The following is a 72,089-nucleotide window of genomic DNA, read 5'->3' on the forward strand; positions in this document are numbered from 1 at the left end:
CTTGACCTTTGTGTGATCAACAGTAAGCTCTAAAAGTGGTTTCTGAATACATGCTTCAAAACCATGCTTCAAAACTGGAACCCTCATAAAGTAGCATTCATTTTCATGAGGATACTTGAAACATAGGAGCCAACTCCAGGGCACCCTAGGAGCTTGGGCACCCACAATAATAAAATTGTGGGGGCCAGACATCCACAAAGATAATGAGAAAAGCGGGAAGCAGCAGCAGTGCTATCTTTGGGAGAGAAGCATTTCAGTTCCACCCTCCACAGGCAGCGTCTTACTCTGCCTCTGAGTCCAAGCTCCTTCCTTTGGAAAAGGGTGCCTCGCTGTCTGCAGAGAGGAGGAGGAAGAAGAGTTGGAGCCCGTGACCACCAAAATGCAGATCCCAGATAGTTATCATGTGGTCATTTTTCTTATCCACACCCTGGGCTCAGAAGCAACAGGCTCCCTGTGCTTGGATACAATAGTGGTTTGAGTGTGGCCTTTTCTTTTGACACATTTCACACATGCTCAGAGGTGCCTGTAACTTATGCTATTGACATTTTGGTGAGATTGATAGTATTAACTGAGAGTGTGGATATAAATAATAACAACATTATGAACTCCATTATGAACTTTGAAAGAGCTGTGTGTGTGTGTGTGTGTGTGTGTGTGTCACATATGATAGTTGGGAGATTTGTGACATTTATTCAAGACTGCTAGCAAATATTTTCTTTTTCAGATATGAATTATTGTTACCAATGCACCGATGAAAATTACCCAAATGAAAACAGAGATTTATGCATTCCAAAGAAAGTAAGCTATTTGACTTTTCAGGAACCACTGGGGCTCACTTTAGCCTGTTTGTCTCTTTCATTTTGTTTGATCACAATTCTCATGCTAGGGACCTTTATGAAGCACCATGACACGCCTATTGTCAAAGCTAACAACCGGGACCTCACCTACACCCTCCTTTCCTCCCTGTTGATCTGCTTCCTTTGTGCTTTGCTATTCATTGGCCAACCTCAGAAGGTGACATGTCTCCTCCGGCAAACTGCTTTTGGCATTATCTTCTCAGTGGCTGTTTCTTCTGTACTGGCAAAGACCATCATGGTGTTTCTGGCTTTCATGGCCACAAAACCAGGATCCAGGATGAGGAAATGGGTGGGGAAAAAACAAGCATATTTCATTGTTGTTTCCTGCTCACTTGTTCAAATGGGCATTTGTACTGTGTGGCTGGTGATATCTCCTCCATTCCCAGATGTTGATACGCAGTCAGTGACTAAAGAAATTATACTAGAATGTAATGAGGGTTCTGCTATGATGTTTTATTATGTTCTGAGTTACATGGGCCTGCTAGCCATTGTCAGTTTCACTGTGGCTTTCCTTGCCAGGAAATTACCTGACAGTTTCAATGAAGCCAAGTTTATCACTTTTAGCATGTTGGTCTTTTGTAGTGTTTGGCTCTCTTTTGTTCCAACCTACTTGAGCACCAAAGGGAAATACATGGTAGCCGTGGAGATCTTTTCTATCCTAGCTTCCAGCTTTGGGTTGCTGGGCTGCATCTTTTTTCCAAAATGGTACATTATTTTATTGAGGCCTGAGCTGAATAACAAAGAAATGCTAATTAGAAGAAAGTGTTGAAAAATTTATCAGTCTGTATCTTTGATTCAGTGGTGTTTGTGCATTCATGAAACATTTGCTTTATGAACAAAGAACATGTGCGTGTATCAAACTCTTTAGTTTCAAATTGGATTAGCATTTTTTCTGGAGTTCCATAAACAACAAGCCCACCTAAAAGCAACATTGTTTAGTCTACATTTTACCAGCTTCTCTGCAAGGATATCATGGGAGAAGTTTGTCAAAAGCCTTACTGAAATCAAGATGCTCTACATCCAGATTATTTCCCAGATCAATCAAGATTGTAACTCTTTCACAAAGTCGGAAGGAAGGAAGGAAGGAAGGAAGGAGAAAAAGAAAGAATTGTCTGGCCTGACTTGTTCTTGTAAAATCTATGCTGGTTCTTAATAATTACAGCATCCTTTCCTATTTGCTCAGAGACCAACTGTTTAATTATCTGTCCTAGGACCACATCTGTTCTAGAATAAATCTGTCAGTGTTGATTTCTCTCAGTTTCTTGGTTCTCCATTCTTAAATTCAGTTTTCTTTCTTCCCTTTTTTAATATAGTAGATTTTATATATAAAGGGGGGCTGGATTTTATATTATCAACTGGATGCCCCTCCCCCCCCAACCCCCCCCCAATCCTTTCAGAGAGTGGAATTTTGCAGGACTGATCCCAAGGCTTATCCAGGTCAAGCTTTTATGTTCAATAAGATTGCCAAGCACAGCACAGCTGATTTGGTCAAACTGTCAGCAGTTTGAGTCCTAAGGTCTGATCCTTGAGTTCAGATTGAGTCACTGTCCTGATGTCCAAAATTAAATTCTTTATATTCCTTTAATTTTTTTTGCTATATATAAAAACCTACAGTAAAATCACACATACATCCTGAAAATTTAAAACTGGTATTGAACCATGTGTAGTCACAATATGTGACATTAAGTATGCTGTCACAATGAACTACATAATTCTGATAATAATGAGCAAGAATTTAAATGAGCTGGTTTTTTCACCAGTAGACATGGATCTATCAGTTTGTAGAGCTATTTTTTTATTATGGGCCGCTACAAAATTTATTCTCTTCTTCATGGACTATTGACAATTGACTATTTGGAAGAATGTATTTAAATCTGATGATTCAATACTTTGAAACTATTTTGCTGGGCATCAGCTATATCGTCCTACCATTTATAACACTGACTTGCTTGTATATGATGGTATAGAGTGACATCATCTATTAGTGGCTTGCATGTAGCCTCAAAAAAAGTGCAAAGGTCCAAATCTGAAAGAATCCATGTCCATTTCCCCCCAAGGTTGCTATTGTTTCATATGTTGCTCAGGCCCAACCATCCTAGTTCTAGCAAGCAAATGAAGGTGGGGGATATAACCATGGCAGCATTTTGCTACTTTGATTGTATCCCATGTCCAGAAAGGAAGATTTCAGACCAAAATGATGAGAAATTTAGCATGAAGGGTAATCATGTTTGATCATTGGATGTAGTCCAGTGATGGATATTGTGGCGTTTGCCTCCTAGGTGGTTCATAAGGAAAGGGTTAAATGAGTGAGATGTGATTGGTCAGTGGGAATGCAAGGGAGGAGTAAAAGTTAGAGTGGGAGGTTTTGAAAGTCAGTTGACGTTTGGGAGTTGAAGAAGGAAGAGGGAGGATTAGGTGTGGGTTGGTGGAGTTGTATTGTGAGAGAGTGAGAGGAATTGTCAGGTGGAGTCAGATAGATAGTTGGGAATAATCAGTTTGAAGTTGTTAGGAACTAATAGTTAAGAAACTGACAGGAAAAATTAACTGAAACCATTAGCTTGTTCCTGCATTTAAAAATAAACTTGATTATTTGTTAATGTTAACAATTGTCTGGACTCCATGTGTCCCCATGAGAAGCGGGGTGGTGGCAGTGAAGAAAGCAATCACAGTGGTGGCACAGGGTCAATAGACCATCAAACGTCCAGGGGTGCTGTGTGATCGCCACAGATATCTACACCATAGTTTCTTTACTTTCTTGTTTCAAATGTGGTGAATGAATGAATGAACTTTATTACGGTCACTGACCAGGATAAAAAAAACCATATAAATAAAATAGCAGTTAGGATTATTTTTTTAACTGATGAATGTTGGAGCAAATAAGGACAAAGAAACCAGCATAGGATAAAACATCTGAATAAAATACAAGATTAAACACAGATAATGGATGGATAAAATCTGATAATTAAAACAGATAAGAACCAACAAATGTGGTGGAAAATAAATGGCTGGACTGATATGGGGAGGAAAATCTGCCACATACCCCTTTGGTAAGACAGACTGTGAATTGGGCAAATTATTTCAGAGTTGTGGCATCAATTCTCTGGAATGTTATTCTCTTAGAAATGAAGGAACCATGGCAATATGTTTTTGACGTTTGTTTAAAACCTTCATTTTTCTTCTAAGATTTCCCCAAATTAGAACATTTCATCCCTGAAGTTTTTAATACTTTTTTGGTTTTATGTTTCATTACTGTTTTAGGATTAACTTTATACTTCAATTTCTATACACCATTCTGGTATTTATTGAATGCACTGCAGTTTATAAATTTGTTTGCTTATTCATTCCTTCCTTTATATAATTATAGACCTGTCCAGACACTGCAACCTAATGGTCAAAGAAAGAGACAGACAGAGAGGCTGGCCTAAACTAGGGCCACTTTATTTCAGAATAAAACTCATTAAAAACTCCTGCAGAGGAAAAACAGTACTGGGGCAGGAGAGCACCTGAACAGATGGGTGAGGTATAAATAATAAATTATTATTATTATAAATTATTATTGCAGCCTCTAAGGTGGCCCAAACTACTGCCTGCAAGAATTGTAGGCATTGCTCTCCAGCCTGCCTCCCATTCCCAGGCCACACCATGAAGGTGTGTAGGAAAGCCTATGCTGCTACACTTCCCAAAGCTTCATAACTTCATGTCAATGAAGCAATTTAGCCTCAAGGGCTATCAAGCTGTATCCTACCCCAGAGTCCCAGACTAGGGAGCTATGCCCTAATTCCTTAGGCAAGTTTGGGTCGCTCATTGGCTATAGCTATCCAGTTAACTTCGTTCCCACCCCAAAGTCATCCCCCTTGGCTGATTTTAATTTAAGGTCTAAATACCAGTGACCCAGTTCAATTCCAGCTCATGTGTCTGCTTATTGGGACACAATGTATGCACACAATTTCCCCTTCAAATTGTGTTTCAGAAACTTTTCTTAAATTGTATGAATGGCATTACAATGGATCTCCATGATAGACTGGGGTGGAGAGAGAAAAAAATCTACCCATTTGAGCAAGTGCCATTTTCATCCAAGGATCATTGAAGGTGGCATGCTTCTGCTTTCAACTATGCATTTGGGGGGGGGGTATTTTTTTCCTAGGAAAAAGAGATGTCTATGTATACAGGGCAAGTTTTGAGGCAAAAATGTCCATGTGACTGTTTGGATGTGACACCTTTTTCTTTTTTTAAGCTGTCCAACTATCTTTGTTTAGGAATTCCACATGGAATCTTCAATTTTACTTGGTTATTACCTTCCCCTTTGATTATATTGAGGACTGTAATTAATTTTGCTGCTTGTCAAAAATTTCATAGGGATGTAATTGCAGCTTCCACTATTACAATTAATAACACAGTACCTGAGAGCTACTATAAATATACCTCTTAGTTTTCAGAGACAGGGCTAGGCATAGGAGCTGGTGTGTATATGACCACTGATTCTTTAGGTTTGTAGATTTCAGACCTGGAACAGGGCTATCATGGAGACATTCACGAAAGACTTGTAAATTTGTACTTGTAGTCAGGATGCTGGCATTATTGGTCTGGCTGCTGGTTCTGCTTCCTCACATGACTTGCAAAGCTCACATGGCTAAATGCAGGCTCCAGTACCCACATCAACCACTTCACAAGTATCATCAGAAAGGAGACCTCATCATTGGTGGCATTGCTTCTCAGAGCTTCATTGTCTCCAATTCAATAGCATTCACTGAAGAGCCGCCTCAAGCACTGCCTGAGGAGTTTGCGTAAGGAGTTCAGTACTTTAATTTTTGTTTGCATGGATGCAGTGGCAGACTTTGGACTGTCAAATTTCAGCGGCACCCTGTTCATAAATGAATGAATGAATAAATAAATAAATAAATAAAATCATTAAGTGCTGCCCATCTTTCCAAAGGTGTTACATAGGAATATTTCAAAGTAGCCGAATTTGGACAATTATTTTAAGTTATGGGTCTCCAGAATCTATTTTCTAAATCTGAATTGCCTCCCTGAAATGTTATTGTCCTTTCATGTAAATGTACAGACACCACATACACATCAGGGACACAAAATTTCCTGAAGCTGCCTAGCACAGTGTTGCTCTGCAGTGATTTGTAGATTCCATGGTTACGTATCATTTGACCTGAATCTTTAACGGAAGAATCTCTATTTTATCATGGCCAATGTTGAAACGTCTTATATTTTATTTGTAACACAACTGTATACATGTCTACTCAAAGGTTAGTTTTCTTGAATTGAATAGAGTTATTCCCAGTCAACTGGAGGTAGGATTGTAGCCCTAAGATTTTCCGCTGTCCCCTTTCCCAGTGCCCAAATCATGCCAAGTAGTTACACACCCTTCTCGGTTATCTTATAACTTTATTTTCACCTGGCTTTCCTTCTCAGACTATTTGAAGCACAGGAAAATAATTGCTTGCTTGTTTTTAATGGCCCTGTATCTGTTTGCTTTCTTTGATGTCATAATTTTGTTGAATACTATCACATTGAAAATGCCTTCTTAAGAAACTGAGGGGTAAGTTATAAGTACAAGTAACATATGATTAGAATGTACTTGGAAATAATATTAATTGCTGAGGGTGCATAGAATGATATGCACATAGATCAGTTTTGGTAAGTACATTACCAAAGAAGTAGTCACAATTTCATGTTTTCACGATGTACACTGACGTTGTTAGTTATTGAATCTTTTAGCAGATGTTTCTTTTAGAATAAGTTCCCCTAATAAAAAAAATATGTATATGGCAATACTTTTATTCAGGATAAAATCACCTTCTGATACTGAGTGTAACTCTAATTTCAGTGTAGTACCAAAAAATTACCAGCAAATCCTGGCTTTGACTTTTGCTGCAAAGGAGATAAATGAAAACTCACATATCCTACCAAATCTCACTTTGGGCTTCCAAATCTATGACAGTTATTTTAATGCAAAGAGGACCTGTCATGCCACAATGCTTCTGATGTCCACCCTGGAAAAATTTGTCCCTAACTACACATATGACACCCAGAAGAATTTAATAGCTGTCATTGGGGGACTGGATTCACAAACCTCCATTCATGTGGCAAATGTTTTGGATATCTACAAGATTCCACAGGTGGGATATACGTATGTGTGTATTAAGTTCTGTGAATATGTGGTTTAGGAAGGGAACATATCCTTTGTCCTTCTAGATTGGTCCTGGTGTTTTGGGACAATCATCTGGCATGAATTGTATTATTATTTTTCTGCTCATTGTAAGTATAAAGTTTATCCACCCTTAAGAGCCACCATGCATGGTCAGTATGGGGACCATTGTTAGGATTTACACAGTCAGAACTGTAATTAATATGTTAACAATTGCAAAATGATATTTAAAAAAACCTCAATGGCTACCAGTACAAACTGTGCTTCTGTCCTTTTTGTGAACATGTATTTAATCTTAACATAAGATAATGAGAGGTCCATGAGAATCAACACATTTCATTTCTCCTTTTTATCTCCTAGTGAAGGGTAACAGTTGGCATGCCAAAATTTGCTTCAGTTCTAAAACTGAAATCAAAATGGCATAGATAAGCTGTCACATCCAGGAAGGAATGGAATTCAAATGCCATGCAACCCTACCTTGCAATATGTGTGTGTGTGTGTGTGTGTGTGTGTGTGTGTGTGTGTGTGTGTATTCTAAAAGGTGTATGCAAGAAAACTCTATATTGGATTAAAATTAACACTTTATTTTGTGCATACACAGCCATGTATCCTTGTCAAATCTATAGGTCTGACATCTTAAGCAATGTAAGAGTTAATGAATAGGAATTATCAGCCAAACAATCTCAATTTCAGGTATCTCACACAGCAGATGCAGGCAGGCAAACCATTATCCAATCAATCAAAGATCTAAGGCTGTAGATTTATTTATTTTTTAAAAATAAAATAAATAAACCTTAAAACTATAGAAATATTAATTCTCGTTTTGTTCCAAATCTCTCTTTAGCTTATTTATAGCCCTGCTCCAGTGATGAATGATAAAACCCCAGGTCTTCCCTTCCACCAGATGGTCCCTAAGGAAAATCTTCAGTATAAGGGAATTCTCTCTTTGCTTCTGCATTTCGGGTGGACATGGATCGGGGTTATTGTAATGGACAATAGCAATGGAGAAAGATTTGTGGAAACTGTTTTTCCAGTGTTTTCCCAGAATGGTGTTTGCTTTGCCTTCATAGAAAGAATTCCCACATTAACCTTTGTCACAGATGTTAAAAATGTGTTGGAAGAGGGGGCAAAAATACATGATAAATTGCTGGGCAGTACAGCCAATGCATTGGTGGTTAATGGGGAATCTTATTCCTTCACATTTTTTAGATGGTTGCCATATCTAACGGAACAAGAACTCATAACGACAACACTAAAAGGCAAAGTGTGGATAGCAACAGCCCAGCTGATGGTTACTTCATTTGTTTTTCAAAGGACTTGGGATATGAAAATATTCCAAGGTGCATTAACCATAACAATTCATTCAAATAATCTAGAAAATTTTCACAGATTTCTTGAGAGCAGAAACCCTTCCAGTGCAGCCGGGGATGGTTTTATCACAGAATTTTGGCAGAATGCATTTGCCTGTGTTTTTCCAATACGATTTCAGGAACAGGCCCAGGGCAATATTTGTACTGGTGAAGAAAAGCTGGAAAGCCTTCCAGGAACTTTCTTTGAAATGAGCATGACTGGCCACAGCTATAGCATCTACAATGCTGTTTATACTGTAGCCCATGCTTTGTGTAAAATGTCTAAATCTAGAATGAGACACAGAGCAATGGTGGAGGGAGGTGGACTGAAGCTTCAGAAAGAACCATCATGGCAGGTAATGGGCTTTATTTTCTTCTGTGACACAGCAGAATATTTTGAGTGAAATAGCACACCATGGAGCCATGGCCTTGATGCTTCACCACCACTGATGGCCATGGGAGCTGATTCTTCATGAGCACCAGAAGCCACCCATGCAGTTATATTGTGAGGAAGAGCACCTGTGTCATCCTGGCAGCCATACTAGGCACTTGGAGTGCTGTAACAGAAGGCAAAGAGGCAGGAGTAACTAGTGACATAGCCAAACTGAAAGCAAGTTAGTTGTGAGTGCAGTAGAATACTCACTTGCAATAGTTACAAGTGAAGTCTCCACTGGATGGGGAAGGGGGTGTATTGACAGCTAAGTTCACTACAAGCAGGTGCTGGAACTACTGCCAACCCATCTATGGGTGCTGAACCACTGTGTGGTATTGCAGGAACTGGTGCAGGTGTGGAAAGTAAAGAAACTGTTACTGGTGCCTCTTTAGCCATATCTGAGGGGATGGATACAGATGTCACAGCTAACCCTCAAGAACAGACACCCTAGCAAACAGTTCACAGTATAAATCAGATTTTGATGCTTTACGTGTGGACCTCTGGGTTATCCATTGGGCTTGGCCCCATCGTCAGAATGAGTGGAATGGGCTTTTTCCAGCGCCCCTACCTTGGCCAGTAACTCAAAGATGGTGGTGGGATCTGGTTGCAACCACTTGGGGGCTTTCTTGAACACAGAGACCCCCTTTTTGGCAGCTTATGGGTGATAGCCTGTGATGAAACATAAATCAAATACAGAAGGCAAAGCGACAGTAAAATTGGCACACAGGACAAAGAACTGTCTAACTGACTATTGTTCATGCAGCAGGCCCAATTGAGAAGCCAGAGGAGAATACCAATGAGAATGCATGTGCATGTGCAAATGACCTCCTATGAGAGATAATCCTTGCAAAGAAATCAACACAAACAAGGGGAAAGGGGTGAGGTGGGAAGTGAAAACAAGAACTGCAGTGAAAACTAAGGGAGTGCGTTAAAGGTGGGGGTTGGGAAGGCTGACATACTCTCAAAAGAAAGTCTGCAGGAGAACTTGTGGCACCAGAGATCAATAGGTTATGGGGTAGGAAGGCAATTACTACAGGACAGTATTGCAGACAAGTAAGTAAAGAGTGTGGATTGCAGGTGGTGGGTACTCAGGTAGTTATCAACTGAAGCTCCTCCTCTTCTTGGAATCCCCATAGAAGACTCACTATGAAAAAGGTGGCCTGAAGGAGGCTGCTGTTGATGGAGATGGACATAAATGCTTTGGCTTTGGCCTTGTTTGGGTCAATATGATACTGCACTCTTCCTATCTGTCACGAAGAAGATGGGGGAGTTGCTTAAGTAGCCTGATCTCCACTTCCCCCACCATAGGGCCAAATGGCCACACATGGTTGTATCACACTCCTCCCTGCTGGGGAGGATATCTTTCCTCTTCTAGAGTGAGCAGGGTGGGGCAAATGTGTCCCTCTCCCACACACACAAGGAAGAAGAAGAAGAAGAGGAGGAGGAGGAGGAGGAGGAGGAGGAGGAGGAGGAGTTTGAATTTGATATCCCGCCTTTCACTCCCCTTCAGGAGTCTCAAAGCAGCTAACATTCTCCTTTCCCTTCCTCCCTTACAACAAACACTCTGTGAGGTGAGTGGGGCTGAGAGACTTCAAAGACGTGTGACTGGCCCAAGGTCACCCAGCAGCTGCATGTGGAGGAGTGGAGACGCGAACCTGGTTCCCCAGATTACGTGACTACTGCTCTTAACCACTCCACCACACTGGCTCTCACTGGATGATACAGAATTGCCAGTCCTATGCTCAGTGCTTGGGAAGCAAAATTCAGAAAGTCCCGAAAGAATGCTTACAGAGAACAGAGTTCATGGATTGCCATAGATTTCAATCAAATTTGTTTCTTAAGATGTGTGCCTAGAGCAGCACAGCCTAAGTAAGGAATATGTGTGGAGTTTTAAAATCCTCTTTCCCATTCCATATTAAAATAGCAAATTAATTGTTCTTAGTCTGAAAAACACAACTAGAGCATTTTATAAACTTTTTCTTTTCCCTCCCTAATCTAGCTCCATCATTTTCTCAGAAGTGTCTCATTTAACAACAGTGCTGGAGATGAGGTTTCTTTTGATCAGAAAGGAGAGTTAATAGGTGGATTTGATATTATCAATTGGATTGTTTTCCCAAATCAATCTTTTCAGAGAGTAAAAGTTGGGAGGATTGATCCTCAAGCTTCTCCAGGCCATGCCTTCACAATCAATGAGGATGCCATAACATGGCACAGCTGGTTTAACAAGGTAGGATTGAGCCATCTTTAAGCAATACCAGGCAACACGTGGCTAATAATATTCTCATATATATATATATATATATGCAGGTTTTGGTGTCCTCGGGTGTCTTCCCGTGTAAAAGTTGGGGTGTCTAGGCGACGTTTCGACGAGGTCTCACTCGTCATCTTCAGGCTGGTGCTTTCGGCTTCTTGTTACTGGAACAGAGCAGGATCTCAGTGTTTGAGTTCCTATAAATACTGTAGAGGGGGTGTGGTGTATAGCCTCCAATGTTCTGGGCAGAGAGGAAGTTCCCAGGCTAGTGTGCCTTTTCTTCTTTTGTTCCTTAATTACTTGAGAGATATCTTGAGTGATTTCTTGAGTGATATCCTGAGTACCACTTAGGTGGGTCATTAGGTGTGGATTAGTTGTTAAAGTCTTTGTGTCTTGACCTCTTGAACTTTGTGAAGAGTTTTCCTGAGAAGATGGCTGTACTGTACTTAGTTGTGCTCTGGCTTGGCTTCGTGTATAGGGGCGAGCTGTGGTTTTGTGGCTTGTGTCAGCCAGATCTGTGTAGGGATTGCAGGGGGGTGCAGCATCCGGAGGTGCCACCATGGATTGGCTACTGGATGGTGTCTGTAATTCATCTGTGGAGAGGGTCTGGGTTTGGGTCTGGTGTGGTTGATTGGTGTTGGCGTTCTGTGTGCCTCTGGATCTGGTGTCAGTTTTTGTGGGGAGGGCTAATTTCCAGATGTCTGGCAAGCGGGATGTGTCGTCACGCTTGTTCATGTTGTGAGGGTGTTTCTCTATCTCGATGGCTTCCATGATTATTCTCTTGTGGTGATGTTCCGTGTTAAAGAGCAATTTGGAATCTGCAAAATTAATTTCGTGTCCTGTTTCTTTCATGTGTTGGAAAAGAGAGAAACTTCCTCTCTTTTCCAACACATGAAAGAAACAGGACACGAAATTAATTTTGCAGATTCCAAATTGCTCTTTAACACGGAACATCACCACAAGAGAATAATCATGGAAGCCATCGAGATAGAGAAACACCCTCACAACATGAACAAGCGTGACGACACATCCCGCTTGCCAGACATCTGGAAATTAGCCCTCCCCACAAAAACTGACACCAGATCCAGAGGCACACAGAACGCCAACACCAATCAACCACACCAGACCCAAACCCAGACCCTCTCCACAGATGAATTACAGACACCATCCAGTAGCCAATCCATGGTGGCACCTCCGGATGCTGCACCCCCCTGCAATCCCTACACAGATCTGGCTGACACAAGCCACAAAACCACAGCTCGCCCCTATACACGAAGCCAAGCCAGAGCACAACTAAGTACAGTACAGCCATCTTCTCAGGAAAACTCTTCACAAAGTTCAAGAGGTCAAGACACAAAGACTTTAACAACTAATCCACACCTAATGACCCACCTAAGTGGTACTCAGGATATCACTCAAGAAATCACTCAAGATATCTCTCAAGTAATTAAGGAACAAAAGAAGAAAAGGCACACTAGCCTGGGAACTTCCTCTCTGCCCAGAACATTGGAGGCTATACACCACACCCCCTCTACAGTATTTATAGGAACTCAAACACTGAGATCCTGCTCTGTTCCAGTAACAAGAAGCCGAAAGCACCAGCCTGAAGATGACGAGTGAGACCTCGTCGAAACGTCGCCTAGACACCCCAACTTTTACACGGGAAGACACCCGAGGACACCAAAACCTGCATTCCTGTACCCGTGAAAATCTACGAAAGCATATATATATATATATATATATATATATATATATATATATATCCTGTATTATTTCACAATTCTTAAACACAGAATATATGATGGAGATACAAATAATAAAATAAATCAATATTATATGAATAAAATTAGAGAAAGTAATCAATCAATATCACAGAGGCAAACAAGCCTTTCAATAGCCCCAATCCTGTAATCATGCAATAATAGAAACTCCAAGCGTAGCAATTCTTAAACAGAGAATATGTAATAGAATCACAGAAAATAAAAGTCTATCACTGTTGTATGAACAAAATTAGAAAATATAGTCCACCGGTATTGAAAGAGGCAAACAAGCCTTTCAACAGTCACAATCTTGTACCTGTGCGATAATGGATGATTCAAAAATGTAGTACAGTTTTTCCAGGTGGCAAACTGTTTTGATAGTAATTCTTCATCAGCTGGTGATGATGTAAAATAAAATCCATTATATTTGCATACAATATAAATATAAGAATGACAATCCTGTAAACATAACCAATCATGAATAATGAATACATACCATATGAATGGTCCTAACAGGTACCTCAAGCAGCATAAGATCAGCACTCACTAAGAAGTGTAGAAAGCTGATACTGAGGGCCAAGGCATTATATAGGCCATCCTGAGAGTACAATTCAGAAAATTTAAAGATACAGAATCCAACATTTAATGCACTAAATGACAGCAGTAGCCATATAATCAGAACAATTAAATAAAACAATTGAAGTCTAATTTCGTGTTCAAACCCCCAGGATACAGGGATTTGAATAAGAAAATTAATTTAGTTTCTTGTTGATGTAGCAATCTAACATGATCTCTCCTCATTCCGAGTTGTCTCTGAATTATCCAGAGAACCATGTAAAGAAGGTCTGTGTCTCTCTCCTGGTGTTTCACAATAAGCTCTACCTGTGGTGCATCCATAACTGGATTTCTAATGCGGGAATGATGCTCTCCTATTTGAAAACCGCTCACTCATGTGGTTGATCCAATATAGAGTAGATTGCACAGGCATCTTATTAGATATACAACATCTTTAGTCTGGCAGGTGCTGAAATGACGGGTGGTAAATCTAAAATTAGAATGAGCATCATAAATCTCTCTTGTCTGTAAAACCAAAGGACAGGAGACACATCCACCAGGATTGAACTATCAGTAGTTTGAGATCCTTGATGTAAAGAGTAATTTGCTTTCTTTTCCTTTTTAAAAAAATATATTTGCTATATAAAAATAAACTAATTGGTCAATGCACATATAAACATAAAGTATGGATCAGGTGTAAGCATTCTCTTTAAAACACACAAATACAACCCCAGGTATAGGATGAAGTCATGAATTAGTGGGTCTTGTGTAGTCTCAGTAACATTTGCTCCACAAAGGTCAGAATCTGAAGGAACCTGTCAGGGAACTGCCATCGGAAAGGCAGGCGGTGGAAGGGCTCTCGGACGCTAAGAGAGACTCGGCAGCAGAGGAAGGTACCAGCAGGGGGAGGGAAAGAGCTCAGAGAGAAAGTGAGTCGGAGGGAGGGCTCCGAGAGACTGCCAGTGAAAACAGTGGAGAAGTCTCAGGACCCCCCCATAGGTACACCCACTCCTCGCCGGAAACTGTCTCGCCGAGAATCGCGAAGACGCGTTTCCGTTAAGGAACTTTTATGTTGGAGCAGATTCCGCAAACGCCCACTGTCGGATACTGCTAGCGATTGAGGGAGTCATGTTTAAGGGGGCTCCGCTTAAGGCAGAGTTTGAGAACCATGCCCAAGCTCTGAGGGACTAAGCTTTAACGCACAAGCAGCTCATCATCCCATCACAGAACCCATGCCCTTTATTCATTTATTTAATTTAATTTCTATACCGCTTTATATTTCTAAGAAAAATCTCAAAGCGGTTTACAGCATATTAAATCAATAAACCAAAAACAAAACAATCTGAAGAAAGTCAAATATAGAGTATGCAGTCAAAGCAACATTACAGAAAACTAAAATATTATCTTAAAGATTTCAAAATAAAACATTACAAAAGCAGTTAACTACAGAATACATAGTAGGGCTGGTGAGTCTAGGCCCCGCCCCCTAGGTCAGGTGGAAAGGCCCTTGCAGGGAGTGGCCTTCACCCATCACCTTATTCTCAAGGTTGCTATTCCTTCATATGTTGATTAGGTCCAACCCCTATCTTTGTGTACTGAGAGCTGCCATCCTGGTTCTAGCAAGCAAGTGAAGGAAGGGGAGCCATTTTGCTGCTACAGTTGCATCCCATGTCCAGAAGGGAAGATTGCAGACCAAAATGGTGAGAAATTTAGCATGCAGTTATCAAACAGTTTGCATGTGGTCCAGTTATGGATATCTACACCACAGTTTCTTATCTTTCATGTTTCAAATATGGTGGAATATTTATAAAATAATGGGCTAGATGGAAATAATTTGACCAATATTATGTTTGAGTAACCATATCTCCCCGGTTTTACACCACATTTCAACCAATACTATCCTTTCCAGTTGTTTATTCCTCCCTTAAATATTTCATCTGCTTCCACCTCTGAGGTTTTTAAAAATTGTTATTTTAAACAAATTTGTTATAAGGTGCCCTGATATTTTGTAAATGTAATGAAAATAATAAACATATAATAAACTTGCAACTGTCCAAGCTGTGGACTTGGGGTGAGATTTATTGCATATATTAGAATATCACCTCTTCTCTTTTTCAGACATGGGTGACTGCTATGAATGCACAGATGAAAATTATCCAAACAAGAGAAAGAATTTATGTATTCCTAAGAATATAAGCTTCTTGTCTTTTGAAGAACCTATGGGGATTTTTTCAGCTGGTTTTGCTCTTTCCTTTTCTTCAATTTCAGCTCTGGTGCTTGCATTGCTTGCGAAGTACCACAACACTCCTATCATCAAAGCCAACAACCAGGATCTCAGCTACACTCTCCTCATCTCCCTCCTACTCTGCTTCCTTTGTGCATTGCTATTCATTGGTCATCCACAAAAGGTAACATGTCTTCTCCGACAAAGTGCTTTTGGCATAATCTTCACAGTGGCTGTTTCTTGTGTGCTGGCAAAAACGATCACAGTGATTCTGGCTTTCATGGCCACCAAACCAGGATCCAGAATGAGAAAATGGGTGGGAAGAAGACTAGCCAACTCCATTGTTATTTGCTGCTCCTTTATTCAAGCAACCATTTGTATTATGTGGTTGGCATTTTCTCCCCCATTCCCAGATGTCGATAAGCACTCAACTTATGGAGAAATTGTTCTAGAATGCAACGAGGGTTCTGCAACTATGTTTTACTGTGTCTTGGGCTACATGGGTTTTCTGGCTATGGCCAGTTTCAGTGTGGCTTTCCTTGCCAGGAAGTTGCCCGACAGTTTCAATGAAGCCAAGTTCATCACTTTCAGCATGATGATATTCTGCAGTGTTTGGTTCTCCTTTGTTCCAACCTACTTGAGTACAAAGGGAAAATATATGGTAACTGTGGAGATCTTCTGTATCTTAGCTTCCAGTGCCGGCTTGCTTGGATGTATTTTTTCTCCCAAATGTTACATCATTTTGTTGAGACCAGAGTTGAATAACAGAGAACAGGTAATGCTAAGAAAATGTTGAAGTGTATGTGCAGTATATCTGTGCCCTTGCTATTTTCTGCTATCCAGAGCTGTATGTGCATTCACCACAGTTTTTATGATTTCCTCTCCCATTAGCTGTCTTACATAAATCTTCACCAACAGTATAGATAATAGATGATTAATTTGAAACCCTGTTAAATAAAAAACATCATGTATGCCTACTCAAGCTCTTCCCTTCAAATTGTGTTTCAGCAACTCTTCTTAAAATTCCAAAACATTTTTTTTAAAGAATCAGATGGGTTTATAGTCTTTGCTGTGCTGAGACGTATGCAGCTAGTAAATTCCTTATAGACCATAGCCATAGAACTTATTATCTTAGGGTACTCTCAGCTATAGAATAGCAAAATACCACTAGTGGAATCTATTCTAAGAGAAACAATTATTTTTTGCCGTTTGAACCATTGGTCTTGAATGTTCTGAGCTATACCTTAACAAATGCTGCTTTCATATCCCAGGAGTGAGGCATTTCAGGAGTCTTTATATTAAATAAGAAGTCTTGATAGCTTTAGCAATGCCACTCCTGCTCTTTTGAAGAAGGAATTTGCCACACAAATTCTCTATCTTGGAAGAAGCGATTAGTTGGTGTGTCTCATGGGGAGGAGAACTTTGCGAGCACATGGGAAGCAGTGCCCAATAGGCAGGGAGAGATCAGGTTGCTGTTTAAGCTTGCGTTGCCCCTCCTCCTCCCTCTTTTGCTGCACCCACCCTCACTTGCTCTACAGCAGGGATGTCCAACAGGTCGATCATGATCTACTGGTAGATCCCCGGGAAGTTTTGTTAGATCATGGTCAATCTCTGGCTCCCTTTCCTTAGCCCCGCTAAAACTGACACCTGCCCCACCCTCTCAGCCCGCCCTCCATTGTTGTTTGATCTCTGGAAGGGAAGATGGAGCTTTCTCTGTGCTGCTGTTTTCACCCATAGTGATCTTTTTGCGAGTGACTTTACCCCTTTGTCTCTTGCCTTTACCTCCCCAAAAAAGCTGAACCTGAAGAGGATTTTTTTCCTTCCCTAAAAAAAGCTCACCCCCCCCCAAAAAAAAAAACACCAGGGTTAGATCACTGCCAGCTTTTGATTCTTGATAGTTGGCCACCCCTGCTCTATAGTATGGAATTTTTTCTTTTTTTCTTTTTCACGGCAGAGTTTGATGACAGTTGAGGAATTCTGAGTAGGGGCTTAGTAGGAACATTTGGTGAGCTCCTGATTGGTCATTGAGACTCCTCGTTTTTGGCTACTCCACATCATATGGTGCTTTGATTTTCTGATCATATGTATACTTATTTGATCTTGTCATTCAGTGTAGGTAGGTAAGGGCATTAATAATTGGCAGAAACCCTAAAGCATGATTGGGTTAAGAGCACTCTTGAGTTATCTTCCACAGCCTGTAGTATCCTTGGGCTGCCCTTTGGTGAACACTGGGCAGTAGGATGTGAGAGCACATGTTGTGTTCACAAGCCCATGGCTCACTTAGCTTTGAGGGAGATTTTTCTCTCAATCCCTCTATAATGTGGCTGTTCACATGCCCAGTGAAGGATGCTTTGAGAGTGCACACTTAACACTTTAGATTATAGTTGCTTTGTACATGAATATACAATGCAGCCAGTACATGCAACTAGATTTGGACATCTGCTTTACTGATCAATAACACGGTGTGCTCACCATCTCATGCTAATACTCTGAGCATGAGGGCCATCATTACAAAATGATGGATAAATTTGTATATTGAACCAAATTGGGGAGGATGTCAGTGACATTACTATTTACTACTGAGGAGGGGGGTGTTGCAATGCCTAACTGTCAAGCAAGGGTTCAAAGCATTCATATAGTCAGACTCAAATTCAAAAGCAGGTCTATCTTATTATCAGATGTTAGTTCAAGTAATTTTGGTATCCTTTACTCTTGAACGGGTCATTCAAACCCCAAGTGCCTTTCAACACCCTGTCAAGCATAAAAATGAAAGCTTTTGTTCTGATGTCAGAAACATCCCCCCTCCTCCCCGAAATTCCCCAGAATAATTTGGTGATTATCGTACCCTGTAGTTAAAGACCTATAATTATTTTTGTTGTCTTTCAACAACCCTTGGGGAGGTGTAGTTTCCACTAGTAACACAGCCTAATAAATGTAAAATAAAATTACCTAGCATTCAGAGACAGGACTAGTGATTAAGAATGGATGTACATTGTACTTTGAGATTTAGATTTCAAGTTCATCAGGCTATTGTAATGATGGTGGCACACGTGGCGTTTCTGTAGATGGAAATAAGCGAATCTGCATATAGAATGAGTGTTTGCATTTGGGCTGAGAATGATGGTCCTTGTGGTGTTGCTGCTCATTCGGCTTCCTCACATGGCATGCAAGGCTCCCGTTAAATGCAGGGTCCAGTATCCACACAGTCCACTGCACAAATACCATCAGAAAGGAGACCTCATCATTGGTGTCATTGCCTCTCAAAGTTTCATCATGTCCAGCTCAATATCATTCACTCAAATACCACCTCCAGTATCAGCTGAAGAGTTGATGTAAGATTTTTATTATTATTTTTTCCATTTTCTTCATTTGTGCAGAGTAAGAAGTGTCATAGTGTGATGAGATCAGTCCTATAAATCTTACTTACTTACTTACTTACTTACTTACTTACTTACTTACTTACGTACTTCTCCAAGGAGCTCGATATGATTCTTTCCTGCCCCCTTTTATTATCACAGCAACCCTGTGTGTTCGGCTGAGAGATTGTGAGTGGCCCAAGGTCATCCAGAGAGTTTCATGTCTGAGTGCATATTTAAACCCTTGCATCATAACACAGTGCACACCTGTCCTTTTCACTTTGTCTCCTATTAACTACTTAAATACCAAAGGAAATCCTGATCATGGATGTCTTCTCTCTCGATTGTCCTTAACGTTTATGCTTGAAGAAAATATCTGCTTCTTATCATGGATGGGGGAGGCAGTAGTAGAATCAATGTAAGCTCCCTCCCACCCAAAAACTATGATCAGTTACTACTTCACAGCAAACTTCTCTAAAATTATTCAAGCTCACATTTTCCTCTCTCACTTTCATTCTAAGTCCACATCCCTTCGGATATTGCTTCACACACAAGTAGTTTGTTTCTTTAGTCTGATTTATATCATAAGAATCTTTAAGCATCTGTAATTGACCATTGTCACACATAGAAATGGATGGTAAATGTTAATAGTATATAATAAGAAGGTTATTCATATGAATGTACATACTGTAGGATTAGAACATAATTAGAACATAATTAGAAATATAGTTAGAAACATTGTTTATGTGTGAGGGAATCCAAGCTATTTTGAATCATATACCAGTAGATTACAGTAGAGCGTTCTCTACATTGGTAAATTATCAAGACATTATCCAGAATTCCAAATTTCCATCACTGATGATATTAAGCAACTGATACTATCAGTGTTCATCAAAATGTGAAATTCTACATACTGTCATGGTATTGTATCTATTATCTTCAAGTATTATTTTTTGTACATCACATTATAATAAATTAGGCCCACAACAGTTGTCTTCATGTCAGGGACTGGGCAGAGGAGGAATGGTGGAGAAATAATTTGTTTTGCCATGTTTATAGAGCAACCTGACTTGTTAACTAAGTGAAGATGCCTATAGATGTGTAATTGCTGGAATAGATGTGTAATTGCTGAAAAGCATATAAAAGGAAGGCAACCTCCTCTTTAACAGAGTTGTTCAATAAATCATTTATTGTGGCAGCTTGCTTCATTCAGCATGTGTTGTTATTTTTATTCTTAAGTCAGTAGTAAGGGAATGTAATCAGGTAGAACTGTATATGCATAGCACACACTACCACATTAAAGGGCACTGGTACACTGATATAGAATAAGTGATGAATGTGAGATATCCTTCTTATACAGAATGTAACTCTTGTTCTAGAGTAGTACCTAAAAATTACCAGCATATCTTGGCCTTGGAATTTGCAATAAAGGAGATCAATGAAAACGTTCAGCTCTTACCCAATGTCACTTTGGGATTCGATATCTATGACAGTCATTTTACTGGAATGAGGACCTATCATGCCACAATGTTACTCATGTCCACATTGGAGAGATTTTTCCCTAACTATGTATGTGACACCCAGAATAACCTTATAGCTGTAATTGGGGGATTGGACTCTGAAACCTCCCTTCATGTGGCAAATATCTTGGATATCTACAAGATGCCCCAGGTAAGATGTTTATGGGATATTTTTGTGTACATGTCAATATATGTAAAAGGCTATCATAGAACTGTAACACTTCTGCACACATGCACAATCCTTGCAGATTACACATCATGTTTGACAATAGAAATAGGTGCATTTTATGTACTCAATATATATTTGAATGCCATATGTTAAGTCAATGACACTTGTACTTTCACAATGGAGAGGAAGAAAAATTGTTGTGAATTTAGACTATGATTATGTTGGTGACTTTTTTGAAAAAATGATCAGAATACTTACCACCTCACCTTGTTCACATTGTAAAATGATAGATTACAGCTGACCTTTCCCTTATATGCTTAGTAGCTAATGTGTCAGAACAAAAGATCCAGCCAGAATCTATCTCTGATTCTTAAGAGTAATGTAGCTGTTAATGAATGAACATGATCCTCAGCAACTAGTATCCAGAGGCATACTGCTTCCAATGCTGGAGGCAATATATACACATAATGATGGAAGAAATAAATGTTTAATGTATTGGCATTATGAACTGGGTAATCCCCATTCCAATACTTCCCTTAGAGATAAATATATGGAGCACAGGTATTTTGTTATACTTCTAGGCTAGGAAGGACAGCATTAGACAGTGGTCTGATGTTGAATGGTTCTCACCAAAGGCTGCCTGGGCTTCAGATAGTATATTATGTACATTTAGAAAAGTTGTCAGTTTGCTACTGAGGAATCGGGCATACAGCTTCCCAATTATTGAGAGCAGGCTAATTGGCCTATAATTGAAGGGGGTATTTCAAAGGTTTGCTGGCAATATGGCGGTTTTCTTGCAAAAATGGACCTAGTGGTCTTCACTTTCTTATGTGTTCCCCACCTGATAGAAGTGTGGAGCCCTATGAGAATGTGATTTTTCAGTGGTGAAATCATATGTGGGGAATACTGTCTTTAGTGTGACCTGCCTAGCACCATGCCTTCAGTCTTCAAGACCACTTTCCTTACCTTGGGATTTGGTTAATTAATGTTGCCTCCAATGGTAGTAGTGGTTACCTTTTTTCCCCCCGTAATTCTTTTTATATTATTTTCCCCCATTTTAACAATATAGGATATTTATATACTCCCAATCTGAAAAATACAAGAACAAATACATACAGTGGTACCTCTAGTTGCGAAAGGGATCTGTTCTGGAGGCCCGTTCGCAACATGAGCAGAATGCAACCCGCGTCTGCGTGGGTCGCAATTGACCGCTTCTGCACATGCGTGTGAAGTTATTTTGTGCGTCTGCACATGCACAAGCGGTGAAACCCGGAAGTAACCCTTTCTAGTACTTCCGGGTCGCCACGGGACGCAACCTGAAAATGCTCAACCTGAAGCAAACGTGAGGTATGACTGTATAAAAATACTTTATTCTTGGTTTTGTTCAAGTGCTTACGTTTAATTAGGGTGGGTAGGACTTGTACTTGTTAATATGTTACTAGATGAACATTTTAAGCATTGTATTGTATTGTTTATTAACTTAAATTTCTATGTATTAAATTTCTTTTATGTGACATATTTTTTCTGTGCAAATCACTTTCAGACTTATTATTGTATAACGTGACTGATAAATGCAAACAACAACAATTATAATGATTGCTGTTATAAAGAAAGCAAATGCCTCAGAATACTGGAAAGGCCCATGGAAATTGTATAGTAGGGTGGTTCACAAAGGGACGCGTGTGGCGTTGTGGTCTAAACCACTGACCCTAAGGCTTGCTGATTGGAAGGTTGGCGGTTCGAATCCCCATGACGGGGCGAGCTCCTGCTGCTCAGTCCCAGGTCCTGCTAATCTAGCAGTTCGAAAGCACGCCCCAAAGTTCAAGTAGATGAATAAGTACCGCTCTGGTGAGAAGGTAAATGGTGTTTCCATGCATAGCTCTGGTTTTGCCAGAAGCGGCTTAGTCATGCTGGCCACATGACTTGAAAAAACTGTCTGTGCATAAATGCCGGCTCGCTCTGCCTGTATAGTGAGATGAACTCTGCAACCCCAGAGTTGTTTACCTTTACCTTTATGTATAGTTATTTTATCTTCATTTCCTTCTCTCTTAAATCTTCTTTTAGCTAGTATATAGCCCTGCCCCGGTGATGAATGATAAAACACCAGGCCTCCCTTTCTATCAGATGATTCCGAAGGAAACCATTCAGTATGAGGGGATTCTGTCTTTGCTTTTGCATTTCAAATGGACATGGGTTGGGGTTGTTGTTATGGATACCACTGAAGGAGAAAGATTTGTGCAAACTGTGGTTCCAATGTTTTCCCAGAATGGCATCTGTTTTGATTTCATAGTAAGAATCCCCACACTAACTTTCGTCCCCAACATTAAAGATATGTTTGACGAAGGGGAAAAAACATATGCCAAGGTGATGGCCAGCAAAGCCAGTGCTATGCTGGCATATGGACCGTCTTATTCCATGGCATTTTTTAGATTTTTCCCATTTTTATCAAAAGAAAAGCAGGTGTCAGATTATCCAAAAGGCAAAGTGTGGATTAGAACAGCCCAGGTGGAGCTCACTTCATTTGTTTTTCAGAAGGATTGGGATATGCAAATTTTCCCGGGAGCCATATCCTTACAAATTCACTCCAGTGATCTCCCACATTTTCACCAATTTGTTGAGAGCAGAAAACCCTCTAACACGGCAGGAGATGGTTTCATCAGGGACTTCTGGCAAAATGCCTTTGGCTGTGTGTTTCTGCATCAAGATATGGATGTGGTGGAAGGGGACATTTGCACTGAAGAAGAGAAGCTAGGGAGCCTTACGGCACCATTTTTTGAAATGAGTATGATTGGCCACAGCTACAGCATCTACAATGCTATTTATGCTGTGGCCCATGCTTTGCATGCCATGGCCTTGTCTAGACTCAAATACATGGGGCTGGTGAATGGAGGGAGACTGAAGCTTCAGAATCTACATCCATGGCAGGTAATGTAGGAAGTCTTTGCCAACTTGGGCTCCTTTGGGAGGAAGGGTGGAGTATAAATGTAATAATAAAAACAAAATGCTTAACATCCTCATATGGCAGTGCACACTTTTTGGGAGTGAAACTACACCTTCATCCATGTACTAAATGTCTCCCCAAACTGTATCAGTGTTCACATTTTCACCTTCCTTCCACTCTCTACAATTAAATTATTTCTCTCTACAGTATATATGTCTGCACAGGGCTTTTTTTCAGCAGGAACTCAATGGAATTTAAATAAAAAAATTCCTTCCAGTAGCACCTTAAAGACCAACTGAGTTAGTTCCTGCACATCTCTAGTGAGTGTGATTGCCATTCTAAGACAACGAGGGAGCTGTTCAGGGTGAATTCCAGCACCTCTTTATCTAGAAAAATAGCAGTGTCTGCATTGTCTGAATGACATATTCCTTCTGCTACCTCAGAGTCAATAAGCATTGAGATACCTGAGCTCTTCCATCACACATTGGTCCATGTTACCTTTCGGCCTAAAGTGATAAATAAATAAACCATCCATAGGATCAAACCCCTAGTTTTGTTGGGTTCACTACTTCAGAGCTGCTTCTAATAGAAGACAATGAGAAAACCTTAGCTAGGAGCAGAAGCCTAATCCCAAACAGAGCACAGTGATCAGTTAGGTATGAGACGATCAAAACTATACACAGAGAGGCCAATTTTACTTAGTTCAAAAGGACATAGCAGTGCTGGATTTAGGGTAGTGCAGGCGGTTCCCACACACAGCACCAAGCCGATGGGGCCACAAAATAATAATAGAGAAAAATGAATTATTGTTAAAACAAGAAATATTTTGGGGGCACTAAATTTTGTCCTTGCCCAGGGTGCCATATTACTGAAGTCGGCCCCTGGACATAGTCTTAGATAATTATGTATGAATTTGCAATGAAGATAAGTAACAGCATTTCTCCCAATCTACCCTTTCCCTTTTCAATTTAGGTCCATCATTCCCTGAGAACTGTCTCATTTAACAACAGTGCTGGGGACACAGTTTCCTTTGACAAGAATGGGGAGCTAATGGCTGGATTTGATGTCATCAACTGGATTTTTTCATCAAACCAAACTAAACAGAAAATTGGCCATTTAGATCCTGAGGCTCTTCCAAACCAAGTGTTCACTATCAATGAGGATGTCATAATTTGGCACAGCTGGTTTAACCAGGTAAATTGCTGCTGTTAGCAGTTGAGGAACTGAGCTTTGATCCCTATATGGCTGCTGCCCTCCTGTGCAATGTGAATTTCTTGGGAGTTTTCTGGATTTCATTTATCTCTGAAGTATCAATTTATAAATCCCCAGCCTCCAACAACTTGTGATAACCATGATGGTTTCACTGATGATATGAATAATTATTCTACATGATTTATGCTGCATCGGTGGTGTTCTATTAAGATCTATCATGTTGTTATTATTTATTGTTTGTAAGACACTTTCAGATTCATTTCAATGAAAAGCTGCATAGAAATATGATCAAAGAAATAGTGCATTAGTACCTTATCAGAACTTAACAATCTTTTCTGGGCTTACCAAAGTGCACTGTTTTCAAAACTGCTATTCTCTTTCGTTTGCCTTCTTAGACTCGTCCACTCTCAGTTTGTACTGACAGCTGCCATCCTGGTTTTAGCAAGAAAGTGAAGGAGGGGAAACCATTTTGCTGCTATGATTGCATTCCATGTCCAGAAGGGAAGATTTCAGACCGTGAGGGTAAGAAATACACTCAACCTAGAATGGATGTAATTTGGCAAAACATGAATTCTGGGGTTGCTTTTCTTTGGTATTTACATTGGGTTGCCATACATAGGGAAAACCCAGACGTATGGCAGCCCTAATTTACAAGTTCCATACAAATCTTTGTTTACTAGAATGATTTGGTGGGTCTGGATGGAAATTTAAAGAAAAATATAATTCTGGTGTTATTTGAGGACAGAGTACAATATGAAATTAAGACCTGGTCCAACTGTACGGAAAGTCCAACACCATTTCAATTTGGATTCAGGTCAAAGGATTAATTCCTTGTTTTTTTCTAAGACATTTTGAATGGTTGCAGAGACTCATTGGTAAGTTGACAACAAAAAGAGGGACGCTCGAGGCACCTCTGTTCAGTGTTGCAAATTCAGTTTTACTTTTGACTTTTGTTTTGAACACCATCAGTAAAATGATGAGACATTGCCATTTGCAAAAGCTATCATTTTTTTTAAGTCTTCAAATACTGTAATTGAAAAGAAATGTCAAACTCAAAGTGCAAAACGGTAACGTTCATTTCTAAAAGAAGCTAATTAATTGTTTCCCATGCTTTGCTCGTCTTAACATTTTTAAAATTGAAAGGGGAAATACAAACGAAAAATAAATCCCTTGTATCTACACAAGAGGAACTGTTATGCCTTGTTGAATAAATTTAGTACACATATCTGAGAGTGAGAGCACACCTTTTTTTTCAGACCTGAGCAACTGTTATGAATGCACAGATGAAACTTTCCCAAATAAAAATCAGGATCTATGCATTCCCAAGCGCATCAGCTACTTGACTTTTGGAGAACCTTTGGGGATCATCTTAGCCTCTTTTGCTCTTTGCCTTTTTTTGATCACAGCTTTGGTGCTGGGAATATTTGTGAAGTGGAAGGATACTCCCATTGTCAAAGCCAACAACCGGAACCTCACCTACACCCTTCTTGTTTCACTTCTGCTCTGTTTCCTGAGTGCTCTGCTATTTATTGGCAAGCCTCACATTGTGACATGTTTCTTCCGGCAAACGGCTTTTGGCATCATCTTCTCAGTGGCTGTTTCTTGTGTGTTAGCAAAAACCATCACAGTAGTTCTGGCTTTCCTGGCCACCAAACCAGGATCCAGGATGAGGAAATGGGTAGGGAAAGGACTGGCAAACACCATTGTGTTTTCCTGCTCCTTTGTTCAAGTAGGTCTCTGCATCACGTGGCTGGTAGCCAATCCTCCATTCCCAGACGTTGACATGCACTCATTGACTGAACAAATTGTACTAGAATGTAATGAGGGATCGGTGACTATGTTTTACTGTGTTCTGGGCTACATGGGGCTCCTGGCTTTTGTGAGCTTTACTGTGGCTTTCCTTGCCAGAAGGTTGCCTGACAGTTTCAACGAAGCCAAGTTTATCACTTTCAGTATGTTACTTTTTTGCAGTGTTTGGTTATCCTTTATTCCATCCTACCTGAGCACTAAGGGGAAATACATGGTAGCAGTGGAGATCTTTTCTATCTTAGCCTCCAGTGCTGGGTTGCTGGGTTGCATCTTTTCCCCCAAATGTTACATTATTTTGCTGAGACCTGAGCTGAACAACCGGGAACAGCTAATAAGAAGGAAGCCTTGAAGAATGCATATTTCTGACTCTTTGTTGTTGCTGTTAAGTGGTGTTTCCACAGCAGATCCTGTCACTATCGAAAACATTGTATGAACAGTATGTTTGTATGTATATGGAAAGTTGGCACAGCTTAATGCAAACATATATACATACAATGAAAGAAAAAAGAAGGCTATTGTGAAATTTATTAAAACTTTTAAAATTAATTTTTCAAATTATTACACATCAAACCAAATTACTTTAATTTAATACAATTTCTCGAAATCAGGTCTCCTGCTCCTGTTGCAAACATAAGTCAATCATTTCCTCCCTTAGCAGCATCATCTCTTATTTAATGTCCAATTGATCTTTCACTTGTTGTTAGTCCATTCTTCCATCTGACCACATTATTTTTCCTCCTTACAACAAGTGCCTTTGTTACATCTTTTAAATAAAAAAATCCATTTCATGTGTGTAGTCCTTCATATACCTTGTTGTTTCAGACCTCGTGTGCTGGAAGAAACAATCTTCCATTGTTCTTTGCAGTGCTTATCTAGTTGGGACAAGGCATTCCATTTCTTCTGCTGTTTACATGTCCATGTCCATGTCCATGTCCACTCTCCGCCATTAAAATTTCACTGTGGAGTTCTTTCTTGGCACACAGTTAAAAGCAATTCCCCCCCCCCCTCAAATTTGGCCTCTTGACAGGCTTATTCAGCAGCCATTCAATCTTCTTGCTCTGCATTGTTCCTTCACACTCCTGCTCCAATCCAAATATAGTTTTCAATAAAGTCGATTTAACCTTGGTCAAGGGGGGAGGGCATAATAAACCCTTGTTAAATTCCTTGTTGAGCATAAATAAAAGCCTCTCCCCTCCTTTTCATGGTAATGGCCAGAATAACATAGCTACAGCTTCACACATCTCTTTCATTTTACAGGGGAGGACAAGAAAAAAGACCACTTGAAAACCACATGAAAGCAAAAAACACACACCCTGTCCTCCCCCTTCCTTCCCTGGCTGTTGTGAGGCTTCTCAAGCTTCGGAAAAAAACATTCAAATGCCTTCAAAGAGCCAAGCCCAGTCCTTTTGGCAGTTGATTGATTGCAGCCCATTATCATGTTGGTCCAGGAGCACCTCTTGATTAAACGACAATATTCCAGATTAAGGAGGAACCAACCACAAATCATGCTGGAGAAAGAGGCTCGTACATGGCAGGGACCCACTCCCAGGTCACACCCACTCTGCCTTTCAAGTTGGCAGACATAGGCTTGAGCAGCACAGCGGGAAGCAGCAAGCTCCCCAGACCCCATTGGGGAACATTGCCAGGATTTTTGCCTCATAAATCCTGGCTTTCCCCTGCCTGAACCTTCCCGCTGCCTGTGGAGGGCAGTGGGGAGATATCGCCATTGACTTGTGGCATAACCGGAAACTGAAATCTATTAAAACTTTAGCTGCTCCAGAGACACTGGCCTCAGCATGAATGATGAAATCACTCAAACCAGGTTTTATTCACTGGTTCTTCGTTCCAGCTCTGCTATACACATAGCAGGAAAACAACCATGAAAATAGAATTTCTAAGCCATATAGAGCCAGTGAAAATACATTCAGTAATTTAAGAAGATTGTAGACTCCAGAATAAAAAATATTAATGTACAGTCGTACTTCCGTTCGACTTCCAAAATGTTCGACTTCCAAAGTGTGGCTTCTGATTGTCTTCAGGGAACTCCTGCAGACAATTGGAAGCTGCGGAAGCCCCATCGGACATTCGGATTCCAAAACAATGTTCGAAAACCGTAACACTCACTTCCAGTTTTCAATTGTTGGGGAGCCGGAACATTTGACTCCCAAGGTGTTGCGTGCTGAGGTCCCCAGGATACCCCTTCCCCAATAACTCACACATCACACTTAATTTTTGTTTAAGGTTTTTGGCATAATTTTGGCCACAACTTTATTATCATACAAGATTGTGAGTGGTTGCTTAGGCATTGGTTATGACTAGCTGTCCCCCCCGCCTTGGGGGACAGCGCTGACTCCCGTGAGTCAGCGTGTGGAGGAACAAGACCAGGGACAACTGGGGCTGCGACACAGACCCTCAGCTACTCCCTGCTTGCTCCTTGGGAACTTACACGGCCCGCACCCTGCTCCAAGGGTTTGGACGAAGGGATGGTAAGCCCCAGAATTCCTTTAACGGAATTCCCAACAGCAGCAGCATTGGAGGGGTAGGCACAGCCAATCCACACCCCTCCACCAACCAATTTAACCAATGCCTAACCGCCACCAGAGCCCTTGCGCTCGCCGCCAACCACTCACAAATTCAGCCTCACCCTCAACTCAGCCACCACTGAATCGAGCCAAACATCATTCCCAGCAGGGGAAAGATGAACCCCATCTGCCCTATAGAACTCTAGGGCCTTGAAGGTAATCCACTGGTGAGGAATCACAAACCCACCCAGACCTACCACCAACTTTCCCGCCGCAGAATTAATCCGCTTCCTTGCACGTTCGGTGGCAACTGGGCAGGGGCTACCCTGCCAATTACGGCGTTGGAGTAACTGTGACCAAAAAAGCCTGGAATCAGGCACCAAGGCCGCCAAGTCCTTTAGATCCTGAATGATGGCAGCACGCAACCCATAACAAGAGGAAGAAACCAAATCATTTTCCCCAAGCTGCACCACTATTGCCGTAGGCGGGCCTGCCAGGAGAACGCGCCGATGCATGAGTGGCAAAAGTTCACTCCACAGCATTCCCCTTCTGGAAATCCAGGTCACCTGCACCTGCTGCGGAAGGCCCAGGCCAGCTCCCAATCCAGACTGACGAACTCTATTGGCAGCCCAATGCACAATACTGTGCCCCACTATCCAGATATTGATAGTGGCCGGACCTAGGGTTAAAACACAACAGGTAAGTATACAAAGACGGATCAAATGTGAACATAGGATCTGAACGCCTCAGACTTCCACCGGCTCATATCTTTTATCCGGTTCACCGACAAACCCCAGTGGGCAGCAGTAGTTGCAGCACCAATCCGGAAGGAGTGAGGGGCAAACTCCGATGCTGTATGGCCACATGCTGCTATGACCTTACGCAGCACCTTAGTAAACTGGTGCCTTCCCAAAGGATGGCCGTTTTCATGAATGAACAAGGGGCCCTCCCCTGCAGGTCGCCCAGCCAAATACTTCCGCAGATCCTTTACCGGGCCGGTAAAGTCGAATAACTGCTCCTCTGCCTATTTGATCCGTTTTTGAATTCCTAACATTAACCTGCAGTTCCGACGGAGACAAACTCACGTCCTGCAACAACAAACCCCTAGAGCCTCCATCCTGCTTAGGCTCAAGGACCACCTCCCCCACTCTCAGGGCCCCCAAAAAGGCCAAAGAGAATGCTGCAGAAAACAGCCTAGCCTCAAATTTTGACCAACAGATGCTCCGCAATTTACTGCGCATCTGAGTCAGCAAGGCAAAAGTGATGGGCCGCCGAGAATTAGGCCTAGAAGGAGCAAGGCGTCCCCATCCTTCCAGTGCTTTACGCACTACAAACTTACCACAGGGATCCTTGTTAAAATATGCCCTGCTAAAGAAAGAAATAGCCGCAGCGTTCTGGCCGCTCTAGGCATCTGAAATAGATGCGCCAAATACTGGAGCACCTGAGAGGTGGAATGGGGGGCAATAACACCTCCTGCCATAGACTGCCCATTGAATGTTAAAAAATCTGACCAGGCTTTCTTATAAGACCTCAAGGTGGATGGGGCAACCGATGCAGCTACTCCCTGTAAAACTAAGTGCTGCCAAGGTTCCAGAGATGATCCGGGAAAAATTCCGGACGGTCTCGAGCCTCTGGCGCCAGGGATCTGAACCGCTCCATCTGAAAACGGGACAGAGCATCAGCAATCTCATTAGATATGCCTGGAATGAACCGGGCAGAAAACACAACATTAGCACGCAAACAATGCAAGACAAAAGCCCGTAACAAGGCTGAAACCCTAGGGGATCGAGAAGACTGCTTGGCCAGCACCTTCACCACCGCCTGGTTATCGGACCAAAAACAAACACGGCGGTCCCTGAAAAAGTCTACCCACAAGTGCACAGCCACCACGATGGGAAAAAACTCGAGAAAAGTTAAGTCTCGAATTATAGCTTCCCCCCGCCAAGCGAGGGGGAACGCTCAGCGCACCACCTACCGTCCCAAAACAGGCCAAACCCTAAAGACCCCACTGCGTCGGAGTGCACTTGGAAATCATTGTGGAGGTTCAAAGTATCCTGCCACAACGATACTCCATTAAAATCCTGCAGGAATTCCAACCAAACCCGCAGGTCAGCACGAACCTGGTTAGAAAGGCGCACCCTGTGCCGCGGACCACGCAAGCTGGAGCTAAGCATGGCCAGATGGGAACAAAACAGTCGCCCCGGGGCGACCACCCTACAGGCAAAGTTCAGGTGACCCAGCAATGACTGCAGCTGTTGCAAGGTGACCTTCTTTAAGGGAAGTAGATCTTCGATCACCTTCCTTAAAGCTACTAGCTTATCAGGCAGCAAGCTGGAGGTTTGGGCCACAGTATCTAATAAGATACCCAGATATGTCAACTGTGTGGAAGGACCTTCAGTCTTCTCAGCTGCCAACGGCACGCCCAAATCCTCAGTCAATGCAGCGAAGGCCTGCAATAGCAAAACGCAGTCCCCCGTGTTGTCCCCTGAGGCCAGTAAAAAATCATCGAGATAATGGGTGACCCCACCCAAACCCGTCCTATCACGTAAGGCCCATTCCAAAAATAAACTAAAGCATTCAAAAGCTGCACAGGCGACGGAGCAGCCCATGGGCATGGCCTTATCAAAATAATACTCCCCCTCAAACTGAAAACCTAACAACCAGAAATCGTCAGGATGGATTGGAAGCAACCGGAAGGCCGATTCAATATCGCATTTTGCCAGAAGGGCCCCAGGCCCAAATTTCCTTATCATCTTGATCGCATGATCAAGGGAAGCATATTTCACTGAACAAAGCTCCGGGGGAATAACGTCATTTACTGACGTGCCAATAGGGTGAGAAAGGTTATGAATCAGGAGGAATTCCCCCGGGGCTTTCTTCGGCACTATGCCCAATGGCGAAACATGCAAATTAGGAAAAGGGGGGACAGCAAAAGGACCAGCCATACGATGTAAAGCCAGCTCCTTCCCAATTTTCCTACGCACCACTTCTGGCATGTCCTTGACTGATTTCTGGTTTGCAGGGTTCCCTGCCAACGGGGTTGTCACCACAGGTATTCTAAAACCTACCGAAAAACCTTCGCGCAAATAAGACGCTGAGACCTTATCAGGGTATAGATCCAATAGAGACAATAATGGCTGCAGTCGCACCGGGGTATAAGCCAGAGAAGAAAGAACGCTATTTCCCTGTTCCAGGGACAGGGGTCTGGGGGGCGACTTTTGGGGACTGCTGCGAGCCCCCCCCTCTACGAAAAGGACGCCGCCCCCCCGTGCAGACAGAGGCAGCATGGTTCCCCGAGCATCTCTCACAAACATGGGAAAACTTACAAGGTTGCCGTTGGCAGGAACCTCTATTAAAATCCCAACAAAACAATTTTCGGCCTGCTTTGACCGGGGCCGACTTGAGCTTCAATGTGTCAGGGGCCTTCTTGTCGAAACGAGGGGCCACGTAAGTGGTCCAAACATCTAAATCCTTACGATCCCAACGCGCCGTGGGGATCTTGGCTGCCCTGCGTCTAAAATTCTGATCATACGCCAAAGCAGCGGCCTCTCCAGCCATCGTAAAAGCTGAACGGACTATAGAAAGGTAAACCCATAAATGCAGAGATCTCCTGGGATAAGCTGCAGAGACCACACCTGCAAAAACTTGAAAGCTATCCAACCACCGTTCAAAGTTGCGATCCCCTTTGGCAATGGATGTCCGCTTACTTGAAGAAGCAGAGCCCCTGTCCTGGGGCTCCTGGCCCTCAAGGGGGGGTGCCAGGCTGAAGATGTCCACATAATGGCCATCTAAAATCCTGGACCGCAATTTAGCAGATAAATGGGCACCTGGTATAAGATCCCTAGCTGAATTGGTGGAAACTCTAACATCCGGCACTAAAACTCCATCCTTGCAATCCTGCACCGCCCCGTAACGAGCCCTATGGGAATTCGCCCTCCGTTCCCAAATCCACTTCGGGAGACCTGAGGTCTCACCAAAACCCCAATAAAGCTTAAGGGAAGCTTCCTCATCGCTGCTGGAGGTTAAGGATGAAGTACCTGTAGACGAAGACGAAGTATCTCTGCGTCTCCACTTAGAGCGCCTCCTAGAGGCCTTTTTACGGCGACGGTGTCCGCCTGAAGAAGGCCTTGAAGGTGGGGGAAGGCTGTCCTCCACCGAAGACTCAGATGCGTCACCCTGTTGCGCCACACCTGGAACTGACTGGAAAGAGACGATCTGTGAGAGACCCGGACCCGCACTCCCCATTATTGAAGACTGGGCAGGCGAAGAACCTCCCACCCAGCCCCGGGTTGACCGCCTCCCCCTAGCCCCCACCCTGGATCGACCCCGACCCCTTGGCGCGGCCACCTGTGACACAGGTAAGGCCGGGGGCTGAGCCAGTTGCACCATAGGTAAGTAATCGCCAGTTGACAATGGTTCTCTCTCTTCTTCACTAGATGAAGCGCCTGGAGAAGAAACACCCATGGGAGGAGCCGGCATTGCAGATGAAGTTGAGGGGGTTGAGGAACGGTGCAAGAGGGTATCCATCTCCGCCTCGACCCGCGCCAGCGCCACCGGGTCGCCAGCCACACTAGAAACCATAGACTGGATGCGCTGCAATGACTGGCCAGGCTCAGGAGAACGTAAGGCCTGGGATGGGCCTTTTATAGGCCTCTTTGCAGGAGGGGCAGGAGCAGGCCTCCTTGTTACCTTCTTTGGTGCCATCCTACTGCTGGAGGAAAAGAAACAAATTAATAAACAAGAAACTAAATTATAAATAAGAGGAAAGCAGGTAAAATAAGAATTAAATGAAAACCAGCAGTAAGGCGCCTCCAAATGCCAATAAAATTAACGCTTGGTCACGATCAAATAGTCTGCAAAAAACACTTCAATTAACAACAAGCACACTGTTTAGCAGGCCACTAAAAGGCCTACAGGCAAGCAACAGCAGCCTGCAATTACCAGGCCCGGCCGCTAGAGGCCACTGCTAACCCAGGGAGAGGCAAAATGGCGCTAAACCACAAAATGGCGGGCCTACAACGCACAGGCCTGGGAGACGGGAAAAAAGGGGAGGCAAGCCAACGCCGCCCGGCCCGTAAGGGAGCGCGCCACAGCGCCCAGCCCGAAACGTAGCCCCAGGAGGCGCCGCGGGCCGGCCAAAGCACGCCGCCGCCGCCCACGCCGCAACGGAGGCCATCCCCGGAGACGCGCCGCGAGGCCGGTAAGTCGTCCGGCGCCGCCCTAGCGCGGCGCTTCAGCTAAGGCCTCAGGAAACACCCGGGAGCCCAGAGGCCAAAAAGCAGGCCCAATCCGGGCCGCGCTGCGGTGGGCGGGCAAACACCAGGGGGGCACAGCCAGTCACCCCTCGCAACGCGCCCAACCCCCCAGGGACCAGATTCGGCAGGCCGCGGTAGCGAGCGCCGGGCCCAAAGCCGCCCGGGATCAGGGCCCTCCCCCCCAGGGAGGGCAGCCCAGAGTACCACCAAACAATCAAAATAAGGGTAAATAACAGGCAATGATAAACTAAAGGAAGGAAATGAAGGTAAAACAATAATAAGAGAAAAGGAGAAAAGAAAGAATAAAACCAGGGGATAAAAGTACAAAACCACTCTCGCTGATTCACTCCGGTGTTGATGATCCGGTGTCCACAGCGAAAGAGAAAGGAAAAGAGCAGTGGACCTTACTTAAATAGCCTCAGGTCCCATCCCTAAATTGGCAACATCATATTTACCCCAACAACTCCAACCTCCAATCTGATTCAAGGCTCTTGAATCTATCCTGCCTGGCAACTATGGGGTGTTCTGTTAGCCCCATCCGCAACCCGTGCTCTCTTTCAGTGAGAACATGCTTTCAGGAGCTGAGATGCGATTGTATCTTCATGTGTGGCAGTTCTGTCACAAAATAATACATTTATTATTATCTCTTGCCCCAGAACCAAGTGTTTAGCTGCATTCCTTGCTATGATTCAAGACTAGCCAATTACTGAAGATGTGGCAAACATTATTCAGTAGGACTACAGGGAATACACAACTTTGTGTTAAGTAATGTGTGATTATCAGAACAACTACAATGAATTGGGCAACCTGCTGATTCACCAGTGGAGTACTCAGACATTGAAAAATAATGCATATATAACCCATTACTATTTGGATCAGAAAACTAGAAATAGAGATAGGCAAGGCTCCATCAAATTCGATCCTTAATCACTTGATTCAACTCAGGTTGTTTTAATCATAGTGACTAATGAAAGCATGCAGTAGAGGTGAATAGAAGACTCTTCAATCAGATGTAAGATTTCTGTTCAGGATAGGGATACTAGTGATATGTGCTGTTGCTGATTCCACACATGGTGTGCAAAACCTATTTTGATATCTGCAGAATGTGGGCTCCTCACCCCATTCATCACTAGTACTTTCAGCCAGGAGAGCTCATCTTCAGTGTCCTTCTTTACCATACTTTCTTTATGAGCACTTCAAAGGCTTTGAATGAACGCCCTCCAGAGCGAGCACATGTTGCGTTCACATGCCCAAGGCTTGCTTAGCACTGAGGGGGATTTTTCTCTCAATGACTGTAGAATGTGGCTGTTTACATACTCAGTGATGGAGAAGGATTCTTTCAGAGTACACACTTAACACTTTACATTAGTGTCCTTTTGTACATCTGCTCGACTGATCAACAACACTGCATGCTCACAGTCTCATATTGAACCATATTGGGGAGGATGTCAGTGACATCACTAATTACTACTGAGGAGGGGGGTGTTGCAATGCCTAACTGTCAAGCAAGGGTTCAAAGCACTCACATTGTCAGACTCAAATTCAAAAGCAGCCTATCTTATTATCAGATGTTAATTCATCTATTTGTGGTAGCCTTTACTCTTGACGGGTCATTCAAACACAAGCACCTTTCAACACCCTGGCAAGTATAAAAATGAAAGCTTTTGTTCTGATGTCGGAAACATCCCCCCTCCTCCCTGAAATTCCCCAGAATGACTCTAACTTTAATTTGGTGATTATCATACCCTGTAGTTAAAGACCTATAATTATTTTTGTTGTCTTTCAAAAACCCTTGGGGAGCTGTAGTTTTCACTCATAACACAGTTTGCTAAATGTCAAAAAAAATAATTTCTAGCATTCAGAGACAGGTCTAGTGATTAAGAATGGATGCATAGATATATATACAGTGTATTTTGAGATTTAGATTTCAAGTTCATCAGGCTATTGTAATGATGGTGGCACACGTGGCGTTTCTGTAGATGGAAATAAGCGAATCTGCATATAGAATGAGTGTTTGCATTTGGGCTGAGAATGATGGTCCTTGTGGTGTTGCTGCTCATTCGGCTTCCTCATATGGCATGCAAGGCTCCCGTTAAATGCAGGGTTCAGTATCCACACAGTCCACTGCACAAATACCATCAGAAAGGAGACCTCATCATTGGTGTCATTGCCTCTCAAAGTTTCATCGTGTCCAGCTCAATATCATTCACTGAAATACCACCTGCAGTATCAGCTGAAGAGTTGATGTAGGATTTTTTATTTTTATTTTTTTCCATTTTCTTCATTTGTGCAGAGTAAGAAATATCATAGTGTGATGAGATCAGTCCTATAAATGTTACTTACTTACTTACTTACTTACTTACTTATTTACTTACTTACTTACGTACTTCTACAAGGAGCTTGATATGATTCTTTCCCTCCCCCTTTTATTATCACAGTAACCCTGTGTGTTCGGCTGAGAGATTGTGAGTGGCCCAAAATCACCCAGAGAGTTTCATGTCTGAGTGCATATTTAAACCCTTGCATCATAACACAGTGCACACCTTCAGTGATCTGAATCTGTCCTTTTCACTTTGTCTCCTATTAACTACTTAAATACCAAAGGAAATCCTGATCATGATGTCTTCTCTCTCGATTGTCCTTAACGTTTATGCTTGAAGAAAATATCTGCTTCTTATCATGGATGGGGGAGGCAGTAGTAGAATCAATGTAAGCTCCCTCCCACCCAAAAACTATGACCAGTTAGTACCTCAAACCAAGCTTCTCAAAATTATTATTCGAGCTCACAATTTTCTCTTTCACCTTAATTCTAAGTCCACATTCCTTCAGATATTTTTTCACATAAAAGTAGTTTGTTTCTTTAGTCTGATTTATATCATAAGAATCTTTAAGCATCTGTAATTTGACTACTGCCGCACATAGAAATGGATGGTAAATGTTAAGAGTATATAATAATAAGGTTATTCGTATGAATGTACATACTGTAGGATTAGAACATAATTAGAAATATAATTAGAAACAGTGTTTATGTGTGAGGGAGTGCAAAATAGTGTTTCCAAGCTATTTTGAATCATATACAGTATAATCATTACAGTAGAGCCTTCTCTACATAAATAAATTATCACAACATTATCCGGAATTCCAAGTTTTAACACTGATGGTGTTAAACAACTGATAGCGTTCATCTAAATATGAAATTCTGCATACTGTCATTGTAATGTATCTATTCTAATACAGAATGTAACTCTCGTTTTAGAGTAGTACCTAAAAATTACCAGCATATCTTGGCCTTGGAATTTGCAGTAAAGGAGATCAATGAAAACTCTCACCTCTTACCCAATGTCACTTTGGGTTTTGACATCTATGACAGTCATTTTACTGCAATGAGGACCTATCATGCTACCATGTTACTCACGTCCACATTGGGGAGATTTTTCCCTAACTATGTATGTTACACCCCAAATAACCTAATAGCTGTCATTGGAGGACTGGACTCTGAAACCTCCCTTCATGTGGCAAATATCTTGGATATCTACAAGATGCCCCAGGTAAGATGTTTATGGGTATATTTTTGTGTACAAACACACACACACACACACACACACACACACACACACAATGTCTACCATAGAACTGTAACACTTCTGCACACATCCACAATCCTTGCACATTACACCTCATGCTTGACAACAGAAACAGGTCATTTTTTGTACTCAAATATATTTGAATGCCATATGTTAAGTCAAGGACACTTGAACTTTCACAATGGAGAGGAAGAAAATTGTTGTGAATTTAGACTATGATTATATTGGTGACTTTTTTTTTTAATGATCAGAATACTTACCACCCACACTGTCTTCACATTGTAAATTGATAGATTAGTTGCCAGGGTTGACCTTTCCCTTACATGTTGAAGTAGCTAATCTGACAGAACAAAAGATCTAGCCAGAATCTCTTTCCCTGATTCTTAAGAGCAGGAATCCTCAAACTATGGACCGTGGGCCAGATCCGGACTGCTGGGGTCCTAGATCCGGACCGCCCAGCAACTGCCCTAAGCCCTCTCCCTCCCTCCTTCACTTCCCACCCCATGAAGGCACATTAACCCTTCAGCACCCATGCAGTGTGGCTTCCTCCCATTTTCTTCCACTAACATGGGGCGGGGCAGGAGAAAAACTGCCAAGTTGCCAATGCTGGAGGCAATATATACACATAATGACGGAAGAAATGTAATGTTTAATGAATTGGCATTATGAGCTGGGTAATCCCCATTCCAATACTTCCGCCAGCCATACATATATGGAGCAGAGGTATTTCAAAAGTGTGCTGCCAATATGGCAGTTGTGTTGCAAGATTGGACCTAGTGGTCTTCATCAGAGTTGCTTCTATGTGATCCCCACCTGATGGAAGTGTGGAGCCCTATGAGAATGTGATTTTTCAGTGGTGAAATCATATGTGGGGACGATTGTCTCTAGTGTGAGCTGCCTAGCACCATCTTTAGTCCTCAAGTCAACTTTGCTGACCTTGGACTTTTGTTCATTAATGTTGCCTCCAACGGTAGTAGCGGTTACCTTTTATTTTATTTTATTCATATTTTTTTTAATTCACCCCCCCACCATTTTAACAATATAGAACATTTATATACTCTCAATCTGAAAAATACAAGAACAAATACATATACATATACATATACAAATTCATTATTTGTTCTTGGTTTTGTTCTAGTGCTTACATTTAAGTGGGGTGGGTAGGACTTCTACTTGTTAATATGTTACTAAATGAACATTTAAAGTATTGTATTGTTTATTAACTTAAATTGTTATGTATTAAATTTCTTTTATGTGGCATATTTTTTCTGTGCAAGTCACTTTGTGACTTTTTACTGTATAAAGTGACTGATAAATGCAAGCAACTCAATGCTGATTATTGCTGTTATAAAGAAAGCAAATAGTTCAGAACACTAGAAAGGCCCATAACACTTGTATACTTATTTTATATTTATTTTATCTTCATTTCCTTCTCTCTTAAATCTTCTTTTAGCTAGTATATAGCCCTGCCCCGGTGATGAATGATAAAACACCAGGCCTCCCTTTCTATCAGATGATTCCGAAGGAAACCATTCAGTATGAGGGGATTCTGTCTTTGCTTCTGCATTTCAAATGGACATGGGTTGGGGTTGTTGTTATGGATACTACTGAAGGAGAAAGATTTGTGCAAACTGTGGTTCCAATGTTTTCCCAGAATGGCGTCTGTTTTGATTTCATAGTAAGAATCCCCACACTAACTTTTGTCCCCAATGTTAAAGAGATTCTTGCCGATGGGGCAAAAATATATGTCAAGGTGATGGGCAGCAAAGCCAGTGCTATGCTGGCATATGGACCGTCTTATTCCATGGCATTTTTTAGATTTTTCCCATTTTTATCAGAAGAAAAGCAGGTGTCAGATTATCCAAAAGGCAAAGTGTGGATTAGAACAGCCCAGGTGGAGCTCACTTCATTTGTTTTTCAGAAGGATTGGGATATGCAAATTTTCCCGGGAGCCATATCCTTACAAATTCACTCCAGTGATCTCCCACATTTTCACCAATTTGTTGAGAGCAGAAAACCCTCTAACACGGCAGGAGATGGTTTCATCAGGGACTTCTGGCAAAATGCCTTCGGCTGCGTGTTTCTGCATCAAGATATGGATGTGGTGGAAGGGGACATTTGCACTGAGGAAGAGAAGCTAGGGAGCCTTACGGCACCATTTTTTGAAATGAGTATGATTGGCCACAGCTACAGCATCTACAATGCTATCTATGCTGTGGCCCATGCTTTGCATGCCATGGCCTTGTCTAGACTCAAATACATGGGGCTGGTGAATGGAGGGAGACTGAAGCTTCAGAATCTACATCCATGGCAGGTAATGTAGGAAGTCTTTGCCAACTTGGGCTCCTTTGGGAGGAAGGGTGGAGTATAAATGTAATAATAAAAACAAAATGCTTAACATCCTCATATGGCAGTGCACACTTTTTGGGAGTGAAACTACACCTTCATCCATGTACTAAATGTCTCCCCAAACTGGTTTGGGAATCCAAAGGGGACATAATTTTAATTTGTTCTTTTTTTATTCTGTTTTGTTATTGGTATGAAAATTGGGAAATTCATGGAAGGGAATACTGGTCGATCTTAGAAAAATGTTTTAAGAATGAGTATTGATGTATAAGTATTGATGTTTAAGTTTGGATAAGGCAAAACTGGTTTTTAATATGAACTAAATTAAATGAAAATAAGGTTAGCAAAAATAAATTGAGGAAATGGACTAAAGAGAAAAAGTAAAATAATAATATGTTAAAATAAATTATTAAGTTAAGGTTGAGAAATAAGTAATAAGGATTTGCAGAGCTAACAATTTCAATTGGAATACAAGAAGGGGAGGTGTGAGGAGGTCTGAGAAATAAGGTAAAAGAAAATAAGCAACTGAAATTTTATGTGTTTTTATTTTTGTATGTTTGTTATTTTTTGTTTATTTTTGTTTTTGTTTTATTATTGAAAATGCTAATAAACATTAAATAAATAAATAAATAAATAAATAAATAAATAAATAAATAAATAAATAAATGTCTTCCCAAACTGTATCAGTGTTCCCATTTTCACCCTCCTTCCACTCTATATAATTAAATTATTTGTCTCCATTATCTCTCTGTGTAACATAAGCACAGTACAGTATATATATCTGCACAGGGCTTTTTTCCAGCAGGAACTCAATGGAATTGAGTTCCTGCACCTCTCTAGTGAGCATGATTGACATTCTAAGAGAATGAGGGAGGTGTTCAGGGTGAATTCCAGCCCCTCTTTTTCTAGAAAAACAGCGCTGTGTCTGGATTGTCTGAATGACATTCTCCTTCTGCTATCTCAGAGTCAATAAGCATTGAGATGAATGAGCTCTTCCATCACACACTGGATTGGTTCAGAAAAGAACCATGCTATTCCTAATTAAATTGGAAAATAGTTTCATTCGTTGCTGAAGGAACCCAAGTGTTTCTGTTGTTTGCTATGGAGTTGATATGGGCAACTGTCTATAGGAAAGTTGAGTTGGGTTCCAATATTTATCATCAAAAGCGGTCTGTCAGGGAACTGCCATCAGAGCAAGAAACGGAGGCAGGGCTCCCGAGCGATGCCGGAGAGGGGACTAGCAGGGGGGAAGGATTTCAGCATAACACCCATAGAGAAGAGAGGGAGATGGAGGAATTGGTGACAGGGCTCCAAGACCCTTCACCCGAAACTAGTGGAGAGAGCTCTGGGACGCCCCTGCCTTCCCCTTACTTGTGCAGACACGTTCCGCGCAGGGAACAGAGGAGGAGACTCGGGGTCAAACAGCTTTTATTCTGGAAGAGGTTCAAGAGACGCCCACTCTCGGATTCTGCAAGTGACTAACACGTCACGGAGGGCAAGCAAACTAACTAAACTGAAGGCAATTTACGCACAAGTAACCCCTCACAACCATTACAGGGTCCATTTTACATTTTGGCCAACAGGGATATATAAATAAACCATCCATTGAATCGAACCCCTAGTTTTCTTGGGTTCACCTCTTCAAAGCTGCTTCAAATAGAAAAGCCTGAGAAAACCATAGCTAGGAGCAGAAGCCCAATCCCAGACAAGGCACAGTGATCAGTTAGGTATGAGATGATCAAAACTATACATAGAGAGGCCAATTTTACTTAGTTCAAAGGGACATAGCAGCGCTGGATTTAGGGCAGTGCAGGCAGTTCCCACACACAGCAGCAAGCTGATGGGGGCACAAAATAATAATAGAGAAAAATGAATTATTGTTAAAACAAGAAATATTTTGGGAGCACCACATTTTGTCCTTGCCCAAGGTGCCATATTACTGAAGTCGGCCCTGGACAGAGTCTTATCTAAGTGTGAATGAAATAGCAATGAATATAAGTGACAGCAATTCTCCCAATCTACCCTTTCCCTTTTCAATTTAGGTCCATCATTCCCTGAGAACTGTCTCATTTAACAACAGTGCTGGGGATACAGTTTCCTTTGACAAGAATGGGGAGCTAGTGGCTGGATTTGATGTCATCAACTGGATTTTTTCATCAAACCAAACTAAACAGAAAATTGGCCAGTTAGATCCTGAGGCTCTTCCAGACCAAGTGTTCACTATCAATGAGGATGTCATAATTTGGCACAGCTGGTTTAACCAGGTAAATTGCTGCTGTTAGCAGTTGAGGAACTGAGCTTTGATCCCTATATGGCTGCTGTCCTCCTGTGCAATGTGAATTTCTTGAGAGTTTTCTGGATTTCATTTATCTCTGAAGTAACAATTTATAAATCCCCAGCCTCCAGCAACTTGTGATAACTATTTTAGCATCTTGTGAAATAAACTGTAGTCCACAAAAGATTGTGCTCAAATACATTTGTTCATCTTTAAGGTGTGAAAGGAACTTTGGTGTTTTTGTTGCAAGAGAACAAATTTGCACCTCTGGTAATTATATCAAATACCATTTTGAAGTCTCCAGCCCTAGGAGCCTTCATAAGGGAGCTATTCCCAGAGGAAGAACCTTAAATGGAGAGAGATTCTGTGTTGGCCATCACCTGTGATTCTTCTGCTCCAGCAGAAGAAGCCTTCAGAAGAGAGTTGCTGCCATGGGTGTTATGTGTATCTTAATGAGATGAATAGGGTGAAAGATTATGAGTTCTGATGGTATGGAGAGTGTGTATGAACTTAGCAGTGCTTAGTTTATTATTTGGTTGCTATTTGGTAATATTGTTAGTGTGGTTTTCAGATGCTGTATTGATTAGTTAATCATACAATACGACTTTTCATTTCATTATGATGTTCAGCTTATTTTTTTAGTTGTTGTTTGTTAAGTGTTTTCTGGATGGTTTCACTAATGATGTGTTAATTATTCTATATGATTTATTCTGCTGTTGTTGTTTGTTTGTAAGCCACTTTCGGATTCATTTGAATGAAAAGCTGCATAGAAATATAATCAAAGAAATAGTGCATTAGTGTTTTTATCAGATCAGAACTTAACAATCTTTTCTGGGCTTACCAAAGCGCATTGTTTTCAAAACTGCTATTGCGTGTCGAGACCCCACAGCCACCCCCTCGTTGGGAAATAACTCACACAAGGACATGGATATTAGGTTTATGTTACTGGGCAAATTTGGCCAGAACTTTATTGAATTACAGAATATAAGTGATATTGGCTTAGGCATTGATTGGACCTGACTATATCTGACTCCTGCCCACTGCACAGGAAGTCTGGTAAAGGTAAACCACCTGAAGGGGGAGCCCTGTCGATGCGCACCAACTCGAGCTCCCCCTAGTGTTCCCATCTGGGTCGTGTCATGATCGGACAGGATCAACACCCCCAGATTCCTTTAACGGAATACCTTTAAGCATGGAGGGGCAGGTGATGGCCACACCTCCCCTCCCCCACACAAGGTCAAACAATGCCTAACCACCACAATTCTCTTTCATTTGTCTTCTTAGACTCGTCCACTCTCAGTTTGTACTGACAGCTGCCATCCTGGTTTTAGCAAGAAAGTGAAGGAGGGGAAACCATTTTGCTGCTATGATTGCATTCCATGTCCAGAAGGGAAGATTTCAGACCATGAGGGTAAGAAATACACTCAACCTAGAATGGATGTAATTTGGCAAAACATGAATTCTGGGGTTGCTTTTCTTTGGTATTTACATTGGGTTGCCATACATAGGGAAAACCCAGACGTATGGCAGCCCTAATTTACAAGTTCCATACAAATCTTTCTTTAATAGAATGATTTGGTAACTCTGGATAGAAAATTAAAGAAAAAGATAATTCTGATGATATTTGAGGACTGTTCAGTGTTGCATATTCAGTTTTACTTTTGACTTTTGTTTTGAACACCATCAGTAAAATGATTGCCATCTGCAAAAGCTATCATTTTTTAAAAGTCTTCAAATACTTTAATTGAAAAGAAATGTCAAACACAAAGTGCAAAATGGTAACATTCATTTCGATAAGAAGCTAATTAATTGTTTCCCATGTTTTGCTTGTATCTGTCTTAACATTTTTTAAATTGAAAGGTGGAATACAAATGACAAATATATCCCTTGTATTATATATCCCTTGATGTTATGGCATGTTGCATAAATTTAGTACACATATCTGAGAGTGAGAGCACACCTTTATTTTTCAGACCTGAGCGACTGTTATGAATGCACAGATGAAACTTTCCCAAATAAAAATCAGGATCTATGCATTCCCAAGCGCATCAGCTACTTGACTTTTGGAGAACCTTTGGGGATCATCTTAGCCTCTTTTGCTCTTTGCCTTTTTTTGATCACAGCTTTGGTGCTGGGAATATTTGTGAAGTGGAAGGATACTCCCATTGTCAAAGCCAACAACCGGAACCTCACCTACACCCTTCTTGTTTCACTTCTGCTCTGTTTCCTGAGTGCTCTGCTATTTATTGGCAAGCCTCACATTGTGACATGTTTCTTCCGGCAAACGGCTTTTGGCATCATCTTCTCAGTGGCTGTTTCTTGTGTGTTAGCAAAAACCATCACAGTAGTTCTGGCTTTCCTGGCCACCAAACCAGGATCCAGGATGAGGAAATGGGTAGGGAAAGGACTGGCAAACACCATTGTGTTTTCCTGCTCCTTTGTTCAAGTAGGTCTCTGCATCACGTGGCTGGTAGCCAATCCTCCATTCCCAGACGTTGACATGCACTCATTGACTGAACAAATTGTACTAGAATGTAATGAGGGATCGGTGACTATGTTTTACTGTGTTCTGGGCTACATGGGGCTCCTGGCTTTTGTGAGCTTTACTGTGGCTTTCCTTGCCAGAAGGTTGCCTGACAGTTTCAACGAAGCCAAGTTTATCACTTTCAGTATGTTACTTTTTTGCAGTGTTTGGTTATCCTTTATTCCATCCTACCTGAGCACTAAGGGGAAATACATGGTAGCAGTGGAGATCTTTTCTATCTTAGCCTCCAGTGCTGGGTTGCTGGGTTGCATCTTTTCCCCCAAATGTTACATTATTTTGCTGAGACCTGAGCTGAACAACCGGGAACAGCTAATAAGAAGGAAGCCTTGAAGAATGCATATTTCTGAGTCTTTGCTGTTTGCTGTTAAGTGGTGTTTCAACAACAACAACAACTAGCTATGATAAATAAATAATGAATCAAATTACATGTGAAAGTTTGAAAGTCACCCATGATCTTGTCACTATCCAAAAGTATGCATATATGTATATATGGGGATATTTATTAAGGTTTTATGTAATAAAAATACAACACAACAGTAATAAAAAAGAGAGAGATTATACAATAACACAATCCAACAAACCAGAAAAGTATAATAAAAAACATAAAAAACACTAAGAAAGAACCAAAAACAAAGAAAATCTAGTTTCTTACTTATTATCTTTATAACCCTCTTTCCTGACTTCCTCACATCTCCCTTTTCTGTGTTCCCGTTTACACAATCAAATTCAGCAATTCCTTGCCCTCTTTCATCTCTTAATCAATATCATACATTTCAACCCATTATGTCTCCTATTTTTCTTTTCCTTTTAAATCCATTTTTGCATATTCTTTAAAGCTTATTCCCTTATATCATTTTGTTTAATTTCAACATAATTTTACTCTGGTCTTTTCGCCCTTTTCCTTAAAAACATTTTTGCATATTCCTTTTAAATGTGGATTACAAAATCTTTGCAGATATTCTAGCTAATAGATTAAAAAGAGTGTTAAATGAAGTGATACATAAAGATCAGGCAGGCTTTCTCCCAGGCAGACACTTATCTGACAATACAAGGAACATTATTGACATTTTGGAATTATTGCAAGTGAACATTAATACAAAAGCAGTTTTAATTTTTATTGATGCAGAGAAGGCCTTTGACAATATTTCTTGGAATTTTATGAAGAAAAACCTTAAGGGGATGGGAGTGGGACAGGGGTTTGAAAATGGCATAGACGCAATCTATTCAGAGCAAAAAGCAAAATTGATAGTTAATAATGTGGTGTCTGAAGAATTTAAAATAGAAAAAGGAACACGACAGGGTTGCCCTATCTCTCCATTGTTATTTATTTCGGTCCTGGAGGTGCTCCTGAATATGATCAGAAAGGACCAGTTGATCAAAGGAATTCAGGTCGGAGCTAAACAATACAATCTTAAGGCTTTTGCAGATGACCTGGTGTTGACACTACAGGAGCCAGAATCTAGTACGAAAAGGGTTTTAGAACTGATTCAAGAATTTGGTCATGTAGCAGGATTTAAGTTAAATAAACAAAAAACTAAGGTTTTAGAGAAAAATTTAACACTAATGAAAAAAGAAAGGTTTCAGAAGGAGACAGATTTAACTGTGGTTAAGAAAGTGAAATACCTAGGGATCAATATGACGGCTAAAAATTTGAATTTCTTTAAAGATAATTATGAGAAATGTTGGTCAGAAGTTAAAAAAGATTTAGAAATTTGGTCAAATTTGAAGCTTTCCTTGTTGGGTCGAATTGCTGTTATAAAAATGAATGTATTGCCAAAAATGTTGTTTTTGTTTCAAACTTTACAGATTGTGGACAAGATGGATTGTTTCAAGAAGTGGCAGAGAGATATTTCAAAATTTGTCTGGCAGGGCAAAAAGCCCAGAATAAAATTTAAAATATTGACAGATGCTAAAGAAAGAGGAGGGTTTGCCCTGCCAGACATGAAGTTATACTATGAATCAGCAGCATTCTGCTGGTTGAAAGATTGGCTACTTCTTGAGAACACTGACATTTTGGATTTAGAAGGGTTCAATAATGCTTTTGGGTGGCATGCATATCTGTGGTACAACAAGGTAAAGGCTCATAGAGAATTCAAAAACCATATTGTCAGGAAAGCTGTGTTTAATGTCTGGATAAGATATAAAGATTTATTGGAAAGCAAGACCCCAAGGTGGTTATCACCTATGGAAGCTAAGGCTCTGAAAAAACTCAATATGGAGGCCAAGTGGCCGAAATATTGGGAGATATTGGAACAAGACGGAGACACATGGAGATTGCAGAGTTTTGAGAAACTAAAAGATAAAGTGTGAGATTGGTTACATTATTATCAAATCAGAGAGGCCTTTAATTTGGACAAAAAAACAGGCTTCCAGGTGGAAAAATCAAAATTAGAAACAGAGTTGTTAGAACCTAAAAATAAGATACTTTCGAGAATGTACAACTTGCTGTTAAAATGGAATACTCAGTATGAAACGGTCAAATCAGCTATGATTAAGTGGGCACAAGACATTGGTCATAATATCATGTTTGCTGACTGGGAACAGTTATGGACCACTGGTGTGAAATTTACAGCATGTAATGCTTTAAGAGAAAATACTATGAAAATTATATACAGGTGGTACATGACCCCAGTCAAGCTTGCAAAAATTTATCATTTGCCGGATAATAAATGCTGGAAATGTAAAGAAACTGAGGGAACATTCTTTCACCTTTGGTGGACGTGCCCAAGGATTAAGGCTTTCTGGGAAATGATCTATAATGAACTAAAAAAGGTATTTAAGTATACCTTCCTTAAGAAACCAGAGGCCTTTCTCCTGGGCATTGTTGGACAATTGGTGCCAAAGAAAGATAGAACATTCTTTATGTATGCAACAACTGCAGCAAGAATACTCATCGCAAAGTATTGGAAGACACAAGATTTACCCACTCTGGAAGAATGGCAGATGCGAGTGATAGACTATATGGAATTGGCAGAAATGACCGGCAGAATCCGAGACCTGGGAGAAGAGTCGGTGGAAGAGGACTGGAAGAAGTTCAAAGAATATCTTCAAAAACATTGTAAAATGTTTGAATGTTAAAATGATGTTGGATATAAAGTTAATATAGCATCAGTGACACATCCCAATTTTCATATGGAGATGACATAAGTTTATTAATAATATATTGCCTTTCATCAGGGGATCAGAGAGTGGTTTACAGTAAAAGGTGATGTGTTCCAGCGGAGGAACATGGGTAAGCATGCAGATCCCAACTGGCCAATCAAGAAGGCGGAGGAACCAGACTGGCTCCACATCCAAACTCTTCCACTTTTCTTCCTTTTCATGCCGTCCCTCCCTTTGCAATGTTGATTTTTGCTGGTAGAGTGTTTGGAGGCTGAGTAGGAATTTTTGTGGGAAACTCCTGGTTGGCCTTGGGGTTCATATTTTTCACCACTTCACATTGTTGGGAATTCTTACCTGTTTGGAATGGTGGTCCCCCCCCCCCTTATTTAGGTTAATTGGCTTGTAGTTTGAGTAGGACAGAAAATCTAAAGAACTGGTTGAGTAAATACCTGAGACGTGATGGCAAGGCATTGCTGCTGCAGGAGAGGAAGCTCAGGGTGTTTGTTACAAGAGAGGAAATTCAGGGATAGTTAAATGCAGCTCCTGAAGTTATATTGTCCTGTACAATCATAAGATACATTGCAAATTTCTATTATACCAAGGTTAATAAAGATGTGGAGTTAGTTAACCAAATAATAAGTGCCTCATATTCTTATTTTGGAAGTAGTTGTGGTGGTAGGCCACAAGTATGCTACCTTAGTCAACAGCATAACAGACCAAACAGGAACATCTTCCTCCCCATCCTACCCCATGAATAATATAAAATCAAGCTGTTCATAAGACTGGCAATCTTTGGACTCATCTTCCCCATCCAAGTTATTTCAGCAGGTTATTTACTCCCCATTGCCATGGACAGAAAGCTAGGACAATGACCTCCAGTAGTCCATAATTGAGAAAATCACAGCTATGATCCACAGAAATCCCATCTCCAACACCAGGAAACTCCAGGTGTCAGGCTGAGAAGAAAGTATCATTCCAACTCCATATCCTGTTTTCAACCAAGTGTAAGAGAAAAGTTTTATTTAGATGTAACAGATTTTCTTCAGCAAGTCCTCAGAGAAATCCTCCTTTTTTTTTTTTTAATTGACAATTATCTTACCCTTTGATTGTCATAAGGACTATAATTGTTTTTCATTGCTGTGCAAACCCCCTGTGGAGATGTTAGTTATGACAGCAGAAACTCCATCGCGGTCTTCAAATAATGTCATAAATGTACCCTCTAGCATTCAAACATAGGGCTAGAGACTAGGAGTGAGCACATGTGCACCAATAATTGCATTTAGGGATCTAGACATCAGGTCTATCAGGAGAAAGGCCTATCAAGCCATTTTTATCCTGCAGGCTGTTGTGACAGTGTTGTATGAGGAAACAGGAGAATCTGCATGTAAAAGAAAGATTTGCACTTGTGTTCAAGATGAACGTACTAGTGGTGCTACTGCTGGTACTGGTTCTTCACATGGCATGCAAGGCTCACAGAGTTAAATGCAGGGGCCAGTATCCACATCGTCCACTGCACAAATATCTTCAGTCAGGAGACCTCATCATTGGTGGCATTGTTTCTCATGGTGGTTTCATCTCCAGTTCAATAGAATTCACTGAAGAACCTTCACCACCATCGCCAGAAGAACTTATGTAAGAATTTAACTTGTCTTTGTTATCTTCCTTTACTTTGCCAGCAGAGTGGTCAGTGTCAGAGCCCCATCCTCAGAACAGTAACTTTGGCTATGCATAAAGCAAATAAATTATAAAATTACTCCCAAATTTTAAAATTACTCCCCTAACCCAATCCTACAAGTCTGTTTAACTCTTTATGGCCAAAGCTGTGAAGCCTGCATATATATGTTCCTGATATAGATTGAGGCCAAGGAGATTATGGCAGAAATTTAAGTATGTCCAATCCTATTTTCACAATATGAATGGTCTACTAGAGTTACTGAACGTGGCAAAAATCATATGATTTCCAACACACCAACTTCTCTACTGTAGCTGCTTTGTGGAAGAAGAAGACGGCAAACCCTTCCTATGTTGTTCAGATGTTTTTGAATAATAATCAAATGAATATTCTTGGTTTTTTCAAGGGACTGGATGGGAAACCACAGTATATCTGTTATACTTTTTTGTTCTCTGTTAACCCTTACATCACGCCAAATTCCTCTGCAGTTCCTCATTTTATGCCTTCTTTCTCTCTTCCATTATTTTAAATTCCTTCTCATATTTCCGTCATACATTGCAGAGACAATTTGTTTCATCTGATTTCATTTCTTGTGACCTGCAACCACTATCTAGCTTCATTTTTCAATAATGAAATTAGTAATGGATTGATTCCCGATTGCCTTGATGTCATTTCCTTTTTAGAGCCCTGTTTTACAGAAAGTAACTTCATAAGAAATGATGAGCATGTGGAATAAAAGAAAATTGTATGTGCTTTAACTGCAGCATATGTTATGGTACCTCTTGCTCTAAATAGCATCTTAATCAGAACATGTGGTAATATTTGTTGTTAATATTATTGCTAATATTTTTGTTTTTGCTGCTGTTATTTCTTTATAGGAGGCTAAATATTGCCTCAGAAATATGATATATAAATATTGCAGTAATTATTAATTTAGATGATGATACAGTGATGATCAAGTGTGTATTCCTCTGATGCAGGATGCACCTCTAATTCTAGTGTCTTGTCTAAGAATTACCAGCACATTCTGGCCTTGACCTTTGCAGTGAAAGAGATAAATGAAAACCTTAGAATCTTACCCAATGTAACTTTGGGCTTTCACATTTATGACAATTATTACAATGCTAAGTGGAGCTTCCATTCTACAATGTTGCTTATTTATACACTGGAGAGATTTTCCCCAAACTATAACTGTGATCTTCAGAATAAACTAACTGCAGTAATTGGGGGACTGGATTCCGTAACTTCTCTTAATATGGCAATTGTCTTGGATATCTACAAGATTCCACAGGTAAGATATTTAAACAGGACACCATTTTCTTTACCTTGCCAGATACAATTCTGTTGCTTGAAAACCGCAATGAGTGCATTTGAAGCAATCAGTTGGACCTTATCTTTTGTGTGTCGTATTTAGGATAGTGCAGTATTTATGGTCTTTTCATGATCTAGGAAAATACGTAGCTTCAAATTGGGACTAGATTACTATGTGTTATGATAAGAGCTGAAGCATGAAATAGTCTCTGTAATATAACAGAGGTCATGTTAATATTCAGTTCCAAAATCAAATATCAGTTCCAATATCAAAAATACAATGTCCTTAATTACTTCCCCCAATATTGTTCATCCTTTGAATTCACATGTCATTATTATCGTATCCTGCTCTCATCATAGTAAAACAACAACTAAAAAGTATTATTAAAAACATCTACTCTAGACAAGAGGGACTGACCATGTCTAAGGCTGCTTGTGATGGAAGGAAGGCCTTAGAATCTTCCCTGTGCTCAGCTGCTTCCTGCAGTGTAGAAAGATGGCATACCTGGCTGGAATCCATTTCCAACTTAAAGTGATCCCAGGGTTTGTGTGTGATTGTATTTCTTGCTTTTAAAAATGAGTGGGATTTATATAGGCAGCAAATTGTTCAAATGGCAGGGGGGAAAGATGCCATCTCCTAGTGTCAACAAAGAACAAACAAAACAAACAAAAAAGCATCCCTGTGGAGAAGCATGCCCTCACTTTATTGCCACAATCCAATTTTTAACAGGAGGACCCAATATGAGGATTGTTTCTGCACATGATAGATATTGGAAGAGATATTTGTTTAGGTACAAGGGACATAAGCCATGAAGGGTTTTATATGTTGAAGCTACAATCTTGAACTGGGCCAGCAAATGCAAGAATGCATAATCTTTCAGTTTTGCTGCCTCATTTCTTCTTCTTCTTCTTCTTCTTCTTCTTCTTCTTCTTCTTCTTCTTCTTCTTCTTTAATTTACATGCCACCCTTTATCCAAAGATCCCAGAGCAGTGTACAACATGAAGAACATAATTTATACAGCATAATAATAATTTCCAGGGCTCTTTAGCATTTCTCCATACTTTCACTGGGTTCGTAGTTCAGCTTCCTTTGCTGTTGTGTAATGACTGAGGGTGCTGTGCAGTCCCCCCCCCCCGCCCATTGGTCTTTTCTCCACTGTTAATGGGTAACAGAGCAGTCAATGAAAGGGAATTGTGACCTAAGCTGATATTATGCATATTCAGTGATTTGAATAACTGAAAGTGGTAATTAAATACTATGGTTATTTTCTCTCCCATCTCACCCTCAATGCATATTTAGCTAACATATAGCCCTGCTCCAGTGATGAACGATAAAATCCCAGGCCTTTACTTTTACCAGATGGTCCCTAAGGAAGACCTTCAATATGAGGGGATTCTCTCTTTGCTTCTGCACTTCTGGTGGTCATGGATTGGCGTTGTTGTTATGGATACTGACAATGGAGAGAGATTTGTGCAAACTGTGCTTCTAGTGTTTCCCCAAAAAGGTATTTGTGTAGACTTTATTGAAAGAATCCCCACTCCAACTTTTATCCCTGATCTAAAAGGCATGCTGGATCGGGGGAAAGAAATACACGATACTCTAATGAACAGCAAAGCCAATGTAATACTGGCATTTGGAGAATCTTATTCCTTATCATTTTTTAGATGGTTGTCATTTCTATCAGAAATGCACAGCCTGTCAAAGAAGCCAAAAGGAAAAGTTTGGATAACTACAGCACAGGTGGAGGTCACGTCATTTTCCTATCAAAGGACTTGGGATGCAGAGATATTCCATGGTGCCATAGGCTTCACATTCCACTCCAGTGATCTGCCAGAATTTCGCCAGTTTGCTAAGGGTAAAAACCCATCCAGCACTTCAGGAGATGATTTCATCAAGGACTTTTGGCAAACTGCTTTTGGATGTGTATTTCTAAACACAGTTGTGGATGAGGTAGAGGGGGATATTTGCACAGGGGTGGAGAAGCTGGAGGACCTTCCTATCCCCTTCTTTGAAATGAGCATGACTGGACATAGCTACAATGTCTACAATGCAGTCTATGTTGTGGCTCATGCTTTACATGCCATGTCCTTAGCCAGATTCAAACAGAGATCCCTATTGGCTGGACCGGAATTGAAGCTGCAGAATCAACCATTTTGGCAGGTATTTAGCTAAACATCTTAATGGTTTTGGGTGTGATGGGGGCTCTGATATGTATAGCAAACTACCTTCACAAACATCCAAGGGCATAGCATGGGGAGGACCAGGGGGGCTGTGGCCCTTGGCACGCATCTATGAAAGGGTGTAAGGGGCACAATCAGGTACCCCACAACAGGTTCCTTACTTGCCAAGCTTTGCCCAGGCCAGACCTTCAGGGCTGGAGCAATGATGGTGCCTCCTTACACTTGTGGCCAGTGTAAGGGGGTGTCTGGCTGAGAGGGAGGGGGTGCTGCCATTGCTGCCCACCCAGGAGAAGTGAGAGGGTCTGGCAGCTGCCTCCTCCTCTGTGAACAGGGTGCCTCTTCAAGCCTTTCTCCCTCACCTCACTCTCCACTGGCTCAGACCACTGGCTTAGTCAGCAGTGAGGGCTTGGGTTGGTGTAGCCATGCTACCTATGTCCTGGGTTCCAAGAACCCACACTATGCTGCTGCAAACTTCAGCTGATTTTATCAGTCAACTATTCTTTAGTGGCCACCAATTTCTTTCCCTAGAGTGCACTGTATGTTGTATATTTGAACATTCCAGGAAATAAATGGCCCAGGCAAGAAGGGGCTGCTACTTCTTCTTTTTTTTTTTGTAAGCTTTTCCCAACCCAAATCAGATGCACCATTGTGATCCAGGAAAATCATAAAATGGCGGCCAACAGAAGAGACTAAAATTTGTTCAGGGGATAGGGTGGGAATCCCTACCTTAAATAACAAAAAGTCTATTTTGTAAATAAGAAATAAATGAAAAGGAAAATCAGGACCTGGTGTAACATTGTCCTTGGTAATGCACTACATTTGAGGTTTTGTTGTATATATTCAAAAATGCCCAATTTTCATAGATAGTCATTGCTTGGAGTCTCTTGGGATGACAGGACTACATAAACTTTAATCTATGCAAGATTAGCATGGATTGTATGGTTTGGGACACCAGCATAAACCTCATAACTCATTGCTTCTTCTTCAGATATGAATGACTGTTTTAAATGTCCAGATGAATATTATCCCAACAAAAACCAGGATTTATGTATTCTGAAGGAAATAAGCTTCTTGTCTTATGAAGAACCATTGGGGATCAGTTTAGCCTGTTTTTCGCTTTCCTCTTCAATCATCACAGCTCTGGTGCTAGGGACGTTTCTGAAGCACCACAACACTCCTATTGTCAAAGCCAACAACTGGGATCTCACCTACATGCTCCTCCTCTCCCTCCTGCTCTGCTTCCTTTGTGCATTGCTATTCATTGGACAGCCTCAGAAGGTGACATGTCTTCTGCGACAACCTGTTTTTGGCATCATCTTCTCAGTGGCTGTTTCTTGTGTGCTGGCAAAAACGATCACAGTGATTCTGGCTTTCATGGCCACCAAACCAGGATCCAGGATGAGGAAATGGGTGGGGAAGAGGCTGGCCCACTCCATTGTGATTTCCTGCACCTTTATTCAAGCAACCATTTGTATTATGTGGTTGGCATTTTCTCCCCCATTCCCAGATGTCGATAAGCACTCAATTTATGGAGAAATTGTTCTAGAATGCAACGAGGGTTCTGTAACTATGTTTTACTGTGTCCTGGGTTACATGGGCTTTCTGGCTGTTGCCAGTTTCAGAGTGGCTTTCCTTGCCAGGAAGTTGCCTGACAGTTTCAATGAAGCCAAGTTCATCACTTTCAGCATGTTGGTCTTTTGCTGTGTTTGGTTATCCTTTATTCCCTCCTACCTGAGCACTAAAGGAAAATACATGGTAGCTGTGGAGATCTTTTCTATCTTAGCCTTCAGTGCTGGGATGCTGGGGTGCATCTTTTCCCCTAAATGTTATATCATTGTTTTAAGGCCTGAATTGAATGATAAGGAACAGCTTATAAGAAGAAAGGCTGGATGAATGTGTGGGTGTGTTTTGCTCTAGTCTCCCAAACCAATGGATATTTGGTTATTTGGGTGTTTATGAATTATTTTCTTTGTAAATTTGTTCAATTTCAATTTTCTTTGGACCTCTCTATCTTTTAAACATATATACACACACTCTTTCCTAAAACCCAAAACCCTTGCACTCTCTAACCAGACCTCCTTATGTATATACATGTGGCCCCAAACCTGAATTATTTAGAGCACGTCATCTTGAAACCCATGAACCTAAATCACATCTTTCTCAGAGTTGTGCAACTTATACTCTAAGAATAAGGGCTTAGAGAATTTAGTCAAATAATGAATGTGCATGGCCTGGTTATGTAGGAAAGAATTTGCTGGTCCCTAAAAATATATAATGACGATAGCAGGTGAGACACCCTGGGGGGAGCACTCCACAATATGGGAACCACTGCAGAAAAGGCCTGTTCTCATGTTGCCAACCTCTGGACCTCTTGTGGAGCAGGCACAGGAAGAAGGGCCTCAGATGATGAGCACACGGTCGTGGTCAGTACATTTGGGGTGAGGCAGTCCTTGTGGCATTGTGGTTCTGAGCAACTAAAGACTTTATAGTTCAAAACTAGCACTTTTATTTGTCCTGGAAAGCAATGGGCAGTCAGGGCAGTTGTGCCAGGATTGGTGTTATATGCTCAAACTTTATTGCACCAGTGAGCAACCTGGCCACTGAATTCTACAACAGATGTAGTTTCCAAACCATCTTCAGAGGCAGCCCCACATCTAACACATTGCCATAATCTAACCTACAAGTTACCAAAGAATAGACGGAAGATTTCTGTTCTGGCATTCAGAAGGAAGAAAGACACAAGTGGTGAAGGAGGGATTTGAAGCTACAGATTGAAAGGATTCAGCAGCTGGATTGCTGCCAATTAGGCTTTGCTCTTCTAAAAGTAAAGGAATCATTCTGCCCTCCAACGTCATTGATGATCCCTCCCACCACATTTCTGCCACATTCCCTCTTTAGAAAGTGTTCCCCTCCCACAACCTGCAGTATGTGCTATTAAGCTGCCCTGAAATCTTCAGCATAGTGCTCCTAGAGCATGTTTAAGTGTACATTAACACCAAACTATGATGTTATATGTCTGAAGCCTTGGTGCCGCCCTCATCCAAGCCAAAGTATCATTTGATACTCAACTAGGTGAAAAGTGTGGGGGAATCTTCAGACGTAACAAACAAGTTTCCTTGTGCAGATACACAGAGGAGCCCCAACGTTGACTTTGTAATTATTTTCCTCTGTCATTACAGCAAGGACTATAATTAATTTTATTGCACGCTGAAACCCCTGTGGAATTCGAACTGGAAAGAAAAAAAGAAAGTTGTTATTTGATAAATATGCACACAAGAATTTATAACTACCACTATGGCTTAGTGGTATTTATACTTCAGAGTTCTGGCCTATTTAAAAACTGAATAAACATTTAAATCAGCCTTTGCAACTGGTGACATTGAAATTTTCTGTGGAAAGAATGTCATGTTTCTCAAGTGAAGATTTGCCTTCACACTCAGGATGGCGACTTTGCTTATGTTGCTGCTGGCACTGCTTCCTGAAATGACATGCAAGACTCACATTGTGAAGTGTCATGTCCATGATCCACACCCTCCACTTCACAAGTATCACCAGTCAGGAGACCTCACCCTTGGTGGCTTAGCTTCTCACAGCTTCATCATTTCCAATGCATTAGCCTTCACTATAGAACCCCCACAGGCATTGCCTGAAGAGCTTGCGTAAGGAGTTGCTCTTTCTTTATCTCTTTCTGTTTTTCTGAGTTTCTTTCTCTGAATACCGAAAGCTGTGGCATACTGAGTTTCAACAAAGAAAAATATAAATAATGCAATTAAGGGTATGTTCCTTGTTCCCAATAACAAGATAATAGAACATAATAAAGATAAATTTCTTTCACTGACTTTTATTGGCTTACATAGCCTAGGTTCATATCTATTAATTTTGAAATCTGCCTCATGGAAATGAATCTCAGTGATGTGTGATGGATTTTGTTTTCTTCCTATATATCTTCCAGAGTTCTTAAAACGTTTTTAACACATAAAAGGGGGCAAATGGACTTACTAAAAAACAACAACAACCAAGCAAGCAATTTAATACACCACACTGGACTGCATCCTGAAATGTGGTTTAAAATACTGTACTATTTCATGATGCAAACATTAATGAGTATGTAATAATTGTGATTTATAAAATGAGAGAGATCTTTTTGATACAGAGTGCAATTCTCATTTCAGCATGGTGACTAAGAATTACCAGCACATCCTGGCCTTGGTATTTGCAGTGAAGGAGATCAATGACAACCCTCAGATCTTGCCCAATCTCACGTTGGGTTTCCACATATTTGACAGCTATTTCATTGCAAAAGGGACCTATCATGCTACAATGCTGCTAACGTCCAGCCCAGACAGATTGGTCCCCAACTACAAATGTGACATCCATCATCATTTGATAGCAGTCATTGGGGGACTGGACCCCCTAACCTCTCTTCATGCTGCAACAGTCTTGGATATCTATAAAATTCCACAGGTATAATGTATCCATCTCTGTGCTGAGCATCATGGATTTAAAGTTGTTGTTTTCCTCCCATTGTTGCTTTGTTTGCTATATTTCGCTCTGTGGTTCAGAGGCCAATATATGTGAACTGGTGTGGTATTTAAGCATATGCTTAAATAAGTCAGCAAGACTCTTATACAGGGGAAGCAATTTGAATTTATTGATACAATTTGGGGAAAACCAAGTAAATACTTTTTAATTTGCAGAAAGGATAATGATGCAGGCTGTTTCCCAAACATTCACCAACCTTTTGGGGAAGTTTTTACAAAAGTCTCAGCATTGTAAATGTCATTGCCTCACACATTTAAATATGAGGGTTGGTTTTTCTGATGGTGTGCGGTGGGAGTTGAAAATGGCAGCTTTTGGATTGTTCTTCGCAAAAGTGGAGTAAAACATTATGGAGCATAAATCCCATCAAAGAACACTTTGATGAGAATTCATGAGGCTATGGTAAAATTAACCCACCTGCGGCATTTAATATCTACTAGACTGTACTACATAAATTTGATGTTATGCCCACATTGTGTTCGCAGGAATGCAGGCAGAAAGGTGTATTTATGTCTTTATGAAGGCAGTGTGCATTTGCTAAGGATTTGTGGTGCCATAGAAAAGTCTCAACATGGGCATGCAAAATGTGGGCAGAATGGTGTCTGTGTGCCTTTATGCCAGGAGTACAAGTGCATTTTATTACAGAAGCTGGGAAATCTGTTTTGACTGAAAAATGAAGCTACAGCAATGTAGAGTGCCCAGGATTTAAATACAGTAGGACACTTTTTTCTTGGAAACATGATACCATTTTTCCTCTACTTTATCAACTTAGTGACAGTCTTCACCCTCAAATTTTCAGTTTTATTTGAGGGGAGTACCCTATATTGGCTACAGTAACACATATGACTCCAGATGTATTTCAGTATTATTGCTTTCTGCATCGTATTGAGTAATGGAGCAACACAGTTCTTACTCTAAAACCCATGAGTTCGTAGTTTTTGTTTATTCTGCTGGTGTACATTTTAAACTGTTGAATAAAAATGACTTAATATATCCATAAAATCATGATTATTCTTTCTTTTGCACCCCTGCAATCCCTTTTAGCTCATATATAGCCCGGCTCCAGTCATGGAGGATAAAACTCCAGGCCTTTCCTTCTACCAAATGGTCCCACAGGAAGCCTTGCAGTATGAGGGGATTCTCTCCTTACTTCTGCATTTCAGGTGGACATGGGTTGGACTTCTTACCATGGATCTTGAGAATGGAGAAAGATTTGTTCAAACTGTGGTTCCAATGTTTACTTCTAGTGGCATTTGTTTTGCCTTTATAGAGAGAGTATCCAAATTATCTCTTGTCACTGATCTTAAAGACTTAATACAGCAGGGTGCAAAAATATATGATAAAGTAATGAGTAGCAAAGTCAATGTGATAGTCCTCTATGGAGAATCTTATTCTATGATATTTCTCAGATGGCTTCCATATTTATCTGAGCAAGAACAGGTGAAAATTAACCCAAAAGGTATAGTGTGGATAATGACATCCCAGCTGGGGCTGACTTCTCTCGTTTATCAAAGGACTTGGGATAAAGAAATAATCCACGGGGCTCTGTCCTTTGCAATTCACTCCAATGATATATCAGGATTTCAACAATTTACTGCCAGTAGAAAACCTGCCACCTCAAAAGAAGATTATTTCATCAAGGATTTCTGGCAGCAGGCATTTGCCTGTTCATTTCCAGGTACAGGTGCAGAAGATATGGATGGGGATACCTGCACCGGAGATGAGAACGTGGGGACTCTTCCTGGGCCTTTCTTCGAATTGAACATGATTGGCCACAGCTACAGTATCTACATGGCTGTTTATGCCATGGCGCATGCTGTTCATGACATGGTCTCATGGAGACTCAAATCAAGAATGTTAAAGGACCAAGGACAGTTGTCATTTCAAAATCAACAGCCATGGCGGGTAATGAAGCAAATTTTCTCTTGCAATAGGGCACCATATCATGGGTGCTGAAATAGTCCATGGTTTGTTCCATAAATAATCTCCTAGATTTTTTATGGTTTGTTTCTTTGTTTGTTCTTTTTTGAGACTGTTGCCACTGAATATATTTGTAAGACTGATACACATCCTCTTCTTCTCATTTCCTTTTTCAAATATAGCTCCATCATTTCCTCAGAGGTGTTTTATTTAATAATAGTGCTGGAGATGAGGTTTCCTTTAACCAGAAAGGGGAGTTGAAAGTTGGGTTGGATGTTATTAATTGGATTGTTTCCTTAAACCAATCCTTTCATAAAATTAAAGTTGGGAGGATGGATCCCCAGACATCTTCACTTCAAGTGTTCACCATCCATGAAGATGCTATAACATGGCAAAGGCGGTTTAACAAGGTAGGGAGATATCCAATTTGGAATGAACATTGACTTCAGTACTGTTTGTAAACATCATTTCACTTGACCACAATGATTTTGTGATGTATGAAGAATTCTTGAGGTCGTCAGGGAAATTACACTTCATGAATTTATTCACCACGGTAGTGTTACAGATAATTATTATTTTAAGAATTATTATTTTTTGAGAAATTGATCGATGAACTAAATATATTTATCTTTTGCTTTGAATATATGTCAAATGATGATCTTTGGTTGAGATCCAAAGTTTGACATGCACATTGATTTCATTGTATCAGTTCAGAGCACTCCATCTTTGAATATCACTTAAGATCATTTTCATTCAAAACATTCAAAATTCCATCAATAAGACCAAAGTACAGTAGTACCTCGGGTTACAAACTTCGCCCCAGGATGAGAACAGAAATTGTGTGCCATGTTGTGGTGTCAGTAGGAGGCCCCATTAGCGAAAGCACACCACAGGTTAAGAACAGACGTCCAGAACGAATTTAGTTCATAACCCAAGGTACCCCTGTATATGTAACCTTTATTCATTTTATTTATGAAATAATCTTTGGCAGCGTGGTTAAAACCAGCTTTATGAAAAGTTAGAAAAGCTTTATGAAAAGTTAGGAAAGTTAGAAAACCAGGTAGAATCTCCTCTTTTGTTCCCCACCTTTTCATCATGTGGAAAACATTATTTCTTGCTTGCCTCTATCAAACCAGAACTTCACTATTTAGAACACTAACTCTATCATCTTCCTAATGCCCAATGAAAAAGGCAATCACAAGCATTTCTTTTTACTTCTTTCCTTCTCAAACAAGAAACCGATTTAGAATTCTTCTCCTGTCCTGTACCTTTTGGTTAAAAAAGGAAATAAAATCTCTCTCTCTCTCTCTCTCTCTCTCTCTCTCTCTCTCTCTCTCACACACACACACACACAGAGAGAGAGAGAGAGAGAGAGAGAGAGAGACAGACAGACAGACAGACAGACAGACAGACACAAACACAAGCTAGGGATGGGATGATCTATGCAAATTTACAAAGAGCAACCATCATATGAAGAATGCATTGTTCTGATTTGCTTATGGTGAGCAGTCAAAAGCCGGACCTGCAACTGCTTTTTTGTTTGTTTGTGTGCCTTTGAGGCTTCTTCTGCTTTACCTTCTAACAGAGTAAAAGGAACAGACAATTGCTATGCCTGTAAGGAACAATAAGGAACAGCTGATAAGACGAAAGGCTGGATGAATGTTGGTGTGTTTTGCTGTAGTCCGCACAACCAATGGATATTTGGTTGTTTGGGTGTTTATGAATTATTTTCTTGGTAAATTTGTTCAATTTCAATTTTCTTTGGACCTCTCTATCCTTTAAACATATATACACACACACTTTCCTAAAACCCAAAACCCTTGCACTCTCTAAACAGACTTCCTTATGTATATACATGTGGCCCCAAACCTGAATTATTTACAGCATGTCATCTTGAAACCCATGAACCTAAATCACATCTTTCTCAGAGTTGTGCAACTTATACTCTAAGAATAAGGGCTTAGAGAATTTAGTCAAATAATGAATGTGCATGGCCTGGTTATGTAGGAAAGAATTTGCTGGTGCCTAAAGATATATAATGATGGTAGCAGGTGAGACACCCTGGGGAGAGGACTCCACAATATGGGAACCACTGCAGAAAAGGCCTGTTCTCATGTTGCCCACTTCTGGACCTCTTTTGGAGCAGGCACAGGAAGAAGGGCCTCAGATGATGAGCACACAGTCTGGGTCAGTTCATTTGGGGAGTGGCAGTCGTCGTGGCATTGTGGTTCTGAGTAACTGAAGGCTTAATAGGTCAAAACCATTACTTTTATTGTTCCTGGGCAACCAGTGCAATTGTGCCAGGATTGGTATTATATGCTCAAACTTTCTTGCACCAGTGAGAAACCTGGTTACTGAATTCTACACCAGCTGTAGTTTCCAAACCATCTTCAGAGGCAGCCCCACATATAACACTTTGCAATAATCTAATTTACAAGTTACCAAAGCTTAGACGAATTACATTAGGCCTTAGTGCCATGGTCAGATCACTTCCTGGTGCAACTGGACTTCTCCGCGACCCTTCCCCTCTGCAGGGAGGTGGGACCAATTCGGATGGTCCGCCCCCACCACTTAATGGATCCAAATGGTTTCCAGAGAGTGGTAGGGGATGCCTTATCCCATGTTGATGGCCTTTCAGCTGATTCCCTGGTGGCCCGCTGGAATGCGGAGTTAACCAAGGCTATCGACTGTCTGGCTCCGAAGCGCCCTCTCCGATTGCATGGAGCCCGGACAGCTCCGTGGTTTTCTTCGGAGCTGAGGGCGATGAAACAATCGCTGAGACGGCTAGAGCGTCGGTGGCAAAAAACTCACTCCGAATCTGACCGGACACAGGTTAGAGCTCAACGTCGAGCCTACCAAGTGGCGATAGCGACGGCGAAGAAGACTTTCTTCACCGCCTCTATTGCATCTGCAGAAAATAGTAGCAGGAGACTTTTTCAGGTGGTTCGTAATTTAACGGAACCACCTTTACCACCGGGGCTTTGTAAAGACCCCAAGATCTCCTGCAACAATTTTGCAAAGTTTTTTGCAGATAAAATCACTCATATTCGGAAGGAGCTAGACACCACCATGGGAGCAGGGCTGGGGCGGGAGAGTGCTAGAGCTCTGTCTGGTCAAGTTGCATGGAATCGATTTCAATCCATTACCCCCGAGGATGTGGACAGGCTGCTTGGACGCGTGAAATCAACCACCTGTCTCCTGGATCCTTGCCCATCCTGGCTAATAAAAGCAAGCCGGGAAGGGCTGGGCGATGGGCTCTGCAGGGTGGTGAATGCTTCCCTCTGTGAGGGAGCATTCCCAGATCCGCTGAAAGAGGCAGTCATCAAACCGCTTCTTAAAAAACCATCTTTAGACCCGGCCAGTATGGCCAACTATCGCCCAGTCTCAAATCTTCCATTCTTGGGCAAGGTGATTGAGCGCGTGGTTGCTGAACAACTCCAGGCACGCCTGGAGGATGCGGACCATTTGGATCCCTTCCAATCGGGATTCAGGCCTCATCATGGGACTGAAACTGCCTTGGTCGCGCTGGTTGATGATCTCCGGCGAGCTAGGGACAAAGGTGAGAGCTGTTTCCTAGTTCTGCTGGATCTCTCAGCGGCCTTTGATACAATCGACCATAACATCCTTCTGGACCGTCTAGAGGGGCTGGGAGCTGGGGGCACTGTTATACAGTGGTTTCGCTCCTTCCTCCTGGGCCGTGTTCAGAAAGTGGTGGTGGGGGATGAGTGTTCAGACCCCTGGGCCCTCACTTGTGGGGTGCCTCAGGGTTCCGTCCTCTCCCCCATGCTTTTTAACATCTATATGAAGCCGCTGGGAGAGATCATCAGGGGGTTTGGACTGGGTGTCCATCAATATGCAGATGATACCCAGCTCTACCTCTCTTTCAAATCAGAACCAGTGAAGGCGGTGAAGGTCCTGTGTGAGTGCCTGGAGGCGGTTGGAGGATGGATGGCGGCTAATGGATTGAGGTTGAATCCTGACAAGACAGAAGTACTGTTTTTGGGGGACAGGGGGCGGGCTGGTGTGGAGGATTCCCTGGTCCTGAATGGGGTAACTGTGCCCCTGAAGGACCAGGTGCGCAGCCTGGGAGTCATTTTGGACTCACAGCTGTCCATGGAGGCGCAGGTCAATTCTGTATCCAGGGCAGCTGTCTACCAACTCCACCTGGTACGCAGGCTGAGACCCTACCTGCCCGCGGACTGTCTCGCCAGAGTGGTGCATGCTCTAGTTATCTCCCGCTTGGACTACTGCAATGCGCTCTACGTGGGGCTACCTTTGAAGGTGACTCGGAAACTACAACTAATCCAGAATGCGGCAGCTAGACTGGTGACTGGGGGCAGCCGCCGAGACCACATAACACCGGTCTTGAAAGACCTACATTGGCTCCCAGTACGTTTCCGAGCACAATTCAAAGTGCTGGTGTTGACCTTTAAAGCCCTAAACGGCCTCGGCCCAGTATACCTGAAGGAGCGTCTCCACCCCCATCGTTCTGCCCGGACGCTGAGGTCCAGCGCCGAGGGCCTTCTGGCGGTTCCCTCATTACGAGAAGCAAAGCTACAGGGAACCAGGCAGAGGGCCTTCTCGGTAGTGGCACCCGCCTTGTGGAACGCCCTCCCATCAGATGTCAAAGCGATAAATAACTACCTGACATTCAGAAGACATCTTAAGGCAGCCCTGTTCAGGGAAGTTTTTAATCTGTGATATTTTAATGTATTTCTGGTTTTTATGGAAGCCGCCCAGAGTGGCTGGGGAAACCCAGCCAGATGGGCGGGGTACAAATAATAAATTATTATTATTATTATTATTACTTGTCTAGATAGGAGCACAACTGGGCCACCAAGGCCACCTGAGCTTCAAGTGACAGCAGTGAATTGATAATTATTCCCAGGTTGTGTACAATTTCCTTCAGAGGGAGTGTAACAATCAAGAGCAGGCCACCTTCCATCCATACTGTCTAAGGAGCCCCCCCACTAATGTCCTGCAATGGTAATAGCTCTTCAAATACACTAAGAATTGCATTACATGGTAAAGAAATATGGGCCATAAAGGCTGCAGAATAGAAGAAACCCAGAAGATCTCAAATTCATAGAGTTGGCAGTAGTATAATCACCTGGTTCTAAGCACTAAGGCAAACACAGTGACTTGCCAGGTTGTCACCTCTCAAGGCTCCAGAGATCTGGTGGAATCCTCATTAACTTGTGCATGGTGCCCAGTGCCAAATCCCTGAACTGTTCCAACTGAAACAGAGAGGGTACTGCATTATACAAATTTCAGCAGTTGCTGGTCTCATCTCTTTACCCTGGCTTTCGACACTTGGTATGCCAATTTCTATCACCTCCAGATTTACTAAATGCTAAGTTGTTTAAAATACTGCTTCATTTGTTGTAACCCACCCCTGAGTGGGAGTACAGGTAATGTAATAGAGGGAACAAGCAAAACCCTTGTGAAGCTACAGACATGGGCAACTTTCTTGGGACCCTACATCAGTGTCCTCTCTGTCTTCCCAAAGGCTAAGAGGTTCTTTCTCTGGCATTCAGAAGCAAGACAAGAAAGAAGTGGCAGAGGAGGGATTTGAGGCTACAGATTGAAAGGACTCAGCAGCTGGATTGTTACCATTTAGGCCTTGCTCTTCTTTCCTACTCAAACAAGAAACCGATTCAGAATTCTTCTCCTGTCCTGTACCTTTTGGTTAAAAAAAGGAAATAAAATCTCTCTCTCTCTCTCTCTCTCTCTCTCTCACACACACACACAGAGAGAGAGAGAGAGAGAGAGAGAAAGAAAGAAACACAAGCTAGGGATGGGATGATCTATGCAAATTTGCAAAGAGCAACCATTATATGAAGAATGCATGGTTCTGATTTGCTTATGGTGAGCAGTCAAAAGCCTACCCGCAATTGTTTTTTTTGTTAGTTTGTGTGCCTTTGAGGCTACTCCTGTCTTCCCTCTCTGCAGACCAGGTTGGAATCTCCTGCTCATGGTTTTTATTACTGGGTGTTAGACATGAAGCTCTAGAAACCTCTCAGTTACAGAAAATGTATTCATATGATTGTGGGTGACAAGAGAAAGCCTGAACCACCCTTGGTGATTGGAGAGAGAGTTGGAATCTTGTCAGGTCTCTGCCCACTGTGCCATTAATAGGGGTCTCCTCTACTGGAACCATAAAGATTCCCAGCTCTATATCTTCCTTTGTTTCATGGATTAGGCAAGGCCTATTTCTGTATGCAGTGAGAGTTGCAGTCCTGGTTCAAGCAAGAAAATGAAGGAGGGGGAGCCATTTTGTTGCTATGATTGCACTCCCTGTCCAGAAGAGAAGATTTCAGACCAGATGGGTAAGCAATATCACATACAGAAATAGGAAGTAGATGTCCAGTAATTCAGAGGAAGGGGAATAAGCATAAATATATGCATACAAGATGGTTACAGGTTTTATTCTTTTTGGGGGGGTGGGGAATGGTAAATCTGAGTGATGCAGAGGGCCTTGTTGAGGATGCAAAAATCCAACCTGGTATCCTTGGTGGAATAATTTGCCCTTGTGTTGAATGTGAGCTACCGTAATTGGTCCACGGCCTCCTTGCCTTATCTTCATTCCATGACCTCAGAAAAGGCTCAAAGAGTGGTTGGTTTTACCTGTCTTCCTTGTATGAGTTTCTTTGTTTATAAGCAATCTCCTCCTTGTAGTCTCATTCAGATCCACAAATGCAGTGTGGCTGTTTATCCACTCAGCTATGGGGAAGTTGAGATGGGCTTGCAAGATTATGGCCTCTGTGGTTGAAAATCACCTTCCCCAATCCTTTTGTCTTGTAATAGGAGAACAAGGGGTTTGGCTTCTGGAAACTTTGTTTATATAAAATACACAATTGCATATAAAAATGGTACATCTACACACACACACACAAGCGCGCGCGCACACACACACACACACACACACACATTTTCCTTCTGACATACCCTGCCTCTCAGCCTCTGGGTTCTCACCTAGGATCCATGCAAACTCTCAGCTCAACTAAAAAAGTCTAGCAATGACAAGAGTTCCTGGAAACAGTGGACATCACCCTAGTCTCTTGTTTCTTTTGGGCAGGCAGAGGGGAGTTGGTTCTTCCTCAGGCTGCCCTCAGCTGTGTCCCATTCAGCTGCACACCCAGTTCCAGGAGCAACAGGTTTGTTGAGTTTCCCAGGTGGTCCAAAGGGTGGGGAAAGGGCACCTCTTCACTCACACCCCATTGATTGACTGACTGATTGAATGAATGAATGAATGAATGAATCTGTACACCCCCCCATACCAAGAGGTCTCTTGATTGATTGAATCTGTATACCCTCCTTACCAAGAGGTCTCTCTCTTATTTTTTTATTTTTTATTTTTCTATACCGCTTTATTGTGGCTTTTGGCGTAGCTATTGAATGGAGCCTGGCACACTTCCTTGCGCCGCTCTGCTCTCTGTCCTCAGTCAGCTACTTGTAGCAGAGTTTCCGCAGCGTAGAAACTGTCGCTGTGCGTGTGTGTACCAAATCAAACACACTCAGGCGTTAGTGCGTATTTCTTTCAGTCTTTAATCGTATAGAAAAACAACTCCTAGATCACCCGGCGAGAGAGCGCTCATTTTGCGGCTGCTCACCGTCAGTAGCATGGAAAAACACAGAGAAAAACACTCCCCTCTGTGAAACCTAGCCACACCTCAGGAATGTGAGACGTCACTCAGAACTTCTTAACCCTGTAAGTTCTGAATCTCTTCACACCCCCTCTTGTATCATATCCTGAGGGAAACTGTGAACATACATTTACAGACCTCTGAGAGTTCAATCCCCTTCCCATTGCCTTTCGCCCCTTCCTGGCGTTCTTGTCAGGCAACTGCTGAACCTCCTCACAACTCTCAGGTTCGCACTGTGCGAAACCAACCCATGTACTGGTGACCTGAAACCTCTCAGGTGGAATTCCCTTTGTGGTGCGAGTGGACCGTCTGAGCACAAACTCAGGTGCTCCTTCTGACTCACTGTGGTCAGCAAGTGTGTCCTCTACATCGGAAGTCTCCCCCTCTGACCTAGTGCGTCTTCGGGCCTTCTGTACTTTGCTAACAGGAGACGAAGGCTCACTCTTGGGCTCTCTCTTAACAACCTGTGGAGATGCCCAACCCTGCTCTTGACCCTGGTCAGAGACTTGGTTCTCATCAACAGGTTCAGCCTCTGGCTCTCCTTCCTCCTCAGGATCAGACAGACAATCTGAGAGAACGTCAGGACGCGTATTGACCAACCACCCTGCTCACAGAACTCAGCATGTTTGCTGATCAGAAGCTTGGTCTGATCACCTTCTGGATATGCAAACCTCCACCCCTTTGTTGCAGGTTCATACCCACAGAAGATCATTTTCTGGAATCTAGGGCCACCTTGCTTTTGTTGTGCTTTTGGTACCGGCACCAAGGCCTGTGACCCGAAAACACGGAAGAAATGTACCTTCGGTTTCTCCCCGTGGAGTACAAAATATGGGGTTTCACCTACCACTGAATTGTAGGACCTGTTCATCGTGAAATTCACTGTCCTAATCCCCTCCCCCCAAAAGCTTTGAGGTAAACCAGAGTCAGCCAGTAAAATCTCTGTTGCTTGAATCAGAGTTTTACTTCTCAGCTCTGCCACTCCCCTCTCCTGAGGAGAAGTAGCACCTGGCGAAAGAACTTCTGCAGAGCAGACCCAGTAAACTCTGCACATCGGTCACTCTTGACCCCCTTTACCTTGGTGGAGAACCTTAGTTCCACCTCTGCAACCCAATCTTTGATCAGTTGTGGTGCATCTTCTTTCATTTTCAGCACATAAGACCAACTAACTCGGCTGAAATCATCCTGCAGTGTCAGCACAAACCTTGCCCCTCCCAGACTTGGCTTTGGCATGGGCCCAAAAAGGTCTGTGTGCACAAGCTCAAAAGGTTTCGTGGTTACCCTCTCCACCCTGGGATAACTGCAAACTTTTACTTTTGCCATTTTGCATGCCCTACAATTTAGGGATCTGCCACATTCCTTTATTTTGCAACCCTTAGTGCACTCTGGCAACATCTGGATCTCTTCCAAAGACCTATGTGACGTTCTTCTGTGCCATACACAAGCACATGAAACATCAGTGGGAACGGTTGCACACTTTGCTTGTGCCCTCTCAGCATTCCCCTCACCCTTCAGAGGTGTTTCCAGAACAAAGAGGTTGTTCTGCCCTTTTGCAACACTGACCAGTTGCTTCCCCCCTCTGGAAATTATACAGACATTGTTTTCGAAGCACACCTTATACCCCTCCTGTAAGAGACAAGGGACAGATAAAAGACAATGTTTCATCCCAGGTGCCACGTAGACTTCCAGCTCCGCCTGCAAGACAGAAACATAAACATTTGCCACGTTAGATAAAGGCTTTTGCGTCCCATCAGCAAATTCAACTGTTTTCCCAGCTGAAACAGCTCTGCAGTTCCACATCTCGACACCAGGTGTCACTGTTATCAGGTGCCTGCCGGCTCCAGAGTCAATAATCCAGCGCATTACTCCATCCTCACAGGAGTAGTCCTCAAACTTTGTCATTGAGGCTGTCAGCTGATAAGGACCGTCTTCATTCTCTAAGTCACGTACTCCTTGCGCCTTCCCACGCCTGCCTCCTCTCCTGGACTGGCTGCCATGGAAACTTGGCTGATTCCCATGGGAAGCGACCTTGGAAGCATCCTGCCCAGCCTCCCTGGCTCTCTGGGGGCAGAAGCAACGCAGATGGTCTGGAGAATTGCAAACATAACAGCGACGAGTGGAAAAACACTGACTTGGGCTTCCAGCTGGCTTGGCCCCCCTTCTGCAGGATGGGCGCTCTTTGCCAGCCCTGCCCCCTCTGAAACGGCGTTCCTCCCCGTCACACACAGTGGAAAACTTTACAAACTTGCCTTTGGAATTCTTTCCCCCCCCCCCCCGACTTTGCTTACAGCGCTCCTTGAGGCTGAGACATCAGGGGCAAGGGCTACAGCCCCTTCTGGGCTCCTCATAACTTCTTCAGGGCTCTGGCCTCCTGCTGAGCTTTTACACAAACCCCTCAGCAACTCCCAGGCAGCCCTAGCCGACTCAACGCCCTCCAAATGAGGCAACAGCGAAGCGTCCATGCATGATTTCAACATGCAAAATTCCCTTTGCAATCTCTGCTTGCTATCCTCCGGCAAAGCAGCCTGAAAGCCTGCTGCGTCTGTCCCAGCAGCAACGTCTGTGTGGGATGCTGGCTCCTTCTGGTCTGGACTCCAAAGCCCTGTGGCCAAAAACCAACCCCTCACTCTTCTGACCCAGACGTCCCAAGACTGGGTGGTGAGCTTTTCGAACGGAATAACTTCTAACTCCTGGCCAGCTGCCATCTCCTCCCCCGGGGCTCAGCTTACTCACGTAACCAGCAACAGCTCTCCGGCACCCGGCTCAGCAGACCAGCTCCTCTGCCCTCAAACGTTAGGCAGGACTCCAGCTAGCTCCAGCGACTCTTCAGCTGTCTTCAACACACACCGGCACACTTTGGCAACAGCTTCAAACAGCTTGGCTGACCTCCCATAACCTGTGGCTTTTGACGTAACTATTGAATGGAGCCTGGCAAACTTCCTTGCGCCGCTCTGCTCTCTGTCCTCAGTCAGCTACTTGTAGCAGAGTTTCCGCAGCGTAGAAACTGTCGCTGTGCGTGTGTGTACCAAATCAAACACACTCAGGCGTTAGTGCGTATTTCTTTCAGTCTTTAATCGTATAGAAAAACAACTCATAGATCACCCGGTGAGAGAGCGCTCATTTTGCGGCTGCTCACCGTCAGTAGCACGGAAGAACACAGAGAAAAACACTCCCCTCTGTGAAACCTAGCCACGCCTCAGGAATGTGAGACGTCACTCAGAACTTCTTAACCCTGTAAGTTCTGAATCTCTTCACATTTATGTATTTAAGAAAAATCTGAAAACACTTTGCAGCTTATTGAAACAATAAAACATAACTAAAACAATCTGAAGAAAGTCAAATATAGAGTATGAAGTCAAAGAAATATAACAGCTAACTAAAAAATTATCTTAATGATTTCAAAGAAAACATTTCAAAGGAGGTCAACTACAGAATACATATTTAACACAGCTGGGTGAATGTGGACCCCACCTCCTAGGCCAGGTGGAAAGGGCCTTGCAGGGAGCAGCCTTCATGCATTATTCACCCTCTGTCCTTTTCTCCTCCAGCTGCTGGAGGGAGAGAGAGAAAGGTGTGACATCATGAGAGAGCACGATGTATTAGTTGAGAAGAAAGTTTACATTGTAATTCACCTTAGATTTTTTGTTGTTGTTGTTTTAATGGCATAAAGTGTAAAGCAAAACAAAAAAGAGCAGAATGCTTTAATGAAATGTCTTGAACCTTTATGATAAACTTCCTTGGCAGAGGAAAATCAGAACCTGGTGTAACATTGGCCTTGGTAAAGCAGTACATCTGAGGTTTTGTTGTATATATTCAAAAATGCCCAATTCTCATATATAAATCATTGCTTAGAGTCTGTTGGGATGACAGGACTACATAAACTTTAATCTATGCAAGATTAGCATGGATTGTATGGTTTGGGACACCAATATAAACCTCATAACTCATTGCTTCTTCTTCAGATATGAATGACTGTTTTAAATGTCCAGATGAATATTATCCCAACAAAAACCAGGATTTATGTATTCTGAAGGAAATAAGCTTCTTGTCTTATGAAGAACCTTTGGGGATCAGTTTAGCCTCTTTTTTGCTTTCCTCTTCAATCATCACAGCTCTAGTGCTAGGGACGTTTCTGAAGCACCACAACACTCCCATTGTCAAAGCCAACAACCGGGATCTCACCTACATGCTCCTCCTCTCCCTCCTGCTCTGCTTCCTTTGTGCATTGCTATTCATTGGACAGCCTCAGAAGGTGACATGTCTTCTGCGACAACCTGTTTTTGGCATCATCTTCTCAGTGGCTGTTTCTTGTGTGCTGGCAAAAACGATCACTGTGATTCTGGCTTTCATGGCCACCAAAGCAGGATCCAGGATGAGGAAATGGGTGGGGAAGAGGCTGGCCCACTCCATTGTGATTTCCTGCACCTTTATTCAAGCAACCATTTGTATTATGTGGTTGGCATTTTCTCCCCCATTCCCAGATGTCGATAAGCACTCAATTTATGGAGAAATTGTTCTAGAATGCAACGAGGGTTCTGTAACTATGTTTTACTGTGTCCTTGGTTACATGGGCTTTCTGGCTATGGCCAGTTTCAGTG

The 72,089-nt window shown here is 42.0% G+C and overlaps 2 protein-coding genes across 2 annotated transcripts; both read left to right on the forward strand.

Annotated features, from left to right (window-relative positions):
• Positions 1-7,885: 7,885 nt before the first annotated feature.
• LOC309326915 (vomeronasal type-2 receptor 26-like) lies at positions 7,886-17,570 on the forward strand (the record flags this gene model as incomplete). Its single annotated transcript, XM_081835944.1, has 5 exons — positions 7,886-8,722; positions 10,799-11,026; positions 14,939-15,065; positions 15,484-16,364; positions 17,544-17,570. The coding sequence occupies 5 exons, from the start codon at positions 7,886-7,888 to the stop codon at positions 17,568-17,570; spliced, it is 2,100 nt and encodes a 699-aa protein (XP_081692070.1).
• Positions 17,571-18,709: 1,139 nt separating this feature from the next.
• LOC309326916 (vomeronasal type-2 receptor 26-like) lies at positions 18,710-26,945 on the forward strand (the record flags this gene model as incomplete). Its single annotated transcript, XM_081835945.1, has 4 exons — positions 18,710-18,921; positions 20,325-20,616; positions 24,548-24,769; positions 26,097-26,945. 4 exons carry the CDS (start codon positions 18,710-18,712, stop codon positions 26,943-26,945), a joined length of 1,575 nt encoding a protein of 524 aa, XP_081692071.1.
• Between the last annotated feature and the right edge of the window lie 45,144 nt (positions 26,946-72,089).

Source organism: Podarcis erhardii (genome assembly GCF_964252035.2).
Source record: "Podarcis erhardii genome assembly, chromosome: 13".
In the NCBI taxonomy this organism is placed as follows: Eukaryota; Metazoa; Chordata; class Lepidosauria; order Squamata; family Lacertidae; genus Podarcis; species Podarcis erhardii.